The sequence below is a fragment of the Callorhinus ursinus genome, unplaced genomic scaffold, assembly GCF_003265705.2.
Source record: "Callorhinus ursinus isolate GAN/ISIS: 27379988/994484 unplaced genomic scaffold, GSC_fseal_2.0 scaffold6, whole genome shotgun sequence".
Taxonomy (NCBI): domain Eukaryota; kingdom Metazoa; phylum Chordata; class Mammalia; order Carnivora; family Otariidae; genus Callorhinus; species Callorhinus ursinus.
The window spans coordinates 26170543-26242207 of NW_027397068.1; the positions used below are offsets into that span (position 1 = coordinate 26170543).

The window sequence follows — 71665 nt, forward strand, 5'->3', positions numbered from 1 at the left end:
TGAGTACTGGGGATTGGGGTAAGTATGACAGAAGAGGGACCATGTAATTGAAAATTATAATGCAAGAGAGGATAGCTCATAGGCTAGAAGTTGGGTAGTAAGGGAAATCAGGACAGCAGGTAAATATGAAAGTGAAAAAGTACGGCAACTGCTCATTGAATTGGAAGATCTGATGTGATCTGAGGAATTTTTGGAGTCAGGATAATAAAGTCAATATGGGAAGACTGGAGAGGAGGAGATTAAAGACAGAGGCTTGAGGAAGTCTGCTTCTTGTGTGATTCCATTAAATGGACTGTGAACGGGTGGGAGGGGTGGGGGATGAAGGGGGAGAAAAGATCAGCTGATGTCAGAGGTAATAAGAAGTAACAGTAGTGAGGAACACAGTGAGCCAGGTGTAAAAGCCTTTAGTCACGCGCGCCTGGGTGGCACAATTGGTTAAGCGTCAGACTCTTGGTTTGGGCTCAGGTCATGATCTCAGGGTCGAGCTTTCACATCAGGCTTGCACTCAGCACATAGTCTGTTTGAGATTCTCTCTCTTCCTCTGCCCTTCCCCCCATACTCACTCGCTCTGCCAAATAAATAAATAAATCTTTTTTTTTTTTTTAAGTCTTCAGTCAGTAAGGGGAATAGACCAAGAATTCTGTGGATGATGGCAATGAGCAGAGGTGCAGCAGATGCATGTCTTGTTCTTCAGAAGAAGATCTAGAAGTAGTCACAAGAAGCAAGAACCCCAACCCCTAATGCTATGCCCCCTGTTCCTTTTTTCGGTTTTTAGCCAATGTCCAGATTTAGTCAGAAGAGTTAAAATGTTCTACTACCCTGTACTGAATGTCTTCCAGCAATTCATATCCACCCTGTCCTTAAACACCTGGCTCAGGAGTTAACCACCCCATCCAGAATGTCCCTGGCTTTCCTTCTGACTGAAATCTTCTGTATTGGACATGATAATTATGTCCCATAGCTCAGTGTTATTTCAAATATGTCTTCCACTATGCAATTAGATTCTAAGTTCCCCAACTGCATTCAGCGATCTTCAGCAACAAGTAACTGTGGTATAAAGACAGACTACTTCTTGTTGAGTTTGAGAGTCTTAATAAGGAAATTGAGGCCCAGAGATATTGAGTGATATGCCTGAAGCTTTCACGTAATTAGAGGCAGAGGCCTCCATGCATTTCAGAGGCAATGGAACACCATAATGATATCCAACAGGCAAATTCAGCCCGGGCCCATCCATGATCAGTTTCTACTTTAGAGAATGGGCTTAGACCATAGACATGTCCAAGGAGCCTGGAAATGAAATGGATAGGTTCTAAAGCCCAGTTGCAAGATATAATCAGGAGAGGATCTATCCTGATATAAAACTAGCCATCCCATATCACTTTGCTTATCAGATTGGCAAAGGTAATAGCTGAAAAATGCCAGGATAGGCAAGAGTGGGGGGAAAACGGCTGTTGGTGAAGTTGTAGATAACAGGGTTAGAGAGCAAGTGGGACATATCTATTAAAACAGAAAAACTGTTAGCCCCCATTGTCCACATATCTTGTTTTTATAACTCTCTCGGGATGTTGGTAAAGAAGTTTTTGATTATTTCAAATTTGAAACTAACTATAGAATCTTAAAAATAAATTTTGCTACACATGTTGGAACACACATCATTGTAATATGCAGTATGTCTTTTTATTCTTTAAGATCTAATTACCTAGGGTAATCTTCAATATCTTTGTCCTATAGGGTTCATTTTAAATTTATTTTTCTTCTCTTAGAGAAGGAAAATGTGTAACCCCTTCTTTCGTGAGGTTAATCCAGTTGAAAACTCGTATCTTGAAACTGACTTTTCCACTGATTTATACTGCAAAACCATTCGAGATGCATTTCCAATGCTCCAGATACCACTGCTGGTAGAGTTGCTGATGGGAGTATGGAAAAGCAGAATCTCACCAGAGTAATTGTAGTGCAAGGTATGCAAAAAATATTGGCTGCTTCTGGCCATTTCCAAGAGGGAAACAACCTTGATATGGAATTATTCTGATGGGAGGTATTCCTGTATAGAAAAGGTTATGAATCGATTTCAGACCTTCTACACTTCCTTTCCCCTCCCCCAACACATATACTTTTTTTAATCGCAGGTTTTGACTAAATTGTGACTTGCTGCTACTCACCTTACAACAGCTGGTTAATAGAAGGGCTGCTGATGTGTTAGGCCATGTTGATTCTCCCCTGGTTGCCCTAAGAGGATTTGGTTGGGTGTGGGCACTGGGGTTGAAATGAATAATCACTGCTGGCTTCTGTTTTTAAGAGTCAAAGGAAATGTCAGGCCCCTTTCCTTCCACCCTCCCCCCCCCCAAAAAAAGAGCCTAATGAAGATGGATGAATTCCCTTACCCCTAAAGGGTGAAGAGGATGCCCTCCATCTGCAAAAGGAATGGCGGGGTGACTCTTGGGTCCCCGCAAATGCAGTCTTTTCTTCATGATGTTTTCCCGGGGCCTTCTGTCTGTGGCCACTGCTCAGCTCTTAAAACCTCTACCTCCAGGTCAGGCTGAGGTCAATGTAAACCAACTCAACACCTCCTTTCCAGCTCATTCTTCAAATGGCAAAAAAAAATTGCCAGGGCAAATAATGTGCTTAGATTATCAAAAGCTGCCTTGTACAAGTATTTGCACTCCCAATATTTTCACATCTTGGCTACAGAGCAGGCAGTCTTGACACCAACTAGTCTGATCTAAAGTTGGTAGAGTTTTTCTGATCTTAATCTATATTCTGCCTCTACATGTCTCCCACCCCACATCCAAGAAATGAACAGACACATTTTAAAGCAAGGACAGGAATTACTAACATGTTAGGCATGAGTTTTCTATACATTTTCAGGAATCAGGTGTGTTTACCTGCTCTTTGTGATACATTTTTTTATCTAAGACATGATTTCATGTATAAAGATAATGAATCAATTTAGCAATTTCTGGTTCCTTGAAAAATATTTTCTAAAAGTTAGAAAAAATACAAAAGAAAAGCATTATGATCAACCGCGAAATATTTATTAGTCAATTCTGGAAATTCCATTTTAAGTTTTCTACATGCTGAATCAAGCTCTTGATCAAATCGTTTGTTATTCTGAGATTTAAAAGATGGAGTGAGGATAAGCTGAGAAAAGGAGAGTAGGAAGCAGAAATGTATCAAAAAGCTTTTTTGTTATTGGTTAATTTTCCTCTTGTGGGCTAGTCTTATTTAAAGTGAATTATCTTCTGTCGTTGTGTCAAGAGTGTGGCTGGTGGGGATTTAGTGTATACTATGTTTACTTCTACATTTTAACAGAGCACAGTATAGAGGGAGCTTTGTATTTAAACTGCCTCAGAGAGCTCACTTTGCAAAGGGTAGTAATGCCCTCGTATTAAAATTTTACCCCAAATCCAGCAGGGATGGACCCGACTGCAAGAGGAAGTACATGTCTTTCGGATGAAAGGGAGAAATCACTGTCCTGTCTAAAAATAGCATTGTGTTTTCCACCAGTTAACATCAGCTGGAGGTAGGATTAAACAGTAGTTGTTTAGGAGAAAGAGATGGTAATTGAGTGTGACTATTTCTTCTGCAAGGCCAGCCAGGGTGGTGAAAGTTAAGTATTGTCATGCAGATAAGACCCAAAGGAGGCTTGCCTCAGTGTCTCTTTGGCTCTTCTGCACAGTGTCCTCTGGAGGTGTTGAGCCGTAGACAGACAAAACCCAGGCCAGTTCACAGGGCTCCGACAGCGATCACTCCCCGCGTTGCTGGTGAGATGCTTCCCTAGCAGGGAAGGTGTCACTAGCTGTTGAAATACAGGCGGATGGTTTTACAATGGGTCCAAGTACAGAGAGCTGAGGAGTACTTAACAAATGATTTGAATCTGCTGTTTTGAGGAACATCTGAGTCATTGTCCTCCTGTGTGAAACTGGAAGAAGAAAGCGGTGCAAGAGCGAGCCCTTGTCGTCTGAGCACGTGCAGGTGGCACCAGGGGACCCTGACCTCTGTGTGCAGGAAAACCCTCTGTCCAGGTTTCCTGGCAGTGTATGCGTAAGTTGGGGCCTGCTATTTCAGATGTCCCCAGAGCTGGTTCTCTTTAGTGAAGAGGAAAGAATGCTCACTTAGCCAGAGTTCTAACAGATGCGAAATAAAAGCTTGCAACTGATCCAGAAACTGTCCACTGGGGTGCAGTGAGAGGGACAGCAGAGGGAAAGAGCCTTCGGTGCCTCCCAGATTTGGGTAGGTTCTCAGCCCAGTCACTGAACTGCTTTTGGGACAGTTGCTTCACTGAATTGCTGTTTCCTCACCTGTAGAAGAGAGAAGACACTCCCTGCTATTTTTTTTTTTTTTTAACTCGTCTTTAGCAGGACCTCTGCCAGCCATAGCTGCTGTTAATGTGACTAAATCTGCACAGACTGCAGGAGTGGTCAAGGACTCCCATCCAGTTTATTCTTATCTCCAGAGTGCCAGGAGGATGTCTATAGCTTTAGAAAATTTTGTTAAACTTACATGTCGTTTATTCAACAAGTAGTTTTTGAGTATCTACTGTATATAGACCTGCCCCCACACAAAGCAATCTACAAGAGCTAGACTGCAAAGGCAGTGCGTTTTCAAAGAGCATCCTACAATTTCGCTCCTTTTACAAAGCCTTGTGTTGTTAGGCTGAAATGAAGGGCGGCTGAAAGTCTTTTTTTTTTTTTTAAGATTTTATTTATTTATTTGAGAGAGAGAGAATGAGAGATAGAGAGCACGAGAGGGAAGAGGGTCAGAGGGAGAAGCAGACTCCCCGCCGAGCAGGGAGCCCGATGCGGGACTCGATCCCAGGACTCCAGGATCATGACCTGAGCCGAAGGCAGTCGCTTAACCAACTGAGCCACCCAGGCGCCCGTGGCTGAAAGTCTTGAGGGAGGAGATCATAACCAGCAGTCCAGTTTTTCTCATGTGCATTGTGAGCATCATTGTATCAGCAGCAGCATGTTCAGGTTATTGTGGTTATGTGTTAAGAGGGCTACACTTTTGCTATGCAAATAGTTTTCAAAAGTATGTTTTTAATGACTACACTAAAGTTCATATGTGATTAGGCTGCCTGCCCAGTAATGCCATGTCAATATTGTAGAATAGAATTATAATGTCATCTGTAGTTTATCAGTTTATTTTAAATAAAAACCGGGTCTATAGACCTTCAGATAAGAGGTTAGGATAAAAGATTGAGACTTCGTTGCTTCCACAGACTGAGCCTATGACTTCCAAAATCAGGGACCGCTTGATAATCCTAATGGATTGACTTCCAAAATTCCTTGGATTTGCCCTGCTGGACTTGTCTCTCTAGGGCTTAGCTGGATCCCTGCGGATAGATATTATGGTTTATATACAGTGATTCCACTTAGTCCAGCTGTAAATTTAAGTCTATTGTATTACTATAGCATTGAAAGGCAGCCTTGCTCATACCCGTGGAAAGCTGAGCCTGTCTTTCAGGCATGTTTAGCAGAAAATCAAGGATTTTCAATTAGTTAGCTGAGAGACCCTTGGAGAAACGCCACCCTGTGTAACCACACTTTGTGGTTTCCACTTGCTCCTTCCAAATGGGACAAATGAAGAGATTCTGCTCATGGTCATTAATGGGCAAGCTTTGGTGGGGGCTTTGTTCACAAATGGGGGCTTTATCTTATCCCTGCTGGTTAAGCCCCTCCATGCGCTCCTCACCTGTCATATCTGTCATACATTTAATTCATCACACTGTTGGACAGGAGCTAGCTGATCATGTCGAAGGTGGGAGGGAGCTGGGAGGAGGGCTTAGTTAAGTAGTCTTAGAACTTTACCATCAAAGAAGATTACCAGATTTTAACAAAGATTTTTAAATAAAATTTTAACCAAATAGGCAGTTTTATGAAGGAGAATTTTCTGCTTCATCATTGTCCCTCAAAGCAGGTTGCATTTTAGAATCCAGCATTTCTGATGACAGAACAACAGAATCACTCTGATTTTAGGAATCCAAATTAAAAATGTGATAGGTGTTCAAAAAAATAGCATTCTTCTGCTCCTCTCCTATCTAATTTTTAACTTCTTTTCTGATTATAAAAGTGATATTCATTCTTAAATATTTGAAAAATGCAGACAAGAAAAAAGTGCATAATATTTCTACCTCCTAGTTACAACTGATTATTAATATTTTGTGTATATATTTCTAATCTTTTTTTTCTGGAGATACACACACACATTTTCACCAAAAATCATTATAGTAATGTCAGCTATAAATCCAGATATTTTCTCCATTTTAACATATCTTCTGCAACACTGTTATTTATTATAAAATAAGGACATGTTTATTGTAAAGTATTCTAACCATACGTGTGGACATTTTTAAAGCACATTCTATGTGCCAGGCCCGTTTTTGATGTTTCATGTGTATTAACTGACTTAGTTTTATAATCTCCCAAGGAATTTAGTGCAATTATTATCTCCATTTTGCTGATGAAGAATTTGAGAAGTAGAGAAGGTAATTAAGTTGCCTAAAGTCAGACAGCATGTAAATAGTAGAGACAGGATGACTTCGGAGCTAGTTCTTTTAACCACTAACATGAACAACCTCATACAACTTGTTTGTACAAATTATACATTTAACCTATTCTATATCACTAATCATTTGGTTTGTTTCCAATTTTTCAATATTAGAAACAGTTCTTATGATCAATAACCTAGTAGATAGTTCTCTGGGGGTATCCATAATTACCTCCTTAGAATAAACTCCTACAGGTGTAATTTCTGTGTTAAAATATATGTGAGTTTTCTTCCTCAAAAAGCTAGACAGAGAATTACCATATAACTCAGCAATTCTATTCCTAGAAATATACCCACAAGAATTGCAAACAGGGACTCAAAACAGATCCTTATATGCCAATGTTCAGAGCAGCATTACTCACCGCAGTCCAAAGGTAGAAACAACTCAAGTGTCCTTCAACAGATGAATAAACAAAATGGCATATACAGATGGTATATGGATAGATGGATATGGCAGATGAGTAAACAAAATGTGGTCCATCTGTACAATGGAATATTAGCCGTGAAAAGAATGAAGTTCTGACACATATTACATGTGGATGAGCCCTGAAGACATTATGGTAAATGAAATAAGCCAGACACAGGAGGATAAATTTTGTGTTATCCACTCATATAGGAACCTAGAATGGGAAAATTCATAAAGACAGAAAGTAGAATAGAGGTTATCAGAGGCTGGTGGAGAGAGGAGAATGGGAAGTCACTGTTTGAAAGGTACAGAGTTTGTTTCAAGGGATGAAAACATTGTGGGACTAGATATTGGTGATGGTTGTACTACAGGGTGAATGCAATTAATGCCACTGAACTGTTCAGTGAAAAATAGTTAAAATGGCAAATTTCTCTTAACTATAGAGAACAAACTGATGGTTACCAGAGGGGAGGTGGGCGAGGGATGGGTTGAATAAGTGATGGGGAGAGCGCTGGACGGGGCGGGGGTGGGGGTGGGCAGTGGGAGACAGAGGGAGAGGGAGAGAGAGAGAATCTTAAGTTGGCTCCATGCCAAATGCAGAGCCCAGTATGGAGCTTGATCTCATGACCCTGAGATCATGACCTGAGCCAAAATCAAGAGTCAGATGCTTACCTGTGCCACCCAGGCGCTCCTAAATGCAAAGTCATTTAAGTTTGCATTTATAGAATCCTCTCCCACTTCAACTCATGCATTGCTTTAAAGCATGACTGAAGTTTTTCTCTTCCATCCATAGTCATATGATTGAATGCTGTTATTGAACAGGCTGTACCAAGCTGGGGGTTTGGGCCAAGGGATGGATATCCTGGCCTGGAAACATAGTGCAGTCTTGAGGTAACCTTTCCAACTCTAGGTAGGTATGATGATAGCCTCATGTCACCACCTGCAAAGAGAAGACAAACAGGCATTTTCTTTTCCCTCAAAAAGAAATTGACATTATCTTCCCTAGTTTGTGTTCAGGTGAAAATAGGCAGTTTCTTTAGGAATTTGTTCTTGATGAACTTTCTCCATTTGGAAGCTGTAGTATATCCCCATCTTTGGCCATGGTTTTGTCAGCATAGACAGTGCCTTCCTCAACAGCAAGTGACTTTCCATCACTTACTGATCTTGGTGCCTGATGGGCTGGCAGGCGGGGTTGCAGAAATCCCACAGGTACGTGGAGTAAAGACTTCAGACCTGGTACCAGTTTTGCCTCCACCAGCTGCCACCTCTGGTGGGTCACTTAGCCTCTCTCATAAAATGAAGGAGAAGATGATCTGTAGGGGCTTTTCCAGCATCTAGAGTCTACGAGGTGGTTAGTAGCTTAGCATAGGGTTCAACCAGTGAAAAAACTTAAAACACACAAGTCCAGTGACTCGATTATATAAAACTTTCAATAGGGTATGTTTAAAATAAACAAAATAACAGCTCCTCCTAATGCATAAAAGAAGATGTTAAAACTGCCTTATGATGCGGGTTCTTTTTAATCAAGGTTATCTGAAATTGCATATAGACTTATGCAACTCCAAAGTGGTGTTAAGAAGGGGAAAAATGGAATCATCTTTAGAATTTAGGGAAAATATTATAGGGTTTTTCTTCTGATAGTGATAGATAGCTAGAATGCCCTTTTGTAACTGTATCACTCATGGAAAGAAAGCAAACTGGAACCTGAGTAAAATGCCCAATTTGTAAATTCAGATCACATGTCTCTTAATGATATACGCAGTGACATTACTCTTCCTTAGTCTGGCAGCCCCTCTCCACTGCTCTGGTACCCTGGAGGAAAGAGAGACCAGCTTCTCAGATACTTTAAATGACGCGTGCCAAACACGTGGAAGGTAAATCCCCTAATTCAGTCCGTTCTTCCAGCATTCCCTGGCAGACAGCCAAGCTAAATATTTCTGCTGGATAAAAAAAATGCACTCTTGTGTGCTGCACTCTTAACGGGTTGTCTGACTTCAGTGGAAAGGGTTGCCTTAGTGAGGAGAATGGGAAAGAAGGAATTGGCTTCTAAAGCCCTGTGTATGTTTTTTCACCTTAAAATGTTCTCTAAGCTATTTATGGGCTGTGATTGGATTAATTTATGCTTGAAGGAAGGAGAAAAATGGGAAAACAGATTTAATGCAATTCTTCCATCTCACCTCCCCTCAATTTGTTTTTAATGATTATCTTTTCAGATTTCCTGGGTGTCTGTCATTTTGTGTCTATTGCATGTTTCTTAGCTAAATCAATTTTCAAAGGCTGTCACATTTGGTTGACTAAGAGGCCCAACATATGGACCAGTGGGTGTGTGTCAGATGAGGATTATAATTAATTGTAATTTATGACAAAACTGTTGACTTCATTAAGACTAATTAGAGGAATATAATTGGGAATCAACATTCAGATATCCCTTCTAATTGTTTTAGAGTTTTTCTTTTATATTAAAGACAGGGCATTTTTAGTAGTTGGAAAAAGAACACAAATGAAATCATGTCATAGCAGTTTTGCATCCTGCTGTTTTCATCCAGTGGTATATCATGGGCATTCTCTCCTATCACACTTATTTAAAAACTTGTATTGGCCCCTAAATACTCATATCATGTGGCCATATAATAATCTATTCAGCAATTTGAGTTAATTTGAATATTCAGACTATTTTTCATTTTGTCATAAATTGTACGTAATACTACAATTCATATGTTTATGTAACATTGCTCAAATGATTTTTTTGGTCAATATATTCCCACAAGTGTAATAATCTGATCAAAAGTTATGAATCTTTAAGTCTCTTGGTATATATTGATAAAGTTCTTTCCAGAAAAGATATAGCAACACAGTATAGTTTGTAAATATCTGGACATTTAGATTTAGCTTAAAATTTCAAGAGTTTCCATATTTTAATATTTTCCTCTTTGTAAATATTGGTGGCATCACTAATATTTGAAAAATTGCCCCATGGCACAGTGCTTCTATCTTTAGTTCATTTCATAAACATATTTGGGACCTGGCTACGTGCTAAGCACCATGTGATATCCCAAAGAGTAGCTTTTGCTGTTTTCAAATATTTATTCTTCCAAAAATCTCCAGATCATTTCTTTAAATAATCATGATTTATAATGATAGGTTTGATCTGTCTACATTAAGAATGAATCTTGATATGACCATTCATTCATGTTCTAATTCAGAGAATGATCAGAATCCAGTCTGATAAGAGCAATAATATAAAGAGCCAACAGAAAATTAATACACAAAGATCATAGTCCTGACCCACTTTCAGTAGGATGTAGAATTCTGAATTGATTTTCTACCCATCAACATTCTTGGTGGTAGTTTCCTTTCCCAGCCACCATATCCACCCACTGGAATTAGGGACACAATCTGTGGTCATAGGCCCAAGCCAGCCTAAGTGACCCCTGTGAGTACAGAACTCATGTCCTTGACCTCACTGACCCAGTGAGGTCAGTGGCTTGGCTACTCTTAGAGGCAGATTGTCTATTACCCAGTGATCAACCCAAGCCGTACGTTAAGATGATGTTCCTGTGAATGTTTCACAACCAACCATAGTACATTTTCTTTGCCAGGAGAGGAATGGGGAACATAGTACTGTAAGTACAGATATAATCTAAAAGATGGACAGGCCTCTGATTAAGTAAAGCAGCTGGTTCCAAACTTGGCAGTACAACTGGAATCACCCAATGATCTTTTAAAAATTAGCATGCCCACTCCCACACCAGCATTCTGCTTTAATTGGTATTAGGTGCTACCTGGGCATCAAAATATTTTAAAACTCCCCCAACCATTCTAGTATACAGAAATGTTTGGGGACCACTGAAGGCTTTGGGGGATCATGTTCCATTTGCCAGTGCCCTGCCTGGGCTTTTGCATTATGTGCACACTAAGTGCTAGACATTGATCTTTACCCCCTGTGAGGGGAAGCTCTCCTTCATACTTCTTAGCTACTTCTTTGGGGATAGGAAGAGAGGAGACAAATGAGGAGGAAATTCACGTTCCAAAAGGTAGCTACAACTAATTTAACCTGGAACTTACTCTGCAGGTATACTTTAAGGAGTAACATATGGGATTTCAAATTATAAATGAGGTAGTTCTGGGAATTGTGACCTTCTATGTCTTCTCGGCACTGAAGCACCTCACACAGTTGGGTATGTCTCATCTGCAATTAAGGGATTTCACATTCCCCAAACACAACTCTCCTCCCCTGCGTCTGGAATTTGCATGTTGGTTCAGTGCAGGGAGGTAGAGAAGGGGGAAGGAGAAGGAGAGGGAGACATCGCTTTCTTCTTCTTTCCCGCAGTTAATTAGTCACAACGTCAGTCTTTTCCCTGCAACTCAGCCCTCATAAAAGTCAAGACCAGATAACCAAAGTTCAGTGTGTCCCATTTGGGAGCCTCTGCCCAGATGTGTGTGGGGCTTCTCATGTGTCTGTGGTGCGGTTTGCGTGGGGGAGCTGCAGGACAACCTTCTAACCATTTATGTCGTGAGCCCTGGGTAAATGAGAACAGAAACACGGTGGGGTGGGTTTAGCTCTTCCCTGGAAGAGGGATGGTTTCAATACTCCTCAACCCACACAGACTTCCAGGGGATGCTTTGAAGGGAACTTTCTGCCAGCAGGCCTTTGAGCTTCCCCGGAAGACATGGCCTGTTTCGTGTACAGATTTGACTCTGGTGGGCCGGGGATGCTAAAGTGTGTGGTAGAGAAGATGGGAACGGGCTGCTGGCTGTTCTCCTCACCAGGAGCCAGCCAAGAGGAGCAGACATCTAAAATCACAGTGATAAATGAATTTGTGTGCCTGTGTGCACAAATCCATTCTGAACCCACCAGGTCTCCCCGTTTTCCTTTGACTGCGTGTGTGAAGGGCAATCTAATATCGTAACATATCATGCCATTTCTTCAGTCTCAACAGTGATTAAGCTGTTCTATTGTACTTGTCTTTTGGTCAGCTGAACCGTAATAAGGAACTATTATTATTTTTTAAAGAGTTTATTTATTAGGGCACCTGGGTGGCTCAGTCGTTAAGTGTCTTGCCTTCGGCTCAGGTCATGATCCCAGGGTCCTGGGATCGAGCTCTGCATCGGGCTCCCTGCTTGGCGGGAAGCCTGCTTCTCCCTCACCCACTCCCCCTGCTCGTGTTCCCTCTCTCGCTGTGTCTCTCTGTGTCAAATAAATAAAGATTTTATTTATTTGACAGAGCGAGAGAGCACAAGCAGGGGGAACAGTAGAGGGCGAGGGAGAAGCAGGCTCCCCGCCGAGAAGGGAGTCCGATGCAGAGCTCGATCCCAGGACCCTGGGATCATGACCTGAGCCGAAGGCAGACGCTTAATGACTGAGCCACCCAGGCGCCCCAGGAACTATTATTTTAACTTTTTATTTTGCCTAGATCATAGGTGGCTTAGTATCATGATTGTTTAAAAATTATTTGTCATTTTGAAGTTTGTGTAAGAAGAGAAAGTATTAAAACTGAGTAACTGACTTCAATGAAGATATGTGTTTGGGCCATAATCAGTCATGTCCGTGGGATCGCAGGTGCAGTGGCCATCTGAGGAAAGAGCCTTGGCTCTAGGATTGACCCTGATGCACACCCCATTCCCTTTTCTGCGTCCTTCAGGGCCCCATGTGACTTGGAATTCAGAATTTTTCAAATTTTAGGGAGGTAATACTGATGCATAATACACTCAGTGAGGTGTTCTTCCTCAAACATTAGTGTGTCTGCAGCAAAAAACAGCACAAAGGACACTAATTGAGGCAAAGACATAGACAGTCTCTGGTGGGCAGCGACGGGAGCCATGCAAGCTTTTGCGGGGAGGGAAGGACTATGGGAAGGCCATGACCCAGAGTTATAGTTGTGGTGGCAGTGGTGTTGATGAAAACTGCAAAGGAGTGGAACTGGAAACAGAGCAATTAGAAGGCTATTGTAGCATCTTAGTGCTGAGAGTTGTTGCTTGGTAGTGGGGAAAAAAGTGAAATAACTTTTACTTTTCAGAGCTTTTTGGATTTGGGGATTACAGATAAGGTGTCCTGGGCCTATACTAGTAACTAGGTGACCAAAAGAAAATTACTTTTTCTGTCTGGGAGTCAGTTTCTTCCCTTAGAAGATTAAGAAATTAGGAAAGATTTCTAGGGCTTGTTTAACTTTCCATGGACTGAAGCTCCTCAATTTCATACTCAAATTGCCGGCTGCTCACAACGTTCTGCATAATAGCTTAAAAATACAGTAATAATGTGTGTTTGATCATTGATTAAATAAAACATGGTAAACTATATGCACTTTGGAATACTCTATGGCAATCAAAAATGATGCAGACATGGGAAGATGTTCACAGTAGTAAGTGGAAAGGTGGGTTATAAGACATTGTTTATAATATGATTCCATCTCAAAAAATGATACATAAGACTCTATGCCAAAAGGTTAACAATGATTGCTTTCTTGGGGTTCACTTGGTAGCAAGGAATAATAAACCCACTTAAACCATCTCAGGTAAAAAGGCTTCTGCTAAGGACTTATGAACAAGGCACATCAGATCATCTCCTGGGCATCTAAAAGCAAATGCAATAAAGCTGCTGTGATATTTTAAGAAATATTCATTTCTTTTTTATTTATAGAAATTTTACCATGAACACTGATTTCTTATGAATTAAAATAAAACAGTAAAATTTATTTTTAAATGTAGGTTTTTTTTTTTTGGAACTTCTAACTACCAGCTGAATATTTTCTTTATTGGCATCGCTATTGATTCAGTTCCCAAGTAGAAACTTAAGAGACATCTTGCTTCTGATTTGAGCTCTTTTAGTAACTACTTGTTGTTAAATTTAATAAACATCTCAGGTAACTCTACATATGAAAAATGTATGTATTTTTGTATGATACCATCTTAATTAAAATAGGTTTTATAGTTTTATAGTATATCCTTTTACGATTTAGATCAGAATGTTTATTTTATGGAGTCAATATTTCAAGTTTACTAGCTATTAAAAATCACTTTTTGTAGTTTAGAAGAAATGTGGACAAAAAGAAAAAATTGAATATTTTAATATCACAGCTCATCTTGGTTCTTACATTATCAGCTGCTTCAAAGCAATTTATTAACCCAAGTAGGGTAATTTAGAAGAATTCAGTTACTGGCTGACCACCTAGAAATGCTTAACTAACCTCATTAAACCAACTTGCTGTGTGTTTTTATATTCTTCTTGTCCTCTGTATAACACACTGACTTTATAACCCCAAGTCTCTCTAGCTGGTTTCTCTCTAGTATTTCTGAACATTTCTGCTTTATATTTTCTGATTTGTATACGTAGCAAAAGTTGTTTGTGTTTGTTCCTGAACTTGATGATGCTAGTTGTAATTATGTAATGTAATTAAATATTATATAAACCAATGAAATATAAGTATTAAGAGTTGACTCCATTAAAACCAAGCAGAATTTTGTGGAAAGATGATAAATAGTAGTTGAAAAATTCTGTAATTGAAATAGATGTGGGTGAGCCAATAATAAAATATTGGAGGGGTGGGAAATAAATAAATCTAGGAGATTTTTGCACTCAGGTTACTTGGACTGAGAGGCAGTATATTATGGGAGGGTTTATGCAGAAAAGACACTGGACTTTGAAGAAGGAAGAGATTCATTCTCAGAGGACTTGGCCCTGCATCAAAGACAGAGAAGTTGACATGCATTGATATATAGTAAGTTTCAAATACAATATTTAAGATTAGGATTTACCATTTTTATAAGTCTTATTTACCTGTTTGTATAATTTGTTAAATTTAGTCCCAGTTGCATTGACTAAGAAAGCATTAACTGGGGGTACCTGGGTAGCTCAGTCGATTAAGCGTCTGCCTGCAGCTCAGGTCATGATCTCAGGGTCCTGGGATGGAGCCCCACGTCTGGCTGCCTGCTCGGTGGGGAGCTTGCTTCTCCCTCTCCCTGTGCTCATCCCCCTAACTTGTGCTCTCACTCTCTTTCTCTCTTTCTCAAATAAATAAATAAAATCCTTAAAAAATTAAAAAAAAAAGCATCAACTGTACTGACTATTGACCAAATTGGAAAGAAAAATGAACAAACAAAAGAAAGGTAATTTTGACCTTAACAAGCTAATTTTGATCAGAACAGAACTTGGTTTGTATCAATATCTCTTAATATATCAACACAGAAATTTTTTCCAATATCAAATTTTTATAAATTGAGCCATATTTTTTAAAGCAGTTTGCTATTTAAAGGAATCCTTCAGTGGCTTCATTTCTAAAGCAAACAATTTTCAGAACTTCTCATTTCCTAGACTATATTAGATTTCTAGAAGCTAAAATAATATTCTAGCCATGGTTTTCACTCTGGCTCTTCACCAGCTCTATACATTTTGAGACAATTGGATTTTTATTTCCAGTGATCAATGTCATTCAGAATAAAGACATAATACTAACTAACAGTGGCAAGCTTATATATAGCCTTTATTAACCATTACATGTCCCTGGCTCTAAGTCTTTTCTCTCAGAAGTGTTTGTTTTCATGTGGTATTATCGCAGTTTTAACACACTGAGAATCTTACTACTGTCAGATGCTCATCAGAAATGGAAAGATCATACTTTTTTTATTGCATGTAGGCTTTTCCTTTTCAGGTATAGTTGCAGGAAACTTATTTTTCCTTCATCACCATGTTCTTATTCCCCAAGTCCAGGAAGTTGGTATAAGACTGTCATAAAAATCACTACAGGTAAAATTAAAGTATATAAAATTCCAAATATATGCTTGAAATCTTATGTGGCACTAGCATCGAAGAATAAGCAAAGCCTTGGAATTGTGCTACATTTTTTTTAGTGTACAGAAAAAATCTACGATAATAGTGCCTATGTCAAAATTAGACTTGAAATCGTATTTTTGTAAAAGGTATTCAGGAAATTAGTTGGTATTACATTTACATCGATCTTCCATTTGAAAAACACTGAAATTCTATTTATTTATTAGTAGAAAAAATGAGGCATTTGTCTCAATCATTTAAAACTCTAACACTGGGAAAATAATCCAAATTAGATTCATTAGATCTGAATTAATATTATATGAAGAAGGCCTCCTGCTTGGTAAAATATAGCTGAAATGTAATGGTAATTTTCGACGGCATTACTTAAGACATGGAACTGTGTCTCCTATACACACATGGATTATATGCAAATGGTTGCATAACTTATTTATCTTTGTTTTCAACTGCTTTGCACATCCTAAAACAATTTTGCAATCAGAATTATCAGCCCACTAAGCAGCATGGAGTTTGTTTTGTTAATTGCTCTTGTTAAATTTAATTACTGTGGGGTGGAGTGGCTGTGTAGGGGAGGAAGGCCCAAAGACCAGCAGGGGAAAATTTTAGGAAGAGGTCCAGTACTGGGATGTGCACATGGAGGAGACTGGACAAAAGCAGACTCCTCAAGAACTATGTAAATCACTTCCACTTGGAAAACTGTTATGTTTGTTTTTGTGCGTGAACTGATTTTCAAGTGCAATTGTTAGAGGTAGTTTCCTCCCTTCCCACATAAATATGCACATTTTTAGGACTGTGGCTTCTACCTGGGAACTTTTTTTTTTTAAGTTCTCTGAACAAGTGTTGAGCAGCAGTATACATTTTCTCTAGGAAAAGAGAAAGTATCTCCAGAGCCTATGTAATGCCTCATTCACAGGTGGGACGGAAGAACTATTTTTAATCTGTTCATTCATCGCACATTAATCAACCATCTAATACAAGCCAGGCACTGCGCTGAGTGCTGGGTTTTCAAAGATGCCTGGGATTGTTCACAGTTCCACTAAGTAGCAGACTGCAGAGACGGATCCTCATTGGGGTGCACGGGTTCTCTAGTAGAGCATGAGAGGAAAGGGGGACACACCAGGAAAAAGAGCCTGGAGACAGAGCCTGGACTGGAAGCCAGGTGCCCGCGGCCACGCCTAGCACTGTGACCATCTTCCAGCATCTCTTAGCAAAGCATGAACTTCAATAACCCAGTATTGTATATTGACCATCATGCTGGTCTTTGCTGGTTGGGACTTCTGAAATTAAAAATGTTTCAAAGAAGGTCCAAAATCATATGAATGAATGTGTAAGCTTCATATGCATGACAATTCAAAGAAGAATTTCTCACACTGTGTTTTCATTCCTACTGGCATTTTGGAAAACCTTCTCTCCTAAGAAACGGAAGAACAGCATCTCTTGAAAACTTTTCTTTCGTCCCGCAGAAAGTTTTTATGTTAGTGTAAACTAGTCGTTAATGAAATAGAAGTCAGTAGAGAAATAAAACTTTTGATTTGTTTAAATATATCCAGGGTAGAACACCAAGATGAATCAGTGTCATTTGTCCGATGAGTGAAAAGCCTTGGGTTTTGGACATTGAGTTAAGCAGTGAGGGACCTGTGATTGGTCCTTTCTTGCGGGTAAATGTGTTTACTTTTTTCCACTGGTATTTATACTAGTTAATGTATTGTGCCAGATAAATCTGCTTCCTGAGTCCATCTTTCAGCCTTTCCCCCTCTCTTTGGAGCTGACAAATGGTTTGGGTTTGACACAGTTTATCAGCTGAGCAGCCCTGCTGGGGGCTGCTGGCAGCTGGCTCTGACTACTGCGGAGAAAAAGCAAGGTCTCTGCCATATTCCCTTCCTACTCCCTCTGTCTAGCAGAGGGTGCTTTATTCAGGGACCAGTTCAGATGTTTGTGAGGAGGTATACCTCCTGTAACACATATGGTTTCAGCCCATTTCCTGGTATGGTCACTGTAAAATTGCAACAGATGAGACAGTTTTCAATTTTATGAGCCTGGGGCAAAATCAGACTTTGTGGTGGCTGTTGTCATACCTCTGATGCTGAAGGTATGGTCCTGGAAACGCCCTGTATCTGCCCAGCACTGAAAAACCACATCCCCCAAAATGATTGTGATCCCGGAGTTTGCTTCTTTTGACAGGGGCAGGACAGGAGCTCGGTGCCTTCTTCATTATAGACGAGTGCTTCTCAATTTAACACTTATTCACACTACTGAAAGGTGGTAAACTTGAGTTAAACAGCATGAGACACTTGAGTGGGTCAGGCAGAACTTAGAATTTTATTTTTTAACCTTTTTATTACAAAAAAAATTTTAATACTGAAGACAGTGGTATAATGCACCCTTATGACGCAGTTCAACAATTATCAACTCAAGAACTAGGTTTTCGTCTCTGCCGCAACTTCACCCCTCATGATTTTGAAGCAAATTCAGAAAGCGTGTAATTTCATCCATAAATATTTCAGGATGTGTATCTGAAATATAAGGATTTCTTTTAAAAACAACCAACAACACATTATTGTTGATTGTTGGAAATACTGTTAATTCCAAAGCCGTAATATTTTTAAGGATAGATTACTACAGACCCTTTCTGCTACTGAGCGGGGAAGGGTTTGGAGAGGTGGCTCTATAAAGATTTTTGAACATTAAAAAGTATACCCCGGAGGCCAAAATTGACTTGCAAAGACAATTTTGCTCCTTTTGTAGATTCTGGAAAGATTCTGCAAGGAGAGCACACACATGCAGGCAGGCACCAAACTGGCATTTAGAGCTCTGTTGTTTAGATAGAATTATATGCTTTGGGAGAATGAATGCCTTGCTCTGAGTAGCTGGTGGTGGCAGCATAATTAGTGAGGCGGCTACAAATAGAATCACTGAGGCATACACTCCGCACGCATAAGCACACACAGATTTGGCAGCTAACAGTGATCTAACAGTTGGATCCAAAGTGTGCCCCTTGCCACTTGTTGAGCCTGATGCCAAGTGCGGTTTTGTCACTGGTGTGCCCGTGAGCATGATTAGCTGTTACCGATTAGTAAACTGTCTGAGGCCCCAGAGTTAGTTAATGGGTTGGATGCAGCCTTCTGTTCCACTCCCCCTCTCTGCCAACACCCTTCCTTCTCCTCCCCTCAGGCTCTTAAGGAAGGGGGGGGGAGGAAAATAGAAGAGGAAAAGGGGTCCAGATGGGAAGAAAAGAGTGCTGAAAAGATCCTGTAGGAAGTAGGTCAGGTATTTTGGAGATTAGAGTAGCGTGCTTCATCCCTGAATGCAGGAGCTGGGGACAAGTAGCATACAATTAGGAGGAATTAGAACAGCAACAAGTAGCTTGGATTTATCAGCTTTAATTGTCTATTGTCGGGACAGAGCTCTCCTCCCGAGGATCATGGTGGTAGTCTACATCCTAATACTTTTAATGGACCTCCATTGTGGGATTATCTCTCCTAAAGACAGTGCCTGTTCTTTTAAAAGGAACTGTAGGAAAGCCAGCCTGAAAAACACCCGAGCTGTTGCTTTCTCTGTGATTGGTCCTATTCTAGGGTAATGCAGTGTTGCCCTTCTGTCCCCAGGGGCACACCTTAAGGGGGAAGATACCTATTGAACCTTAAACCCCTCTGCTCCAGCTTCCTGTGTGTGCTTGCAGGAAACAATAGGCCATAAGTGGAGACCAGATAAACCAGGGATGGTAGCTTTAGAATCTCCATACTATCTTCTGGTTACTGGAGGTTTCCTAGCTTATTCTGAGTCAACATTAGAGAGTTTTTCAAAAGATAAAGTGCCTATTAAAGATGGAGAAAAAGGCATTTATGGGATCAAGCCAACCATCCTCCAAACCCACACACAGAATGAGGTTGGTTTAATGTCACCACCAGTTAAACACTGAAAAGTTTCTACAGTAGGTGCATCCCTTCCTCCCAGTCCCACCCCCACTTTCTTGGCCAACTGTACCTTGGACCCAGCAGGTGCCCAATAATATTTGAGGATTCACTATAGAACTTTGGCCACCTGGCTGGGAATCCAGAGAGCCAAGTCTGGTTTTGCACCCCGCCTGAGCAGTGGGCCATGTCCCTGGGCTGGCATCTACCAGGCTCAGTTAGCCGTAAGATCCAAGCATCAGAACGAGGGCTAGGAGAGGTGACCTTTTCTGCTTCCTGACCTCTGGCCCTCGGTTTCCTCAGCAGGAAATTAGGTGTTGGCTGGATCTGTGGTCCTCAACTCAGGCCACATACTAAATTCCCTTTGGTGCAGAACTGGAGTTGGGGGGGGGGGGCTCTTACTATAAATGAATTACAAGGGTCCTACCTTCCCCCCTCCCCCTTTTCTGTCTGCGGTTGGGAGTTCAAATGATTCCACTATTAACCTTTATAATTCTCTCTCTTCTCTCACACCTCATCCTGGAACATAAAAATCAAGCCTCTCCAATCTCGAATGTTTCCTTAGAAAGGATGAGCAGAAATTGTCAGTCCCATTCTTAAGAAGTCATTTTGCTTCGACCGTTGGTTTAACATTGCGTGGCTTCAGGGAAGCACACTGTGGCAGGCCTAACCAGGGGACACTTTTCTTCTTCCCTGGGGACTGCTGTGCCCACGCTGGCGCTCCCGGCCTCGCCCCTGCGGTTCCTTCACCTCACTCCCCCGCACCTCCCTCTCCCTCTAGAAAACCATTCCTATCTACAACTTTTCTTTTTATTTCCACCGTGGGCCCTCCCCTTGCAGTGTGGCACCTCCACCCACAGTAAGGTGAGAGAAGCAAACATTGGTCTGTGGTCTTTCTTCTCTTGTGTGGAAGCTACTCTTTTCCCTAAGCAAAGAGAAGAGGTTAGAGAAAGCTGAGCTGCAGATTGTACACCCTCCCTTACTTTACACTTCATCTTTTGCCTTCTGTTAGCTTCGTTTTATTCCCTTTCCCCACCAAATATAAGATTTTGAAACGTTTTCTGGGTTCAGAGAGGATCTTTTCCAATGACCTTCCTTGCAGCCTTTTCAGAAGTTTAAGTCCCTTTCTTGTCTGAATATTCCCTAAAATAAAAACATAATTAGGAATAAAAACTAATGTTAGAAACCTACATTGGTTTCCACACATCATATGGAAAAGATTATAATTGCTTATTTATTAAGTTGGTGGATGTCAAACTCAATGAATAATTTAAAAATAGATGAATGATGTGATAAGAACACAACCGTCTGTCTGAAAGCAGTGCGAAAGAGACACTTAGGTGTGCTGATACACAGGTGGTTTTGTAAATACTGAGACCTCAGACATTGTGTGGGTTTTATGAGGTCCTCTAGATGGCACTTACCAGATTTTTATTTCTACTGGGGGCCAGGAGCTTGACTTTGGTTCTTTAATTTACTTAATTTTTGTTTCCCTTATTTAGGAAGTCAAAACACTGACCTCATTTCAAAACATCCACAGCCTCCCAGGATCCCTGGCCCAAGGTTTAGGCCTTGAGTATGTTTGTCCAAAGAGTTGGGGCGGCGAGCCCTGTCATAAGAAGGAAGGCTTGTGCTATTTTTAAATTGATGCAACACATCATTGAAACATATCATACACATATCATACCAATGACACACACACGCTGCATTGTAACATAGCATGTGTCATACATACATTCTCTCTCACTCATACACATACTTGCTCTTCTTGTCCGGCTTTACAAAAGGAAGGCAGCCAGAAAGCTGAGCCCAGTGAACTGAGTTGAAAAGGCTGTTAGAGTTTAAAAACCAAGTGTCCCTCTAGTTCTCAGCGTGGCTTTGAGACATGTGGGAGGGCTTCAAAGCCGTGGCGCCCCTCTTTTAGAGCTCAGTCTTGCAGTTGGTCCCCAAATGTTTACCAGCATGAAGATGCCTAACTTACAGGAAGTGGGAAATGGGTGTGGGGGGTGAGGGTGGGTGGGTGGGTAGGGAGTGGGGAGAAGAGGGTGGGGGGGTGTTCTCTTGATGTGGTTAGTCTGTCATTGACCTTGTTTGGGTATAGCAGGAGCTGAATTAGAAAATGAAAACATGTTTCATCTTGGGCACATTTCATCCCATTTTTTTACTTTCTTTAGGAAGAAATCCCCCCCCCCCCCCCCCCGGAGTCAAATCTCCAGATTTGGTACTGTTTCCCTTCATTCTACCGTATCTTCTTCCCCATACAGTCCTCTAGCCACCTACATTGTAATTCCTAAACTGCCCCCACCCCCCCAGGACTAGGCCAAGCCCAGTAGCCCAGACTGAGTAACAGGGGCTTGTTGAGCCGTTGCGATGAGACCATCAAAGGGAATAGATGGTGGTTTCTGAGAGCAGAGCTATCTGGATCATTTATGATTGGCTGCCATTGTGAACATTTTTTTTTTAAAGATTTTATTTATTTATTTGAGAGAGAGAGAGAGCACGCACAAGAGCGGGGGGGGGGCAGAGGGAGAGGGAGAAGCAAGCTTCCCGCTGAGCAAGGAGCCCAACTAGGGCTCCATCCCAGGACCCTGGGATCATAACCTGAGCCAAAGGCGGATGCTTAACCGACTGAGCCACCCAGGTGTCCCATGTGAACACTCTTAACAAGAGAAATCTGCCTCACAACAAATGCTGATTAATAAAAGTAACTGAGGGGTGTTTTGTTTTGTTTTGGTGTTCTAACAGGGAGGGAAATAATGGAGTGACTAAAAATGCGTCAAGTTATTATTTATAAACAAACATTTTAAGACTTAAAATTCCAGACCGTGGCAGCCTTAGATAGCTCTGTCTGCAGAACTGTACCAATACCAACATCTCCCTGCTTTAGTCAGTATTCCAAATGTGGTACTCGGACTTCTAGAAGGGGGTGGATGAAGCTCAGGGGTCACCCCTCTTCTGCCCACTTAACATTTTTGTGCTGGACCATACCTAAATATGACTATAGGAGCATGCTTGTTCCGATGGGACATGCTTCCTTTATTCCTTCTTCTTCTTCTTCTTCTTCTTTTTTTTTTTTTGCCTCTTTGGGTTTTAATTATATTATTGCCTGTCCTTGACTGTGATCATTGCAATAGAAATGGTTTGATGGGGCGAACATTGGGGTACTATTTTAGACAAGAAGAAAACATTTGAAGGATTTTCTAGTCTAACACTGTGTTTCCAAAACTGACTTTCCTTAAAGCTCCACTCGTGGCCTTCTCCAGCTCAGCTGGAACACCTGGAACTAATTTTAGGGTTGCCTGGCTAAGCCCCACACTGGTATTTGAAGTTTGCGTCCTCCCCTAGACTCAAGCCCATTTCACCACCTCTGAAGGTGAGTGCAGGCTGATATTAATTAACAGCGAGTTGATTCACTGGCATCTTCCAGTCATTAAAGTAAATATTTGGCTTAAAATAGCCTCTTCCCCCCTCAAATATCCAACTTTTTGCCTATTCCCTTACTCCACCATGGTTGACTCACCAGCACTTGCATGGTGTATGTGGCCCAAGAACAGAGTTTGATTCTAAGAGGGAAGTGAAATACTCTAACATCTGCAGGCGAGACTGCCGTAACAGCAGGCCAGCCTTCAGTATGACTACATTGTTTTTCTGTCCATTGTGGCGCTGACTCAGCATCAGTTAATAAACCCTCTCAAGAAGGCTGAATTTCTCTTGTTTAATTATCATCTTGGAGCTTTCTGAGAACTCTTAGGAATTGTTCATTCAGTTTAGCACATCTGAGCACATCTGCCGATTCAAAGTCCTGTTTCCTCTTGCTGCTAGCGTCCCCTCTGGCGTAACGTGGAATAACAGCCGCCAGGCCGCCAAGCGGGGGGGAGTGTGTGTTACTTATGTCCCCTAGTGGGAATGTAATTGTTCTGTACTACAGAGATTGTGGAAGGACTTTATACGCAAAAACCACTTCCTGGCAAATAGTCGTTGCCTCCCACCCCCTCCCCAAATTCTAGAAAAGTTTCCTAAAAGAAAAAAAATTCTAGACCAGTTTCCTAAAAGAGAGAAAAGAAATGCTAAAGATAATCGAGTTGGGCTTTTGTTTTGCTTTGTTTTGTTTCTTCCTGTAAACAAATACTCAAATGTCCACTTCATTGTATGACTAAGTTGGTATCATTAGGTTTAGGTCGGGACTGGGTGTGTGTATGTGGGGGTGTGTGTGTTGGGACGTGGGTGTGTATGCACACGTGTATTTAAAATGTTGGAAAAGACATTGCAGCCTAAGGTTGAAGGAGAGAGGATTTCAAAAACAACCACCTCTATGAGGCAAGCAGGAAAAGTGGGAGACTTTGTTTCAGTGATCTAAACAGTAATTGTAATGGGGTGCCTGCTATAAATGGACCCTTTGCATCATTGTTTCTCTGAATTAGAGGATTCCTTGCTGAAGGCACAAGACCATTGAAGGAAGTAAAGCATCTGGTTTGTTTTGTAATGAGAAGCAGGAATGCAAGGTCCACGCTCTTAATAATAAACAAACAGGACATTGTATGCCATCATCACAGGATGTCCTTCCTTCAGCAGAGGACTGACTGGGGCTGGAGGAAAAGCCGGACAGGGCGTAGAACGAGCCCCACTAATTACTGCCTCCGTCTGCCCTCCACTTGCAGTGATCAGTTCACCATTCTCTTTAACTGTGAAACGATGAATGTTCTACACTTTGCTTACACACACGCTCCTCGTCGGAAGTCCGGCTGTGGGTTTGGGGAGGGGAGCAAAGGCAAAGACTTTTAATCTGTAGGATTTATAACTCTTCCCTATTTCCTTATTTATTAAATGGTTGAAAGAGGGAAGCTAGTTCTACCAAATCTGAATGTGTTTCAGTTAGCAGGAGACATGGAAGCTGACAAGTTTGGCGGGGGGGGGGGGGGATGTGCATTTCATGGGCTATAGCTGGAGGATTAGACAGCTACATTTTATTACATGAAGTGCAAAAATAATTCCGCACGCTCTTTTCAGGTACATTTTGTATATTCTTTAAAGTGTGGATGGAGCCGAGGAACTACAAGATTTTTAGGTAATTTTTAGGTTTCCCTTAATTTAAGGAATGTGCGCCCCCTTCGAAAGCCTCAGCAGGAAGGAGGGCGGGCTGAGTATTTAGAATACAATACAGCCTGAGTAAACGTTGAGGTTAAGTGCTTTCAAAGGGAAGTAAGAAGATTCCAAGTAAATGTTGAAATTCACATGCGAAGAGAGGAAGCTCTCGGCGGCTCGCGATCTGGGGGAAAGCCCTGGGCTGAGCTCTCAGCGCGGCTCCGGCGAGTCCAGGTGTGGCCACGCCCCCTTCAGCAGCTGGTGGGAGTGAATCAGACGAATGGGAAATCTGCAGCAGGGAGGGGAAAGGAGCCTCCGGTCTGGTTAACACAGACTGAAAGTGCTGCGGTGACACTCAGCCCTCCAGTGCTGCGGAGAGGCAGAGCAGCGCGCAGCACCTGTCCGCCACGGAGAGCCGGGACGCGGACGCCGGGGCGGCCGTAGAACAGGAGGGACGGCCGAGGTGCGCGTCAGTCCTCAGCCCGCGAGGGGACGCGGAGGAAATGTGGACTGTGTAGATAGAGATGAGCGACACTTATCTCAGATGTTGGATATTTGCTTGGAAAAGCGTGTGGGTACGACCTTGGTAAGGAACTTGATCTTGTTTTTAATTCTGAAATTGATCAGAAATTATTGTTGTTGTTGGCGTAGTCGCAGTAGAAACCAGAACAGCTTCTGCTTTAGCGCTCTTAGAACTGTCAAACATTTATAAGACTTTTTCCTTATGAATCATTAACCCTTTCAGTTCGAGGCATAATTGTCGATTCATTGAAATTTCGGTAGTGGCTCCTGCCCATCCCCGTCAAAGTGACTTCTCCGGGTTGGGTTAATTTTGTAAATTTTGGTTTATTTTAACATTTATTTGGCATCATGACTGTACATGTTGCAACTAAATAAAAACAAGTTTGTCTAAATCGTGACTCAGGAAAGACAACTTTGCATCTGACTTTTTAAAAGAGCATCGTATTTAGGGAAGAAAGAAGAATGTGAAAGCCACTTTGAAGGACTTTCCACTTGTGTTTACATTCTAAGGAGGACACGTTCTTACATGGAAATGCTACCCATGTTCCTACTTTTGATCAAACATTGTAGGGAAAAGCATTGCAGAACTTGTTTACCTTTTTTTCTCTTTGGAAAGCACTTTTCCTGAGTGTGTTGGGGGGGGGGGGGGGTTGCGGGAATATCCTTATCAGTTTACAAGTGGAAGCAAGAGCCTGTCCTCTGAGTCTTCTATATTTGTTATAACTTTAGTTACAGTAAACTGAAGCACATCAGTGACTTCTGGGAATTCGTACACTTTCAGATTTAAATGGAAAGTGCTATTTGTAGCTGAGGGCTCCTAAAGGAATTCTCTCCAGGGAATGCTATTGAACAGTTTTATACTTTGTTTTTGCTTTTTCAATTTGGTGTGAGATGCCCACCAGTCAAAGGAAAGTGCCAGGAGTTTTCCCCCTTCGCCCATTTTTCCTCCACTTTTTCTTGTGCTCCCAGACCATTTCTGGAAAGCTGCAGCTCAGTGATGCTGGCAGGATGCAACCCTTTCAGTCTTCCATGGGAGAGGATGAAAGGGAGCGCGCAGCAGAGCGGGGGGGGGGGGGGGCGGCGAGTTGTTTTGAAAGTTGTTTTGCGTTGGGAGCTGGTGGGAAAGTTCAGTCTTCCCCATTTGGAAAAGGCCGGCTGGGTTCCGCTCCTGCCCCACACGCGCTTTCCATTTTTAGCTTCATTCAGAGGCAGACAGAGCTCCTTCCTCTTCCTCTCCTTGTTTGTGACACTTTTCTGAGGCAGCTTTTCCACAGCGCTGAGGGTCTGGCGGCCATGACCCCAGGAGTTCTGGGACATAGAACTGAGAGCCCACAGCATTCTTCTGCTGTGAGAGGTAAAGCCAGGGATTGTTCGGAGGTGCTTCTTTTCTTTCTTTCTTCCTTTTTTTTTCTTCCCTCCCCCCTCCAGTGAGTTTGCCACAGTCTTGTCTTTCTTTTTTAAGAGCTAAGTAAGAGTAGCATTTTAAAACCTTGCTTCTTCAAGGCAGTCTTCTTTATACAGCTTTTTGGCTCTTACTCAACTGTACCAAGCACTCTGCATCTGCTTTTAAAGTCTTGAGACTACTGTATTAGTCATAGCCTCTAGGACGGAGCCACAGGACAATGCGGATTAAGGCCTTTTCCCTTCTCTTCCAGGCTGCCCCGAAGTGTAGCTCCAGCGCTGTGAGGTTTCAAGGGTTGACCGACGGGACCATGAAAATGGACATGGAGGACGCAGATATGACTCTGTGGACAGAAGCTGAGTTCGAAGAGAAGTGTACATATATTGTGAACGACCACCCCTGGGATTGCAGCGCCGACGGAGGGACTTCAGTTCAGGCAGAGGCATCCCTCCCAAGGAATCTGCTTTTCAAATATGCCACAAACAGCAAAGAGGTAAGCCTCTGGTTTCTTGCTGAAGAAGATTGGCACCTGACGTCCAATCTCCCTACCACTTGCCCTTGTGGCCTCGTATTTCTGTGAGAATCTGTAAGTATCAGTAAATAATTGATTTACTTAATTCACTTCTTTCATTGCTTTCTCTTTCCCTAAGTCTGTCCTTCTCATTTCCTCCAGCCCTCCACTGTTCCATACTAATTAGCAAACAGTTAAATCTTTTGGCAAGTTGACACATCTTGACAAAGCCCAACGGCAGCACAAGGTGGGCAAAATTGTCAACAACCTTCGAGAAAGCCACTGTCCGCCCTGGACTCGCTGACCCTGGTCCTCCAGGTGTACCGTAGCTTTTGAGGGAGAACACTTTCTTAGAAAAAAAGTTTTTCATGTTTCCTTTGTCTCCTTTTGGTCATTAGATGGCTTTATTCTTTTTAATGAGCCAGCTTTATTAGCTGGGTTTCTAAAATTGTTCTCAAAACCTTGGCGTGTTTATGAACTGAAGTGATGGTATAAACCAAGAAGAGGTTCGTGTAAAAGTGTCCTCGGTCCGGATGACTTCAGAGCTAACCACTGTTTATCTGCCGCAGCTCCTTTGCTCTGGCTGGGCTGGCAGGCTGATTCCTTATTGGCCTCTGAAGTGGGTACACTCTTTGTTGTTTCAAAGGGGCTGGAAACCCAAACTTGGAATGAGCAAAGGGTTTGTGTTTACCCTTTTATATAACGATTATAGCTAGGCGTGATGTTTAGCTGTGAAATAACTTGCAGAACCACCTCTTGTTTTGAGAATTCAGCTACTGCAGTGGTTCCTACTGGTCTCTGCAGCGGAGCTGAGTTGAGGGAATTGACCCCTCAACAGACTTCCCACCACCAGGACTACCATAGGTCACTGTCCTTTCTGTCGCTGCCTTCAGAAAGAAGTGATTCCTTGCTGTAGGAATCCATGACTTGATGCTGGGACTATTCATTAGAGCCATGTCAGATCACTTTTCCTCCTTCCCTAAGGAACAGTATTTGAAGGAGTCGGGGGAGCCTGTTGTTTGGGAAATACTTTGTCTCTTTCCTGTTTGTGTGTCTGAGCTCAGTGTTTTTGGTGAGGGGGAGACACAGCTGTCTAAAATTAAATAGAGCAGCTCTGCTTTGAGTTTCATTAAGCTTACCCTTTTTTTTTCCCCTGCTGGAAGAATAGAGGCAGATTTTATAAAAACCAAAATTTAAATTGTAGTTGTACATGAACGTTAACTAAAAATTTAACCCCAGAGGTCGGCCTTAATTATACCTCCTTCTGAGAGTAACACTCTTTCCAATAGAAAGCCTCATGATAACGTGGCCTGTGGAAACAATGTAGGATTTGTTTGGCTATTTAAGGTTCTAGCTGTGGCTTTAGAAGGTGTCGTGTGTTTTTTTCCATATCATATTTGACCAAAATAGTGGTCTGTTCCCAGGGTTCATTTGTGCCGTGTTGCACTGTCCTGCCCAGTGGACTGAAATAAAGACCTCTAATCTGTGGGTCATCTTTGCCTTTTCATTCTATAATGTTCTTATTTTCTGTTCAGCTCTTAGCTTGTTTTTCGATTTCCATCATTCTACTTAAAATCATAGCTAAATAAAGGAATGCCCTCAGATCATTAGTCCGAGGTTTAGAAAGATAGTCACTTATCCAAGATGTGTAGTGAGAAGCCTGAGCCAGGACTAGGAGCAAATTTCTTTTGACTTCCCCAGCCAGTGCTTCTTGATTATGCTACACTGGCCCCTCTTGGTGTCACTGTGGTTTTATTTATCGTCTTTACATCTTGCAGACCGATCCTTTATTAAGCTCGTTTGGTTTTTGTTTTTTTTTTCCTCTGAACGTGGAACTTCCTATTTCAGTATGTTCTTGTAACCCTGAAGAGGGTCCTTCAAAACTAACCTAATAAGAGATCAGGGTCCTCCTGTTCTATTTTCCCATATTTTATTTAACTGAAACACTTGAATAACACATCTCCAGTTCCTAATCATCAAAGCAACCAGGAAGCCAACTCAAGTGTAATGCTGTCTTACACTGACTCTGGAATTTGTACCTATTTTTCTGTTTCTTTCTCCTTCCTTTCTGCACTTTGGGAAAGGACAGCTCCCTCACGGGGGTGAAAGAGGCGCATGGAATTGAGCCATTGAGGGTGTGATACCTGAAAGCCAGTTCTTGAATGGAAACCTTCAGGATGGATGAAATGTTTACATTGACATTATTCAGTTAGTTCTTTCAGTCCCACCAGCCATGGAAAGAGGGGAAAAAAGCCTTTCTATAAGGGGTTTTTATCTCACTAGTTGATCTTGCCCTTCTTTATATGTTTTCATTTAAGTAACAGAAGATGTTACATGGTGTACTGTTGTGCTGACATACTTGGGGATTTTTTTTTTTTAACAAGACCATTTTTCATTATGAATTTGTGCTATGTGTCAGCACCTTTTTTTTCTTTTGGTTTAAAAACAAAACATACGAACCAAATTTCTGATCTTGACCCTCATTTTTAGATTTGGTTTAGAATCATTCTGCACCTTTAATGAGCCTGTTCTTACTTCCTATTTCCAGAACTCAAACCAAATATAGACATACTATTCAAAACTTTTAAAACTTTTTTTAACTGATGGGTTATTCTTTTAGGGGGGATTTTCCCCTTGTCTTCCTGAAATAATCTTTTGTGAATACATGAATACAGACAGATCAATTTAAACAGTTATATTTTAGAAGCAGTAGCCTGTATCAAGTTTGCTTATATTCAAGAGGCACGGTGGCTCTAAGTCTGACCTACGAGAGTCATGGGGTGATAAACATCAGACCGATGATGGGGACTCACCAAATGTCTGTTTTGATTGAAGTCCATTATTAACTCAAGCCATCTGTAAAAAATATCTCTCTATAACATGCAATTTCTTCTTCTTCCTACTGCCTTTTATTTGTGAGACAATGTACCAAGGCATTACCATGTTTCCTTTAATATAAAGATAATTAAGGAGGAAATCTTTCAAAAACATCTCCATCCATCCCACTCCCTTTTTTTAAAAAAGTGAAGTGAATTACAAGCTGAAGTCTTAGTCCACTACAGAGTTCTAGTCATCTCAATGCAAATATCCTTCAAAATAGAATTAGTATAGAATAGTATTCAAAATAGAATTTTAATAGAATTTTAAAATTTAATAGAATTTTAATCCAATAAGTCATTTTTATTGGGGGGGTGGATTCAGGGAGGGGAAGAGATAGCTAGTAATTAAAGTCATCTTAATGTAATTTGGGGTGAGGATGCTCATACCACATTTAAACATGAATAATGTTTCTGCTTAAAGCCCACTGCTATGTGTGTGTGTTTGTAGATTCCCTAAAGGAGGAATTGTTTAAAAAAAAAAAAACCCAAGTTCATATTCTCCTTGATATCAGACTTAAATTCAGCACCCCCCCCCCATCCTAAGCTGTGAAATCTCCCGTTTTTATACAATGAAAAACAAGCCCTTTTTTTGTCTGGAAGCCTTAGACATCGGGATGTGTGCTGTAACTGAGGCCACTGACAGAGACGAATCTGCCCAAGTGGTGGAAGGGCTCGCTTCCAACAGAAGGCACTGCGTGGAAGAGCTTGTGGGGCGGCGGGAGAGGAGGCAAGCAAGTGTGGAGACCAGGGTCTTCTCCCAGATAGGATTATGGGAGGCACACAGAGAGCAGCCTGCCCCTAGTAATAATTCTTTAGGACCCTGGTCAGTTCCTGTGAAGTTTCCTTCTTGAGCTTAGGTGAACACATTCTTAATTAGTTTTTTTAGCACTGTGAAATCCGAGGCACACACCAGATTCCTCTGTCTCATGTGTTTGCTCCAGGGATAGGCTGTTGTTGACTAAGGTTCACATCTGGATCTTTCTGGGGCAAGAGGGAGAATAGGACTTGGTCTTCCACTTCCCATTAAAAACAACCTCGGTTCCTGTTCCCCTTCCACAGTTACGTAGCCGAGCACTGTAATCTTAGAATTGCAGCTCATATGTCCTCTTTGAATAATGTCTCAGACATGGGTTTGAGTTGAAGTTACTTATCCTATACTAAAGTGCTGGGCTGGGAATGCATAGTGATGGTATTTAAGCTATACAATTCCTTCCAACCTTGAAATTCTATTATTTTGTGTCCCTGTGTATCCACTTGTGTGAGTTTATGTGTTCCCGATAGCTCTGTGTATGATGGAACTTAAATAATAGGGTTCTGTCCCACTTGTAAAGATAATCAAATATTGAGGCTCTTTGTTTTTTGTTTTTGTTTTTTTTTGTTTTTTAATTACAAAATGCTCACCACAGTAAGTGTAGGTTCTTACATTTGTTTGGGGCTTGAGGATTTTCATAGACTTCTCTTCCACCACAGACCCTCCTCTTTTTAATTGTTCTCCTGTCTTGCTTGCTTAATTGCATTTGTAAGGTTATAGATGGCAAGTACTGCCCTATAGCTTCCTAGGTGACTTGCTTATTGTTGTTCTCAAATAGGTGCTGGGTGGTTATGTCTTCTGCAAATTCTTTTGTAGAAATAAGATTCTGGTTGATTTCTTTTTGGCCATAAGAAAATTTCGGGTGTTTTCTTAGTGTAAGATTGATAGATGAGAACCAAGAGGCCCACTGGTTTAAAAAAAAGAGCAATTTGGAAGGAAAAAAAAACCCGACCTCAATGTAATGCTACTTGTTGGTAATCAGGCTCTGACTCCCAAGACACTGTCTGCAAGAGACTATAATTTAAAACAAAGTTGATGAACCAGTTGAGTACCTTTCTTTAAATTACTGCTTTAAAGTGGATATGTTGAAAATATCAACTGCTAATTATTGGCTCACCAACAAATGACATTATTTGTTTTTCCTGTTTGTCATTTTAATATTATGGAATAACCACTCGAATGTGAATGCCAAATGATTTGCGTGTCATAGAAGTCAATTCCATGAATTTTTCAAATTAATTAGGTTCAATAATGTATTGTAAATAACGAGTCTCTGCATAAGTAAGTCTACTTAAGCTTTAGTACGCAGTTTTATCTCAAGACTGCTCTGAGCTACTCCTGTCCCCAGTAGCTTTATTGCCAACAAATACCAGTAACGATGAACTGTATTGAAAGGGCACATAGATGTAAATGAAGGCAGAGGAGGATGAGGTGAACATCTGCTTTTTTCAGCTCTCTGCCAGAAATTCATAAAGTACCAAAAATAAGACTTCAGCTCACAACCTCATTTCAACTTGTGTTAGGTGTAGGAAATTTTTTCTTTCTTTTCTTTTCTTTTCTTTCTTTCTTTTTTCTTTCTTTCCTCCCTTCCTTCCTTCCTTTATTTTTTTCTGTCTTTCCAGTCTGGGTATGCTCCAGTGGCTTGTATATTGAATACTAAATTGTTAAAAAAAATAATTGGCTGATAAGAAATGTACATAAGAAAGATTAGGCTGTTAAAACCATGGAGATGTGCTTATTCCATATCCATTTAAACGGGTTTTAAGTTTTTGATGAGATTTATTGACATATCAATGTATATCACAAATAAAATCTGAGATTCCACTGTACACATTTACTGATACATATATTTGGACCTACCTAAGGCAGGTACACAATTACTCCGGAGTCATCGGGCTTAGTAAAACCTGGAAGTAAATATCTCTTTTACCTCCCCTCTTGGTCCATTTCAGTAAGGTATTCAATAAGTAATTTGTAGGCAGGCAGTTTTGGACCAAAAAAAAAAAAAATGGAAAAGTGACTGAATAAAAAGCAACACAAAACTAACTGCGAAATGTTGCAGAGGACTACTTACAGAGGAGTTCTTTTGAATAGTGATGAATTGCTTCCTGATTCGTGGTTGGTGATTTTTTTTTTTTCACTCCCTTAAAGAAATTTACGATCAAGGGGGAACTGGCATAGTTAACATGTTTCTTTAGCAAGGCCCTAGTGTGACACATCCAGTCTGAGAAGGTCATTTCCTCAGATCTTAGAACCCACAGCTCTCCTCAGTATAAATTCCATTTCAAAGAACAACTCTTGACCACTGTTGAATAGAAGATGCTAGGGCAGAACAAAGTTACTTGAAAGATCTTTCTTCTATTAAAGAGAACTTACAAGCTATGAAAAAAAAACAAAAGAAAAACCTCATCTGGAATGAAAAAAAATATAATGTGTTTTGCTTCTGGTTCCTTAGGTCTTTGTGGAACAACCAAAGAGCACTATTTTGGTTTTTGAGGTTAAAACTATTTTATTCCCCTCAAGCATGCTATGTTTATGGTTTGATGGAGAAGGAGAAACAAGAAACTAGGAGCAGGCTGAAATAGTTTAATCTTGACCGTCTAATTCTGCAGTATCTGATTCTAAAATCAGACAAAACAGAATGGTTACCCTCTCTGTTCTTCTAGTATGAAAAGTAATAATGAAAAAGTCACCAGAGAATAATCCTTTAGACCATTTTAATGCTTGGTTGGGTATTGGCTTATGATCTGGGAGCTTAAAAGATGATTTCCCCCTAAGATGAACCTTGCTATTAAAATGACGTTGGCACCATTGGTATCTGCCCTCTGTATCACAGTTTTGCCATTGTTGGTTGTATTACCACTTGACAATTCGATTCAATAAAATATTCAGTTACTATTTTACAGTTGAAGTAATTATTTCATGTTTTATCCCCTTTAGGTTATTGGAGTGGTGAGTAAAGAATACATACCAAAGGGAACACGTTTTGGACCGCTAATAGGTGAAATCTACACCAATGATACTGTTCCCAAGAACGCCAACAGGAAATATTTCTGGCGGGTAAGTAGGGAAAAATTTTTCAGACTCCTTAAGAATTAAGGGAAAAAATGGAGCCATAATTGCTGGGTCACTTCCTTTTTCAACCTGTACTGGGGCTTACCACAACTCTTCAGGGCCCCCGTGGACACAGGGAGTTGTAAGCAAATGTGATTGAAACTGGTTAATTGTTTGGCTCTAGAAATGCAGCCTGTAGGTGATTAGGGATGGAGATATGGACTGTATGTGAATCTTAATTTTTGCAATTCATTAGAGCTTTGTGATGAAAGGAAACAGTTTGCTGCTTGCTTCAAGCGTAGGTTCATTTGCATTTCTCTGCAAGGAAGTAGTAATGAGTCACCAAGCCTTAGATTTCACCCCTTCTTGATTTCTTGCTGAGTTAACTTTAATTGAATGGAAGAGTAATCGTAAATGAATTAGCGTGCAAATAAATGCCGTTAAGGAAGGATGGGTAGAAAATGACACTGGGGGAATGGAGACGACTGGGACTGGTCTTGCGTCTGCATCATAAAACTGTTGGGTTTGACAGTTTGTACTTTACTCCCATAGCATAAGGGAAGTGCTTACAATCGTGAGAGCATGAAAGTCTGGCCCATATAATTTCCTTTGGAATATTAGGATTAGGAAGGACCGCAAAGATGAACTACTTAGATGGAGCTTTTGATTAAAAGACCCCGAATTAGAAGGGAACAGAGACAAAAATTAGACTGCTTTCCATCTTCCCACAGATCTCTCTGGGATATTCACTTTTCTCAATTAGGAAATAAGGACATGCTTACTAAATTTAAAAGTAATTTTTTTATACATCCTTGCATAAAACGTACATGACTACTGGGGAACCATTATTTGAATTCTTTTAAGAAACAGCTGCATGGTAACAACAAAAACTGGATTATACTTATTTTGGCCAGTTTTTACCCACCATGCTTATATCTTTTGGAGAAGTATCTTTATAAAACACCTCTATTTGGGGATCATTCAGAAGCTGTTCCATAGAAACAGGATTTTTTTTTTTTAATCCAGGAAGTTTTGTGTTTTTAGAACTTTATTTTACTATTTTCCAAACAAGAGAGAGCACTAAGAATTGTTCACTAAGAATTGTGTGCTCACAATTTTTATTTAATAATTACACATGCTTAAGATATATTTACTTTGTGACTTATAATGGGCAAAATGTGAGTGCATTTTTGCCTTTATTGCCAATAAAGTCTTCTCAGAAGTGAGCCACAGAAGTGTGTAATTCTTGGAGTCAAAAGTCTGAATTAACACGATCCAGCATGAGACTTATTAATGCATGCTCATTTTTTAAAAAGGCAAGAAATACTTAAGAACCTCCTATCTCTGTCCCAGTTCCCTGGTTCATTAAAGATTCACCCCAAGTAACTGAAATGCTTTCCTTGGGAGGATTTATTTGAATCAGTCTTTCATAGACAAAGGATATTGTAGGAGAAAACTCCCCACATGTTGTTAAAAGTATCCTGATTTTGCTGGCAGGAATATGAACATCTGTTGTAAGGAAAGAAAAAGTTTCATGCAAATTACACAGTCAAAGAAGAGCAGGGATGTTCAAGTTGAGAAACCAGTGACATTTCTTATAACTGTACTATGAGTCAGCACATTTTTAATCTTCCTGATAATATATGGCAGTGTAGCGAGGTGAGAAGGAGCAGTGTTCATTTGACGTACGCATTATTTTATTTTCGTGTGTGTGTGTGTACGAATGACTTCATGGCACGGACGTTTCTGTTTTTAAATGAGGATACAGTAAATTGTAGTCCATGGAAGGCTGACTGGAATCCCACACCCGTAGCTTTAGAAAGCAGTCTCCGCCCAGCGAAGAGTGCAGAACGATGGAACCCCATGTTCCTGGAAGTTTGCACATCAGAGTAAACAAACTTGAAAACCCCTCTTGATAGCAGAATTCACCCAGCCTTGTTCCATTTTCTCTTAACAAAACACACCGCAAAAGCTCTCACAAGCTGCTTTGATGAAGCCACATGTATTTCCCCCTTCACAATTTACAGGAAGTTACTCTTAAAAGAAAGTGATTCTGGTGTTTACTGCCCGTGTTAAAGGGACAGAGTTCCTTTTTGTTTCTGATAACGTGTGAGTGAAATACAGACACGATTTATAGACTATCATAGTCAGTATGTGACTAGGAACAAAGCCATACCTGCTGTCCGGTTAGAACAAAATTTCTGCTACGAACAGTGCCTTCCTACTTGAAGACCACGAGTTGCAGATAACCAGGTATTGATTATAGAGGGATAAGGAAATTTCTGAAGTCTGAAGAAAAAGTGGTACACCTTAAAAAGAGGGAGAGAGAGAAACTTTCTGTGGAAGGATGAGGAGTGTATTTATAAAGTAGTTTCAGCAAGAATGTATGTTTTAATTTTTCCTATTCTTACCTCTGCCTTTTTACGGAACATAGCCTGAGTGCATCTGTTAGCCAGAAGTAGTATTACCGTGAGGCAAACTTTGAATTCTTCATTATGCGTTGCCTTTAAAGAAGAGCACAGTTTCTTCCTGTTCTTTTTCGAAAAACACATGCCTATGGCTCTGTCAATTGGTGTTTTAGCCAACCACCTTACAGATAAGAGGGTTCCCTCTCCCCTCCTTCTGCTTGAAAGAGAAGTGCAAGGCTGAACATGTTTATCAAGAGGAAAAGTGACTTCTTAGTCGACTGTCAAATCCTGGCTTCTGTCCCGGTATTCACTTTGTTATGGCAGGTGAAGTTCACCTTTGCCCCACCCAGTGTTTCCACAAAAAGGCAGGGTTCCAAGTATTCATATGAACAAGTGTTACTTCTGGACTTGGAGGCTTGGGGGTGGAGGATGTTTGCATAGTTTAAGCCTTGGGCGGGGGTGTAGGAAACGGCAAGTACAGAGGCCATAGAAAAAGTTGAGAGACTCAGTTTGACGTATTCGGTTGGCTTGGTCTTCTACCCAGTGACTCAAAGCATTCAAAGTCAGCATAATCGGAACTAAAGTTAGTAGCTTCGCCCATTTGCCGTTCACGGCTGTAGCAAAAGTAATACTCTCTGGTGGTTTGATCCGTCCGAGGCAGCTCCTTAAATGAAATGTGGTGTTTCATTCTTCTGTCATTTTCCCCCAAACACGAAAAGATGATAAAACTGAAATGGAAAAGGTAACTGACAAAGTGTGCCTTACCTGTTTCCATCCTGATTTTCTGCTGATTCAAGACTACTCTGGCTAAACCGATTTCTTTCTTTTTCTAAGTGGGCAACAGGGAATGAGAAATCACACACGGTCCTTGCTGTGTTTATTCTTAGAGGTGCCGGGGTAGCTTTCCATTGCTTTGGGACTGACTTTCTTTTACACGTCTGTCTTTTCATTTGGACAGATCTATTCCAGAGGGGAGCTTCTCCACTTCATCGATGGCTTTAATGAGGAGAAAAGCAACTGGATGCGCTATGTGAATCCGGCACACTCTGCCCGGGAGCAAAACCTGGCTGCGTGTCAGAACGGGATGAACATCTACTTCTACACCATTAAGCCCATCCCTGCCAACCAGGAGCTTCTTGTGTGGTATTGTCGGGACTTTGCAGAGAGGCTTCACTACCCTTATCCCGGAGAGCTGACAATGATGAATCTCAGTAAGTGGATTATAGAACAAAATAAATAAATAAATAAAAAATGCCAGTAATGTCAGTTCTGCCCCTAAGAGCTAATAACATGTTGTTTAATTATATGGCTTCATTTGTTGGGCCAAGTAGGTAACTTTAAACAAGGGACGAGGAAAAGGGAAAAAAAAATTATTTTAGTCCCTGTTGCCCATTATGAAACTTGATCATGAAAATAGTAAAAGCTATTTTGAATGTTTAATTCAGAAAGTTACTGGAAGAAATATTTGTCCAATTCTAATCTTTCCTAAAGGGGGCAGGTAGGAGTATAGAAGGGATTGGTCCTGACATGCCTAGTATGCAAGGTATAGCCCTTGTTTGTGGTGATTTTTGGTGCTTACAATTTGTGTTGGAATATTGTGGAGATGCACATTTGGTTGTCAACATATGGTCTGATGTAGAACTTATCAGATTGTTTCTAGAAAAACTCACAGCTATAATTTTTAAAATAGTATTCTAAGTGGATAACTAAAGATTTTATATCCTAGCTTCCTTCTTTAAGGCAAAAACCTATTTATCTAACCTCCTGATCACTATTACAGTAGCTACCTATCACTTTATTTTAACAAATTCTCAGTTCCTTAAATAGCTTATACTTTTTTATTTAGTTGAAGTTATTGTCATAACCACTCTGCAAAGGGCTACCTCATTTTAGTCATTCTCAAGTGATCTCTAGGAACAATTTAAGAATGACCATAAAACTCCAATCTGTTGTAATTATGGTTGTGTGTTCTCGGTTAGACTACTACGTTTTAAGGAAGTTTTTAACATTAGATCCTTGTGGTGTAAAGGTCTTGGCGTCTAAATTCTGAAATTTTTCTTTTTGTTTTGATATGATTTAAACTTAAGGAAAAGTTGCAAAAATAGTACAAAGAATTCCCAGATACCTTTTACCCAGATTTACCAATTGTTGATAATGCAGTCCTATTTGCTTTATCTGAAGGCTCAACTGTTTTAGTTCACATTTCCACCTTTGAAACATTTGGAATGAATGTTAATTTTAACATAAATTAGAATTTTGACTTCAACTTTAGGACCAATTAACAAACCCATTACCTGTCCTGGTCAGGATAAGCCAACTCTGTAGCTAGTTGGTGCTTATCCCACACTGTCTAGTTTACTTGACCTCCCTACGATCTCGATACTGTATTTGCAGTTTTCTGAAAAGCTGGGACTATAAAAGCTTATGAATCTCCCTCAGGATCACCTTTCAAGTTTGCATTCGTGGTCCTCTCTCTCTCTCTCTCACACACACACACACAGGCTCTCAGTGCACCCTTGAGCTTTAGGAAGAGGTCTTGGAATAATTGGAAACAAGCTGGCTTCCAACATGAGCATGAGGGGTGAATCAGGTCCTGACCAAAGGTGTCAGTTCTTTTCCCTCATATCTCTTCTGAGTTCCCAAGAGTCTGTGGTATGCGCTGAGCATCCCAGGAACCCTTCAACTGTTTTGGCATCTGCACGTGCCAGGCCCACTGCGCAGGGCCCAGTGGTAAAAAACAGCTTATATTCTAGCAGAGCCTCTCACAGGAAGATATGCTGCTTCCTCTTGACTTTCTCAGCATGGCAAGGTCTCCTTACGTTCCTTGAGCTTCATCATTCGTGGATTCAGAGAAAGACCTTAGTTGTTTGTTTTTTGGTGTTTTTTTTTTTAAATAGTAATTCCATTTGGAGCCACCCACCCCAGTGACTTTACACCAACCCCGAAGAAGCTTTTTCACCTACATCCTTCACCTGGTGTGGTTTCAAAGGCCCTACATTTCTATTCCCCGAAGGCTTTGCACAATATTTAAGAGTCAAGTGCTTATCCTCTGTGTTCAGAGCAACTTCCATGTATACTGTGAAATGACACTTTTGTTCCCACAAATATCCCTTTTTATTTATGCAGAATTTTTTCTAAATGGTGGCTTAACATTTTCAGGGGCCCTTTCCTTGTCCAGTATTCATAGTAAAGAAGGAGAGTGAACAAATAACCAGTCACATTAAGCCAAGACTCCTGCTGCCGATTGTGAAACCAGTTGTCTTAGGTGTGGTAACTGATGATTGAGCCTCTGATCAGGAAAATTTCCACTCTTTCATCAGGCCTAATAGGTAGATTGTGTCTTCAAATGAGTTGTGTTGGGTTTCCATGCTTCGAGCACAACAGAGGTTTGTGCCAGAATCTTTGTGAGGACGTAAAATGGCAGTGATGGTTCAATTGGTAGAATTTTGAGAAGAGATTCGAATTAAACTGAGGTTAAAAAATAATAAGTAGCCAGAAATCACAAATTGGCGTTTTTTTTAAGAAACAAAAGAAAAGGAGTAGAAACTATTAAATTTAACTCTTACCCCTCCCAGGTTTTTTGGTTATTTTTTTCCTATGTATCTAACCAACCCATCTAGAAAACAGTTGACCAAATTATAGACTTCTAAATGTTAATCTGCTTTCTCAGTTTCAGTTGAAAACAGACTTTGTTTTGCCTACTGCAGAACTTCTAGGTTCTTTCTTGTAGTCTTGGGGGTTCTTATTATAGATCGAAAATGTGAGTCGGCATAATTAAGCCATTCAGAGCCTTCAGAAGCAGTTCACTCTTGAAATGACTCCGTCCGCCTACAGCCATTTAAGATTTAAGAACAAAAACAGATCTTGATTTTCTTCTTCATGTTAACTCAAGCTGCTGCTGAGTGGGAGAGTCAGAAATGACACCAGCTCTACTGATTACTCAGCTGCTGAAGGATGATTTTTTAAAATGTACCTTCACATAGATTCCATGACTTCCACCTTCAAACATCTTAGGGGGCTAACGTTTCCCTCTGGATATTGTTTTGGAGGAAGATAGAAATTTATTTCTATGGAGGCATAAGAGATACCAAACGTTGATTGGGGATTTACTATATGCTGGGCCCGGTGCTAAGTATTTTGCATGGAAAATTATAGATTCTGACTTTCCTGTTTGTTGGCCCAGTCATTAGCTTTGTTTTCTAAACTTAATAACCGAATTATTAAGGTACCTAGTGAGAACACCTGACTAAATAGGAGGGACAGTGCACTTCTTGCTTATGGGCTTAATCTGTTGAACTTTAGAACCAAAAGAGTATTGAAGCCACTGGAAAAATTATGAGATTGAGGTGTAATTGGCCACATGAAAATGGTGAAGTTTCTGTACATTTTATTGAGGGTGCCATCTTTTTTTTAAATGTGGGCCTACACGGCTGCCTCCAGACTGTTCTTTTTCACCTCCATAAAATTCCTTCCTGTGGCTGTGAGATGCCTCGCCTATCAGTTTCCCAACTTAGTTGTCTCTCTTCCTTTACCATTTCAGCTTTAAAAAACAAAAGTGACAATTTGAACTTCCTGCCTGCTGGGCCTCACTGAAAGACTGATATTGGCCCGATAAGGGCTTATTTATTTTGGTTTAGTGGCTTCAGAAATCCCTCTCCCTCAACAAGCTTTCCATCACTGCCCCCATCAGCATCTTCCCTGATAGTGTCCTGGCTGTGTTTATTCTGGGGCTGCTGGCTCACCCGGGAGTAACTGATAACAGCTAGCAGGAGATAACATTCTCCGAGGGCCTCTCAAACTGGAATCGAATCCCTCAAGCCTGTCAGTCCAGAGAATGGATTTGAAGGGTTCAGAATCTGGACTTCCACAGAGTTCATTTCTAGACCTATCAGGTATCAAGCCTGGAGTGCTTTCTCAGTGAAATCAAATGGAAACTTTTTTTTTTTTTTTTTGAGACGACGAATGATACTTTTACAGAGGCTTCAGCATGGTCCCACAAACCTGTCCCCTTCCGATGCTGAGGCCAAGAGCTCCCCTGCCTCCCAAGGCATCCGCACACATGGCTGGCTCATGCCTTCAACCTACTCCTCCTTATGGGGCAGCTGTTCAGTTGGAGTGATTGTCCTCTGATAACCAGAGCTCCAGCGAAGCAGCGTTATGTTTTACTTTTGATTTCCAGGGAAGGCTGAGCGGGGACTTTTTGGTGTTCCCTGCTCTGACTGGTGTTTTCCCAAAGGCATCGATCGTTTGTTCCGTGTGTTTGGAGGGGCAGGGCTGGTGATGGCCTGGAGAGCCTGGAACTGTCCTCATTGCTGCTCTTCCTAAATAGGGTATTTACGGAGTAATAATATAGAATAAATGCTTTCATCTTAGCTGCCTGTTTTCTTTGGTGCTCTAAGTAATTGAACTGGCTTGGGAAGTGCCTGTTGTGGTTTGGCAGAGATGAGTATGTCACGCCTTGTGATTCCAGGGGACAGCATTGCTGGGAGCCTGGTTAGACCAGACAGAGCCTTGGTGCCATTCTTGTATTGTCAGCAACTCGAGGGGAAGGGGTGGCATCCCTGTTGCTAATCTACTTGGCATAAGCAGTTTGAACAGGGTTTTATCAAATTCGTATTAAACAAGAATCGAGGCGAAAACTGATGACTGTTTGTTACTTGAAATGAGACTTAATCTTTCACATCTAGGTTCGCAGGGTGTGCTGATTTCCTTTCGGTACACTGTGAGCATCAGAATGACTTTTATTAACCTCTGACACCCCCACCCCAGGATTATTTCCACCCCATTTTAATGGAAGCTCTTCCATTCTAGCTTGAACAGCACTTTTCCACCATACGGTTTTTACTGGTAGAAACAAAATAATCTAGACGGTGCTCTTGATTCGAGATGTTGTCACCGTTCCTGTTTTGCCCAGAAGGAAATGGAGCGGTGCGTTTGAGTGAGTGGCCCCGAGCCCTCTAGAATGAGAGGGCGTTGAGAAGCCAGGTGTGTCTCGCTTGTGGCCAGCTGGCGCTCAGGTTTTCTCAAGGAGAGAGCAGCTTTGACAATTTCACTTCAGTTCTCTATAACCCTTTGAGCAACCGTCCTTTTTTTTTTTTTTTTAAATATTTCAGTTAATTTATTTAACCGTCCTTTCTTTATTTCAGCACAAACCCAGGGCCATCCAAAGCAGCCCAGCACTGAGAAAAATGAACTGTGCCCCAAGAACGTCCCAAAGAGAGAGTACAGCGTGAAAGAAATCCTGAAATTGGACTCCAATCCCTCCAAAGGAAAGGACTGCTACCGTTCCAACATTTCACCCTTCGCGTCAGAAAAGGAGGCAGACGACTTCCGAAAAAACGGGAGCCCCGAAATGCCCTTCTACCCTCGGGTTGTTTACCCCATCCGGGCCCCTCTGCCGGAGGACTTTTTGAAAGCCTATGGGATGGAGAGGCCGACCTACATCACTCACTCCCCCATCCCGTCCTCCACGACCCCGAGCCCCTCGGCGAGAAGCAGCCCCGACCAAAGCCTCAAAAGCTGCAGCCCGCACAGCAGCCCCGGGAACACGGTGTCGCCCCTGGCGTCCTGCCCTCCAGACCACCGGGACTCGTACGCCTACTTGAACGCCCCCTACGGCCCGGAAGGCTTGGGCTCCTACCCGGGCTACGCGCCGGCCCCGCACCTGCCCCCGGCCTTCATCCCCTCCTACAACGCCCACTACCCCAAGTTCCTTCTGCCCCCCTACGGCGTGAATTGCAACGGCCTGGGCGCCGTGGGCAACATGGGCGGCGTGGGCAACTTGAGCCTCTTCCCCAGGCTGTACCCCGTCTACGGCAGCCTCCTGGGCGGCGGCGGCTTGCCGCACCCCCTGCTCAGCCCGGCCTCCCTGCCCAGCTCGCTGCCCTCGGACGGGGCCCGCAGGCCGCTGCAGCCCGACCACGCGCGCGAGGTGCTCGTCCCGGCGCCGCACAGTGCCTTCTCCCTCCCCGGGGCGGCCGCCAGCATGAAGGACAGGGCGAGCAGCCCCACCAGCGGGTCGCCCACGGCCGGCACGGCCGCCTCGGCGGAGCACGTGGTGCAGCCCAAAGCTACCTCAGCGGCGCTGGCGGCCCCCGGCAGTGACGAAGCCATGAATCTCATTAAAAACAAAAGAAATATGACCGGCTACAAGACACTGCCCTACCCTCTGAAGAAGCAGAATGGCAAGATTAAGTATGAATGCAACGTTTGCGCCAAGACGTTCGGCCAGCTCTCAAATCTGAAGGTAGGCCTCCCGCCGGGCCCGCACACCGCCACCCTGCCCGTGCGCCCGGGCCGCGCTGTGCGCGTGCGCGCCTGCGTGTGGCTCGCTCCGCGCAGCGCGTGAGGCGCTTTCGCGACGGTGTGAGACTCGGGGCCGGGAGCAGTGGGTGGGGGGTGGCGGGGTTCCTTTGCTTTTGCCATTTCTGGCTCTGTGACTTCGGACTAATCACCTCTCTGCCGAGTTTCTTCAGAATAATGAAAATGTGGGGTTTGGGCTAGAAGATCAGTTTAAAGTCCTGCTGGCCTGTGACTTCTGTTCCTTTGGCGCAAACGAAACGAAGCGTTCTGAAAACACTGGGGCTCCGTTTGTTCGGTTTAAGATTTAACTTGATGGTTGTCTTAAGATGTCCGCACCATAAATGCCTGAGTCCTTGAGCAGAAATGTGAGGTCTCCCCACCGACCGAGAGCAGGGCTAACGCACGTGGCTTCTTTCCAGGTCCACCTCAGAGTGCACAGCGGAGAACGGCCTTTCAAATGCCAGACTTGCAACAAGGGCTTCACTCAGCTCGCCCACCTGCAGAAACACTACCTGGTACACACGGGAGAGAAGCCACACGAATGCCAGGTGGGCAGTGTTTTCTGGTAGAAATTTTAACCTTTGTAGAGAATGTCTCAGAAAAGGTCTCCCTGTGTCCTGTAGCCCATAGATTAAACCGACACAAGAATTCTGCCCGGCCATGGACTGATAAGCCTGTATGTGCTGATGAGCAGAGATGATGACACGGCCGGCTTCCAGTGGGTGGAAAATGGCAGGGGGAAGTAAACACCTCCGCACGTGCTGTGCCCACATTTCCCTGTTTGCTTAATGCCACACCAGAGGTGCCACGGGGAGGCTTCTCGCCTCACAGGTTGCTGGGCGTTGGTATGTAAGCTTGCCCTTCCCACTGGCAACTCTTAATCTTCTGGTCTTCCCGTCTCCCGTCTCTGCCCGCTTCCCCACCTGTAGGTTTGCCACAAGCGATTTAGCAGCACCAGCAATCTCAAGACCCACCTGCGACTCCACTCTGGAGAGAAACCTTACCAGTGCAAGGTGTGCCCTGCCAAGTTCACCCAGTTTGTGCACCTGAAACTCCACAAGCGCCTACACACCCGGGAGCGGCCCCACAAGTGTGCCCATTGCCACAAGAGCTACATCCATCTCTGCAGCCTCAAGGTCCACCTGAAGGGGAACTGTCCCATGGCCCCAGCCACGGGGATGCCTTTGGAGGATCTGACCCGGATCAACGAAGAAATTGAGAAGTTTGACATCAGTGACAACGCCGACCGGCTCGAGGACATGGAGGACAACATTGATGTCACCTCTGTGGTGGAGAAAGAAATTCTGGCTGTGGTCAGAAAAGAGAAAGAAGAAACTGGCCTGAAAGTGTCTTTGCATAGAAACATGGGGAATGGACTCCTCTCAGGGTGTAGCCTTTATGAGTCATCAGACCCATCCCTCATGAAGTTGGCTCACAGCAACCCACTACCTCTGGGGCCTGTAAAGGTCAAACAGGAAACAGTTGAACCAATGGATCCTTAAGATTTTCAGAAAACAAAAAGTGTTTTGTTTTGTTTCTTAACTTATGACTTGGCAAGTCAGGGTGCCTGTAGCAAATGCTTGTACATAATTCCAGTTCTGCAAAGCTCTCCTGACGGCAGATGGTTTCCCCTCACCTCTCTGGAATTAAAGAAGGAACTCCAAAGTTACTGAAATCTCAGGGTATAAATGAAGCAAAGACAATATATATACATATTATATATACTTATTTACACCCCCATCTATATATTTGAACCTGTGTATTTTGAATATTTGTGTGGATATGTTTGCATAGCCTTCCCATTGCTAAGACTATTGCCTAGCCATAATTATTTTTTCAATGATAATCCTTCATAATTTATTATACAATTTATCGTTCAAAAAGCAATAATTAAAAAAGTTTACAATGACTGGAAAAATTCCTTGTAATTTGAGTTATAAATGTTATATTTTTGTCTTGTGGCCATTCTTTGTAGAAAATTTCTGCACATCTGTTTGAGTCCCTACGATTTAGTAAACAAATACATTACTTCAGTTGACCTCCCTCTATAATAAGGGTTTGAAAATGAGGTTTGGTATTGCCAAAGTTAGACAGTTGATGTGTTAACTCATAAGATCTGTCATTTGAACAGCATTGTATAACTGGGGGGGGGGAATGTGTGCAGAATTACCCAATAACAACTTCAGTAGAAGAAACAAGAAAGGGAATCTTGTATGTTTGTGTACATAGTTCAGATTCTTTTCCCCCTAACCATGGATTTACCAGAAAGGAGACAAGAAGGCTTTGCCAACCTGTCTTCCTCTCCAAAGAGCAGGGTTACCCCACCCCCAAAGTCACATGACCATTCAGAGTGGTCACGTGACCTTTGCATCCCAATGTATTATCTGAAAATGTGAATAAGACAAAATGCCATGTTTAAAACCACCACGAAATGTTCCCAAAGCACAGGTGGTTTTGTATGTGTGAGGTTTGGGGGCTTGAGTCTGGGTGTTGTTTTTGTTATTGGGGTTTTTTTTGTTGTTGTTATGTCAAGATTGCACAAACATGGTGCTCTACCGGGAAGGATTTGAGGTAGATAGGCTCAGGCCACACTTTAAAAACAAAACAAAACAAAAAAACGAAAAACGGGTATTCTTGCTGTCTTAGGGTAAAAGCAGGCAATGCACATTCCTATCCCCAACACATCAATTGTATTTTGTTCTGTAAAACTCAGATTTTCCTCAGTATTTTTTGTTTTTACATTTTGTGGTTAATTTAATTAAAGATGAAAGGGCATTGCAAAGCTGTTCAACAACAATTACCTCATTGAGTGTGTCCAGTAGTGCAGGAAGTGATGTCTTATCTAATGATTTTGCTACTCTAGAGGAGAAACCAAGCGCGCTCCAGAAAGAATGTGTGCCGTTCTTTCACTCTGCTAAGCCCAAAGATTACATGTCAGCATTCAAGGTGTAGCAAAGAATGATGTATATTTATAAATCTATTTATACCACTATACCATGTGTATATATAATATATTTATAACCACTTAAATTGTGAGCCAAACCATGTAAAAGAACCTACTTTTCCCAAGGGCAAAAAGAAAAAACAAATAGTTTCTGAGGCTTTGCTTAACACTTGATGACCTCACTATCATAGACATTGGTGAGCTTGGGCACCTCCTTGCTGTTGAAAGGGACCCCAAAACCTTGGTGCAAAGATGGGGACTGCATAAAAACCAGGGGGAGAGATTCACCGTCTTTCACCAGTAAGGGCAGTCTAAGATGGCTTTATTTTTGTTTTGCCACATTATGATTATGTGGTCACACCCAAGTCACGGAAATAAAGTCCCATTACTCCCTTTACCACTGTTAACTTTTCTCTCTCTTCCTTTCCTTCCTTCTCACTAACTGATGCATCACTAATCAGTCTGGTTTCTATATTCAGCCTTTTATTGATAGCAACTACTGTCAACCAGCAGCAAAGAACGAACTTCGGAGAATCCAGGGAAACCTCAGAGCCTTACTGATCTGTTCCTCTAAGTGGCAAAACTGACAATTTTTTATGGATCAGTGCTGGACCAACACTGTCCTTAATTGTAGGTAAACCAAAGCATCGCACACTGACATTGACACCAAATACTTTCGGTTCTGCTCATTTGTTCTCTTCTTTTCCCTTTTGTGCTTTCTTATTTGTGGGAATTTTTACCAAGACCCACGTGGCTTGAGACTTCTTGATTCTCTTTACCATTTGACTTTCCCTCGTAGGCCTCTTACATGTGAATGTTGAGCGCACAATCAACGGTGGGTTTTTTTTCCCTCTAATCAAAGTTAAAACTGACCAAAGTTACTGGCTTTTTACTTTGCTAGAACAACAAACTATCTTATGTTTACGTACTGGTTTACATTGTTATTTATGTGCAAATTGTCAAAATGTAAATTAAATATAAATGTTCATGCTTTACCAATGCTTGTCTGATGTCGTCAGTGAAGGGCCAGTGAAGCGACATCTTCACCATGCCGTTAGGGAACACTTTTGAACATGACAGTGTTTGCCTCTCTCCTGCCCCGCCCACCCTCCCCAGCAGCCGTGCGCCCCTCATCCCCCACCTCCATCGGGGACCACACTTGTGAGTGATCTGAAGTGTTGATCTGTTTTCTCTCATAAGTGAACAGTTCAAGATTTTTCAATTATGAGCTATAGTGAGGAAAGCATTTCAAACATTAGTAACGGATTTTGTTTGTTTTACTTTGTTGGTGGGGACGGGGTGGTGAGGAGGTAAGGAAGACTTGGATCCCTAGTCAACATGTGTTGTGTGCGTGTGTGTGTGTGTGTGTGTGTGTGTGTGTGTAGACCCAACTGACTCAGGGGTAAGGGGCCCGGAGGAAAACTGGGTTGAGGAACAACACTTTGCCCAGTGAGGACGTTTTTGTCTCAGTAGCTAGCACTGAGCATGCCACAGGGAGTAAGTTCTTTTTGTGCCTCTGCATAGTCTTCTTGCCCTACATCCCACGGTATCTTTTTCCCTTCACATCTTAGCTCAGAAAGTAGATCTGCCACTTGTTCATTTAAAATGAATTTTAAGACAGCTGTTGTTTTAACCAGAATCTGGGCATTGTTAGGATGAAACCCAGAGACATGTTGGTATGGCCATGCAGTCCCAACTGTCATGTGGTGGGAAAGGGTCTATTTGTCCATGGAGGCTCCAGAAGCTAACCTGTCTCCAGGCACAAATAAATTTGAGTCTCATTTGGTAGATATGAATCGGAGATGCTTTTAGAAAACTGTTAGTGTCCTCAGTGAAAAAATCCAAAAGCCCCTTGCAAATAGTGTTCATGCTTGCCGTGTCATCTATTACCAAGTTCATGGTTCCATGTCCATGCTAGCTGCATGTTAGGAATACTGCTCTTACATGTGGATACTCGAAACTGCCCGATGTTTTTTTTTTTTTCATGTTTCTTCTTTATATTCACTTAAACATCTGTGCCAAGAATTTGAAATGTTGCCAACATGTAACTGTGGAGTTAAGAAAACCAGAACCCTATTGTCATAAATGTGCCAAATGGTGCTGGTTTCACTACTAAATTCTACAGAACCATTGTGGTAATAATTTTTCAAAACAAAGCCCAATAAGATTCAAAGTGTAACAGTTACTACCATAAATCATAGTTCTGTACTTGGCAAAGCATGCCTTTTTTTTCTTGAGAGTTATGTATCTTGGGAACTCTTGTGGACTTAGCTGTTTAATGAAACATTACATGAAAAGATAATATTCACTAGGAGCTCAAGTCCACCTGCTGACATCCACACAGTTGGATCAAGGCTTCATGCAGCTGTTTTCAGTGCAAGGCAAGACTGAAGAAGTCATCTTTTCCTGAGTCTTAACCCTAAAATAAAAGCTCTGTTCTGAAATAATACATTCAATTCCCCACCATAAGGGAATATACAGAATGTATGGTGCTATGGGAGTTTATGGGCACATTTCTAGATTATTTCTTCCCTTGGGGGACAGCAAATCCATTTAGGACCTGTAAGTTTGTATAAGTGAGCTCATTCCTGTGTGTGTGTGTGTGTGTGTGTGTGTGTGTGTGTGTGTGTGTGTGTGTGTAGCCTTCTCCAAAAGGAGATAATGAGCAAAGGCCAGAGCAGAGAAATGAAAGTAATTAGAGGCACATGGTGGAGGATTTCTGATGTAAAACCAGGCCTCAAGGATAATCTGGTCTAGAAAGGAAGGGTGTACCACAGAGAGTGGCAGCTTAAAAAAAAAATGAATGAACAGGAGAGAAGTTACATAAAACGTGATCCTTGAACCAATCTGGAAGACACTTCCACTTCCTTGAGGAGACCATGAGAACTTTGTCCATAACATGTCCATTTCATTATCAACTTCGGGCCAGAAGAAATCAGATCATTCTGAGCACTGGCTACCTCCCTGGAGTCCACTTCTTGGTGTGCAGCAGCTGCAAGAAACGTTTCAGGACTCACAGATAATTCTCCCATCACTTCCTTTTCCAAACTTCAAGTCCTCAGAGGCCCCCCCTCCTTTTGCTCAAAGCACTGCTGACAGCGGCTCCTTAAATGAGAAGTGATTTTAATCTCAATACAGCCTTAATTATGTAATTTAGGCATGCAGGCAGAAAAAAACCACAGCAAGATTCCAGAAAGTTATTTTTAACCTGATTTATGCAAATATTCTCCATGCCCAGTTTCACAAAATACCATAAACTAACAAGCGCTCTCCCAGTTTGCTCTCCCTTCCAGGTTTGACAAGTAATGAACCGGAGTCATCCACATGTACATTTCCCTCTCTCCAAATTTAAGATAGAAGCTTTTATTTAGTATAAATGTGAACATAGTCACCTTGTAGTTTTCTCCTGCCCCCGTTAAGAAAGCGGACATGACAGGTAAGTGCCAATGGTTAATTTTCATAAGAAATTCTTCAGCGTATTAATAAAAGGTGGTTGTTTTCGTGGAATTGTGGCAAACCTTCCCATCTTGAGGTATGTGAAGAACTCACCTGTGGATGAAAGCAACCAGCAGTTCTCCATTACAGGTGAGGAGCAGAGCAAAGGAAATCTATTAAACCACAGCAGAGGGGACTTGGGTTTAAATCACAGAGACTAACACTTTCCATTAGGGTTGGTATCACAAAGCTTCCTTTCCATGGGAGGGAGGGAGTAGAATCTCCTTCCTGGGACAACTCAGAGAGAAGTCAACTTGTTTGGAAGTGCAGGATGTGCAAGTTGCTCTCACAAGCCCTTCCTAGCTCTATAATTCAAAGATTTCTATTGACCTTAGAAATGACTGAACAACTGGGGACAGGATGGATACAAGGTTTTGGTAGAAAACTTGAGTTGCCTTAACGTCCTTGAGGCCTCCTAGGAAACTGTATATATATATATATACACACACACACACACACACACACACACACACTGTACAAACTGTATATATACAAACTGTATATATACAAACTATATATATATATATATATATATATACACACACACACACACATATATATGTTACTATACATATATAACTATATAGAGATCTATAGAAGGCGGATCTGAAGAGCTTGTCTAATCCTGAGAGTGAGTCCATGATACCATGAAAGGAAATGTGCTGTCTATTTTGTAAAATACTTGAAAATACATTCCACAGTTGAGTTCTTCTTAGGGATTCTGAAAGGGGAATGAGATGCAGTCCCACTGTCATCTGGCACCTGGCACTCTGCAAAGCAACCTCCAGGCCAGCAGCCCCGCAGTGCAGCGACTCCTTGGGAAGAGCAGGGACCAGCCTCTCCCCACCCCTCCCATCAGCACAGCTCGGCTTCCCTTGAGTACTGTTTTTCACCCAGGCAGGCAAAGGAGGGGGGGCACACCCTTCCCCCCTTCCATGTAACCCCTTCTTGCCCCCCAGGTTAGTACAAATAACCTGGTAGTGACTTGCTGTGAGACCAACCAACAAAGAATCATTAATGGGATGATTTAACTCCTCCTTCCACGGTTCCCCAGGCCAGAATTTAAAAATAGACCCGCACTGAGATTATGAGTGCCCACTCTGGTGGACAGAACTGGGGCCGGAAACACTGAGTTCTAGCCCAGGGTCAGCCCCTGCTTGACTGTGTGCTCTCAACAGAGTCCTAACTTCCCTGGGCCTCAGTTTCCTGACCCACAAAATGAAGGAGTCGGTCCTGGGGCATCTTCCCCCTCTTTCGGAAATATTATATCTCTTTGTATGCTAAGATTCCATCGTTTTCTCTTATTTCCTTTTGGTTTGTTTTCCTTGGAACTCTGATTGTTGCTATAGGCAGATATTTGTAATTTAGAGAGCAGATGTCCTAGAAAATGGAAATGAGGGGCAGGCTTGTATGGAAACCACTGTTGCGGCTTCTTTTGGCAAAAAGATTGGGCTCACAAAGGTCCTGCTAATTTGTGAGAACCATGAACTTTCCCCAGGAATTAATATGCTCATCTGAAAGGAATCAAGATTCTTTTAATGGAAATAATGGGTTGTGCTTAGAGCAAACCTCTGCTAGAGTAAAGTACCATGAATTCTAGGATGTTTAGTTTAGTGGGGTTTTGTTTTTTCATTTTCATCCTTTTTTTTTCTTTTTTAAACCAAAGGCATACGTGTTCTAAGAAGACTGGGAAAAATTTTAATTTGTTGCCATGAGAAGACAAGGGAGACAAAAACACTGGTAGCTAGAAAAGAGAATAAGAACCCAATAAAGAGAACCCAGGAAGACGTTGAAAAGGAAACCTTTTGGTTTGCAGAGCCATGGAGGCCTCAAGACTGTTATAACGGTTCAGGTTTAAAAAAGGGAATAAAGAAAAATGAAGCAGAGAGAAGGAGGAGGAGAGAGGGAAAGGTTACACCAAGACAGAAACCGTGAGTAGATAGATGTGAAAGGGGCTGAAAATAAGTGAAAAGTGAAAAATTGCTTTATGAATAAACCGTTAAAAATGAGTGAGTGAAAAAGCACTTGTGCTTCCAGTTATTACTGAATCACGAGCTCGTGGAAGGCAGTGGCTGACCTGAGCAGCGCCCGGGAGCTGAGCCTTGATGCAGCAGTTGGTGCAGGGCAGCTCCTGTGGGCGGACCCCGCTTTCTACTTGAGTGTCAGTTTCGTTGTGATTACTCTCCTCACAGGCGCCTGTGGGCCACCTCACTGCCCTGAACCCAGAAAATGCGACGTGGTCATCTCCCCAACCTGCTGACGCTCCGGGGCAGGCAGTGTCCTCCAGAGGACATCTAGGACACAGGCGAGCCGAGGGCGGGTGGAGCGGGGTGGCTGGGGAAGGTGAGCACCTCTTCTGAGGGAAGGAGAAGCCAGGATGCTCGTGAGGCCCGAGGCCTCAGTCTGCCGCTGCCCTTTTCTGAAACTCAGAACGTGATTTCGTTCTTGGTGCACCTCGTCATTCCTGGTGGTGTGTTCCCACAGGGACACAGTGGCCCTCCCACAAGTGTCTTCTGTGTGTGTCAAGAGCAGATAGAATACCCTTCTCAGCAACACACGTGGGCTCAAGGCTAGCAAATGAAGGGCCATCAGAACAGCACTTCCTCCTCCCTCTGCATCCTTGAGGAAGGATGTCCTCACCACCAGGTGTCCCAGTGCAATCCCACCCTCGGAGCCTCCTTCCTGGAAGAGGGCCCAAGAAGGGCAGGGACGGGGCCCCCACCAGAAGACGGATCCAGCAGCATGAGGAATGGCTGGTACAGTTGGTACAAGCCATTTCCAAAGCTGCATGGACACCCCTCCTTCTCATTCCAAGTGTAGAACATGCTTCTACATCAGAGCCACCTGCATGCAGCCAACTTTTGATGATCTGCTCCAACAGGAAGGAGGTGGGGAATGGGGGGGGTGGTCACCAATTCCAAGATGATTTGAGTGGGGGTGCTGTATGGCGGGCGCTTGCCCCGCCTGAGCACACCCTCGTCTCTGGCGGACTCCGGGGAGGCAGGTGGCCTGCTGGTGTTCTGGGGACTGAGGGAAGCCAGCCCAGGGGAATATTGGACCCAAGTGACCCGTGGAGCCGCTAGCCCATGCACACAGCTGGCTGCGCAATCAAAGAATGAGGTCCAATCTTAATGAATCTGTTTCATTTTTAATAACCAGAGTAAGACAGCAATTCTGTGCATCTGGCCAATGGGGCTGAGGTTTTCCTCAAAGCCCCACACACATCTTGGTTTTTGCTCCTGCTGTTGCTGCAAAAGGTTAACCGGCCTCATGCTAGTGAAGGCTTGAAGGCAACCTTCTTTCCTCGTTTGAGTTTTTTTCACGAAGGAGGTAGGTAGGGTTGGCCTTTAAGTCTCTCTGTCCTGGAAATGGGAATGTCAAAGCATGGAAGGTCAGGAGAGACACCCAAGCCGCCTGACAGGTTCCTACCGGACCTGGAAACCAAATCCCAGCTTCCTGACTGTGCTGCCTACGTTAGCAGAGTAGTCAGTGCGGCTCCGGCGAGTTGGGCAGGACCCACAGGACTCCCTCGTGTTGCTTGGACTTAGGGCCGGCTTGCCCAAACAGCAGAGCTTTGTAGCATTGAATTACCATCTGCTGCCTTGTGCGGAGCTTGACTCTTAACGAGTTCTACAGACATTTGAGGAAAGAAAGGAGGAGAGAGGGGGTTTAGGAAAACTGTGCCTACAACGGCCCACTGTTCCCCTGCATCTGTCTCACTTCGAACTCCATACAACCACTCAGTCTCTGAAGCTAAGCTCCTTCCAGTTGCCCCCTCACTGAATGGTCCTCATCACCCTGGGGGTGGCTATTTCCCCTGCAAAGTGCCAGATGGAATTGGCATTTCCTTGTGTGTTCCCAGAAGGATAGGTGTCAGACTTCGACAGTTCTGTGTCAGCCTCAGGTCACCAGTGTTCCAAAGAGGAAACTGAGGTACCGAGCTGACCACACTCTCTATCAGAGCATACGTCAGAGAGATGTGGCGAGTGCAGCGGAAGGGCGCAGTGATCCTCAGATAGAAGACATCGGGGAATTGCAAAAATTCAGATGCTCTTTGGGATAAAGTGCCTTTAAGTTCATCCCATTTCCAAATATGGAGAATGTGTTTTCTACAAGAGAGGAAACATACAAATGAACATATTTTCTGCTTCAAGTGCACATTATAGAAAACAAAAACAAGCTTGTTGCTTCTGAGTTTACAAAGGTATGTTCTGTGTTTTAAATATCGCCCATACATGGTTAACTAACGTTCCCAAAGGCAGCGAGGAAAGTTGAAAAGAGACCAGCCTGCTCCATCTTTATGGTCCCAGGCGATGTCATCCCAGAAGTCCCACAGTTCCTCCAGGAACTCTCTGAAGAGCTGCAGTACGCCCACCTGTTGCACAGCTTTTGCAACCAACAGAAACCCTACAAGATTTATAGTCACATTGCTTCAAATCGGTAGTTCTTGTCTTCTCTCGCTCTGACCTACACGTGGATTCCAGACTGAAAATTGCATTATCTGAGGCAAACCGTTCAGCCTGTCTTAGATGGCTTACAGCTGTCCCAGCCCTCCCTCCAGCTTCAGTGTAAGAGCGTTAATATATTATGTTTCCTCTATAGCCTGAAGAATTATATGCTCTTAAGAGGATTGACTGAAAAAAAAAAGAGAGAAAGGAAGGAAGGAAGGAATCTTTTAAAACTAGCTATGTACCTTACAAATGAGAGAAGCATCTCTCAAACTCAGGTCCAACTCTTGTTCACATCAGAGAAACGAGAGTTTGAAAGGGGTAGAGAGGAGACGGGCATTTGCAGGGAGAGACCTGCAGCCCCAGCTCTCTGGGGGTCCTGCTGAGGCCCACGGGGCTTGCGGGGGTTTGCTGCACGAGAGAGGCACCTATCTCTGAAGGACAAAAAGAGGCAGCACCGGCAGTGGCAGCGGCAGCGGCAGTGGCAGCGGCGGGGTAAAGCCTGTGCCCAAGGCGCACAGACTTCCTTCCGTACTTGGGTTTTTCTCCCTTCTAAGGGGTGTTTGAAAGTTTTTCCTGTGCTTCTAACTGAGTAGAAACCACATCACGTCTTTTGTCGTCTTCTTTGCTTACCACTGGAGACCCTGGTGGTTAGAGAGGGAAAGTCCCTTTCGATGGTGCATGTGGGGGTAGAAGGTGTTGGGGGCCAGGCAGGAGGGTGGCGGGGAGGGGGAGACAGGGGGGATCGTTAAGGTCCCCTCCCTGGCCTACACAGTGTACCCACCCCGGCTGGGCTCGCCAAGCCTCAGAGCAGCGAAGCCTATCTTGGATGCCTCTGATCATCTCGGGGCAATGGAGGAAGAGATCGTTAAACACAGGAAAGGGTATTCACTTCAAGAACTCCGTGGTTTTGGGAAGCCCGAAGAGTGGCCACAGTGACCTCCGTGTAGCCTGAGACTAGCTTGTACCTGTCTCCTTCGTACTTGTCCCCATGGACCGGAGGCATAAGGGGAGAGGTTATGGCATAGCTCTATATTTGCTTTGAGCTGTTTTAGGGACGTGTCTGTGGTGACATTTCTTTTCTTTTCCTTTTTAATTGTGGTACAAAAAAATAACATAAAATTGATCAGTTTAACCATTTTTAAGCACACAGTTGGGCAGTATTAACTACAGATGCACTTTGTGGTACTGCCAATCCCTAGAACTTTCTCATCTCACAAAGGTGAGACTATGCCTTCGGAACAACTCCCCTTTCCTGGCTCCCCCTTGGCCCCTGAGTAGTGACATTTCTTGATCACACTGCTAAATCATGAGTGCTCTTCTTTGGTTAAATCTGTAAGCTTGCTTTCCATACCAAGACCTGTCTGGAGCTCATGCACCAGCCAACCCATTTGGGGAGCAGTTCAGATTCACTCTGCCATGCATCTTCATCACTCACTGCGGGTCACGTTCACAAATGCATGTCCTCAGCACTCCAGAGGAGCTTCAGCAGTTTATGGAGTTGTTATTGGCACCACCAAACCAGTGAGGAATGAAAATAACAATCAACTCCTTAAATGTTTACAAGCCTCCTGGGCTACTGCACATGTAATTTAGAGCCGCCATCTTGTCTCCTTCCCTCTCTCAGTGGAATGGAATGTCCTCTCCAGCAATGTGGTGGCTGTTGGAACACGAGGAGGAGAAGGCCCCTTGCCTCCAATTTTCTAATGGATCCTGGGTTGCAGTCATCTTCAGTAGCAGGTTGTTTGGGTTCTCATGGCTCTGAGACACTTCCTCTTACAAGTTTGCTTCTAAACAAATCCTCCCTGCAAGTTGTCCTTGGAAATGGGGGCAGGAGGAGGCCGGTAAGAACTCTCACCCAATCAGCGCAATCAATTTGTCATTCCCTGAAAATAGAGTCGTCCCTCCAGTCAGTCCAGTTCCTGCCCCCAGCGCTTGGTGGTGAGGATGGGGAGGAAGGCTGGCCTTTGAGCAAGGCCACATTCCAGGGGGAGTGGCTCCCCCACATTCACCACTGCACACACAAAGAGGGCCCCGCCTGTTGGGCCTCCCGCCCTGTAGCCACCCTCGAAGTGTTGTTGTTACACAACAGCCATGAACTCTGGAATGTCTCTGGTCATTTACAGCGTGACTATGTCACTCCATAAATGACACAGTCAAGCTCCAAGACCCAGAATGAGGTTGGCTTGTTTTTCGGTAGACCCATTTTCTCCCGCCCAGAACAAAGCTTCCAGGTTTTTACGATGTACTTCTTACTCCTTGAGAGCGTAGAAATTCAGGGGAAGAAAATACAGAGAAAGATTATGAATCATACTCTGATCATCACACAGACACTTTAAAACACACCGAACGATTTGACCATGCTATTTGCTGATAAGAAGCTTTCTAGAAATTAGCTGGTCACTTCTTAGAGTAACTTTTTGTCTCCTCTCACTCTTACCTTGACTTTTTCCTTCTTTGGTTCATTTCCTTCGTGAGATAAATGAAGAAAGCAACAGATTAAGGTTCCAAAGAACATATGATTCATGAGTCATGTCTATCTTTTTTCTATAGTGTTCATTTTAAATGGCATTGTTCCAGCAGAAGAAACAGAAAGTAAAAATGTACGCTAAATACTAACCTTGGTGCTTCTGTAATACATTCATGATTATGAAAATAATGCCTGTATTCGGTCTATACTGTATAGGTTATGATGCCCTGCTAGGGTCATTTTCTCATTTTATCCTTACAAATACCCTTTGAAGTAGGTTCTACTGTCCCCATTTTACCTACAAGAAAGAAGAGACCCAGAGAGATTAAATAAACTAGACGATGCAGGAAAACACTTTCACTCACTGTGCACACAGAGTCTTCCAAAACATTTACTATTCTTAAGTCACTTGCTTAATGCCACCCAACTAACGACTATGACCTGAACCTTTTTAAACCATGGCTGATCACTTCTCTCTGCCCCTCAGCATAAGTAGCCTTAGTCCACAGGATATAAGAGATATCGTTTTCAAGATGTTCTAGAAACTCCACTTTATCATGTACTAGCTACAGAATTAGGGGGCTTGTTGAGGACTCCGTAGATGTAATTCATAGTCTCGTGTATTTTCGACCCATTTCCCTCCAAGAAAAAAATACTTAGAAAATCTTCCCTACTGTTCCTCTTATTTTTACACTTGATCTTAGCCAAAAGGCTGAGAAGCGATCCTCTCATTTTTAAATCCATTCATCAGATGGATGGTCCAACATACCAATGCTGAGTTTTGTGGGAGGTTTTTTGGTCTCAAATTGTGGGGTTTTCATCCTAACAATAAAAGATAAATCCCGCATTTTTACTCATACATTCACTCATTTATTCATTCTTAGGACATTTATGGCTTGCCTTCTATATCTCAAATATCAGGCCAAGCTGGGGGTGATGCTCAGGTATGAATAAGACCAAGACCCTATCTCAAAGAGTTACTTGCTTCCAGAGAGAGAGAACTATGTACAATTTGATTGCTGTTACTGGCCTCTTTTAAATCAATTATTTCTATTATTATCTGTTAAGAGGGATCAAACTGAATTAGAAACAATAATTCCTGGTTTTTATTTTGTAGCATTTAATTTTATAGGTAATTTTGGGTATCTTCTGCATTTACTTCACCTTTGGCTCAAAAAGGTTATTTAAGTAAGAAGAGTGTACAATTTTGGCTATATTTGGGTTTGGATGTCCAGTTGAAAATTCCATGTTCCTCTTGTTATATTTGTACTAGTCCCGATGGGGCAATGATAAAACAGAGTATCAGCAAAACTCATTGCTAAGTCTGGCTATGCCTGCAAGGAAAATTTTTAAATTTTTGTTATAAATCAGTAATAATTTAGGAGTTGGTGGTTAGATCCTTGAAATGGGACTGAAGTATCATTTCAATATACATCTCCAGAAATGTATTTCTCGATAAGATCATAAACAAAAAGAGCTTTAAGTCACGGTTGTTTTTTGTTTTATTTTGTTTTGTTTTGTTTTGTTTTAACATTATATAACATACTATGCTAGGGCACCTGGGTGGCTCAGTCAGTTAAGCAGCCAACTTTTGATTTCGGCTCAGGTCATGATCTTGGGGTAGTAAGATCTAGCCCCACATCAGGCTCCATGCTCAGTGGGAAGTCTGAGCCTGCTTGAGATTCTCTTCCTCTCCCTCTGCCCCTCCCCCTGCTTGTGTGCTTGCTTTCTCTCTCTCTCTAAAATAAGGAAATAAATCTTTTTTTTAAAGATTAATTAATTAATTATTTGACAGAGAGATAGAGAGAGCACAGGTAGGCAGAGCGGCAGGCAGAGGGAGAGGGAGAAGCAGACTCCCTGCTGAACAGGGAGCCCGATGTGGGGCTCCATCCCAGGACCCTGGGATCAGGACACAAGCCGAAAGAAGCCGCTTTAAATCTTTAAAAAAACAAAAACAAAAGAACACTCTATGCTGAGATGTCCTGGGTTTTATCTTCAACTACCCAAGCACCTTATAAGGATTCATAAAATGATGTCAGAACATTATTTTATTTCAGAAGAGTTTATTCCCAGAATAATAGCAACAATGCGGGGGGAGGGGAGTTATTAGCATCACGAAATGGAAGGAACACTCTGCCAGGGGCAGGTAGACGGGGGACAGGTCATCCAGGGATTTAGGCTTATTCCTGGTTTGGCCAGCTGGGTGACTTTAGCAAGAGGTGTAACCTCTCTAGGTCTGTTTTCAGGTTTGTAAAATGCAGTAGTTAAGCCCGATGCCCTCTACTTCCATTTCTACAGATCAAAGAATGTAAAAGCATGTTGCTTATTTTAATAAAGCTGTATTGACATTAAAGGTCTTGTTGAAACCTCAGCTGGTGGCGCTCCCTTCTAGCCACTCTGCCTAGCACGGTGTTTTGGTCACGGTGCCCAAGGAAAACAGGGTGGTGTTGCCCTGCAGCTCCTAGCCCAGAGCTTTGGGAAGTATTTATTGATGACTTGGCACGTGGCTCTCTGCCCTGTGGGCCAGGGCTCCAGGTGCCCGGGTGGGCCTTGTTATGAGCAAGCTGCCAGCACTTTGGGGTGAGGCAGGAACTTGAAATGCAGACCATTTATAACCACTCAGATTCCAGGACACTTTACTCAAGCTTAGGAGTGTCAACCTCCATCCCTTCACCATCTGCCACCTTGGATAATTAATGCTCCTCAAATGATTCTTGCGTTTCAGGGCCGTGCGGCATCCATCCTTCCTGTCCCTGGTGCTGTGTCATTTGATTGTTGTCTTCCAACCCATAAACCCAATGACAAGGCTTTTATTGGTTGGGGGTAGGAATGAGGGTGAATCTGGGTATTCTTCCTAGACCCAATGAGTTCGGTCTTTCAGGTCACTGAGGAGAGAAGAGAGAAAGGGCAAAGAAAATAAGCACTCCAACGCTCTTCCCATTTTGATGGCAAAGGACACTTCCTGCCTTGAAGCACTGATGTCAACACTCGAGTCGCTCTAGATAGGTAGGGGGTCTTAGAAATCTTGGAAAAGTTTCCAGGGATGCCTGGGTAGCTCTGTCGGTTAAGCGTCCAACCCTTGGTTTTGGCTCAGGTCATGATCTCTGGGTTGGGAGATCAAGCCCCCCTTGTGGTGAGTTGCTCAACGGGAAGTCTGCTTCCCCCTCTCCCTATGCCCCTCCCCCACCTCTGAAATCAGTAAATCTTAAAAAAAAAAAAAAGATGAATACAACACTCACCTGCATGGAAAACTTTTTGTTTTTAGGGGATAGTAAGTTGTGAAACTACAAATCTGTATAATCTTTAAGTTATGAGATGTCGACATAATTGTTTTGAGATCAACCAATCAGACCACACATTTCATACTACCAGGTTATAATGAGTGTTCATGAAACATCATGATAAACATGCCCGCCTTGTTTGCTAACAAAGGGGCGTTCTCTTCATCTATCACTGATGACAGTTGATGCAGCCCCAAATCATCTCCTCAGTCCCTGTTTGTCCTGATTGATTCCAGAGCTGTCATACGGTCAGAGAACATTTTTCCTCCACCTGATTGTTTCTCCTTTTCTTCTTCCTTCTTCTTTTTTTTTTTTAATCTTCCTCTTGGCTGAACTAGATTTCCTCTTGTGAGGAAATGTCTCCCTATTGACCAGTCAGGCACCTTGGTGATGCTTGACTTTTCCAGGTCACTGGGACACCGTTTGGTGAACTGGAGTCAACACTTATCAAGTGGAATTGCAGTAGCTTGGAGATGCCTGCCTCCCAAGATGGCCGATGTTTCCAAAGGAGTTATTTACTCACCTTGCAGAGTTAGCCAATGGAGTTATCTCTTCCAAGGGTGCATATAAACTTGGAAAAATATTTACTTTTGGAATATATTCTAAATATCTAAAATATTATTTTCATCTATTTTATTTTATTTTATTATTTTATCAGTGTTTCCTATGCCTGGTCTCTGTGATTTTAGTCAAGTCATTTAACCTTTGAATTACCATTTACTCATCTCCTGAAGTATCACTGGCACAACTAAGGAGCTTTAATTCGTTCACCCAGTATTTATGAAACCTGAACCACGTGCATGATGCTTTGCTTTGTGTTTTTGCAGTTACAGGACAGCACAATGTCTGCTCCTATTCTCTCGGAATTTACAATCTAATTGGAAAGGAAGACATCTACACATGCAAATAAAACTAGTAGCACAAGGCAATACGTGATAATGCCCAATGAGACAATGTGTGCACAAGAATATTCACTGCAGCATTGTTTGTTATAATGACATTTTGTAAATGTCTAACTATCCATTAATAAAGACAGATTAAACAAATTATGATCATCTATACAGTGGAATACAATGCAGCTATTAAAAAGAATGAGGTGGCTATACCTGTACTAGAATGGAAGAGCCCTAACCTACAGCTTTAAGGGAAAAAAGCAAATGTGTAACAGTGTGTACCGCACTACCATTAATGAAAAGATAAAACAGAAATATGTATGCAAAGTCTTACATGCACATTGAATATCTTAGAACATATACACAAGAATTTGGAAAAAGTAGAAGCTTCTAGGTAAGACAAGGGAGACTAAGGAATGGGGTAGGAGGAAGACTTACTGGAATATCTCCTTGTCTCTTGTGAATTTTGCACCAGGTACACATACTATCAAATTTTTTAATAAAAAATAATATTTAAAATGTGCCTAATCTCAACAGTGAGGGCAGGTAGTCATTAAATAAGGGACAAATAGAGAACTTTTCTCATAACAGTCTGAAAATGGAGCGAATTCTCTGCACACGGTCTGGACATAGCTCTCCTGGAAGTTCTACAGCTCTATCCCCTTCAAATCGTTCCAATCTGATGCTTCTGACATGTAGAACAGGACTGAAGAATAGGATTTCTATAACCTACCAGTACATTGGGCTTGGAGTTATAGGTCACAGTTTCAATGTGGTTGCTCAAAAGATGTGGGAAGGAGGACATTTGGGGAACATGGGAGAGCAGGTTGGAAGTGCCATGAGCAGTTCCTCCCCTAAAATTTCTGCGGGCTCTGTCACACTCAGGTGTCCTCTGTCTCCTGAACACATGTGGTCACGAAGAGGACTGGCAGCCCTGGCTCTTGTCATATGGAGAGTCATGTCTTCTTGGTTCGAAGTTCTTTCTAGCACATTCCCAGAGGGTATGGCAGCTCATCAGACCTCGGCTACCATCGATGATAGCTCTTCATAGACTAGTAGAATCTCAGAAAGAGGAGGAACTGTGGCCATTGTCCCCAACTCCCTGATCTCACAGTCAGGCCACGGAGAAGAGTAACCCTTCCATGGACACATCAGGCATCAGGTGCAAAGCTGCAACTATACTCTTGGTTTTCTAACTCTGAGTCTAATCCTCTCTTTATGACCCTTCATATAGTCTCAGTCCTCTTGGGTTTTCAGTAGGGGTGATGCTAGGGCCATGACAGCTATTCCCCCAAAACTGATCAAAAACTGAGGGCAAACTCAACAAGTCAGGCTCAGGGTTTCCCTAAGTCCAGGCTGCTGAGACAGGTTTTGGGGGTGAGAGTAGGGAGACAGGAGGTTCCTTCTTTCTGCTGAAGAGAAGGTGAATGACACAGGCCTCCCAGCAAACAGCCAGGGCAGATACTCTTCAGGAAACCCAAGCCCCCCACCGTGAATCAAGTCCAACCTAGAAATTTTGGCATCAAAAATCTCCACCCCAAAATGTTTTTCAATTTTTGTCAGTAATGGGTTACAGAAAATCTCCTACAAGTCTCAGACCTGGAAACCATATACTGCAGGACTAAAGAAAGCAAGCACTAAGGAAAGTAGACAACTTTTGTCCCCTTTTTCTGTGGGGAAAAAAAATAAAACCTCAATAATTGTAACAACTTTAAATGATGTAATAAGGGCCAAATGTCCTCCTCATTTGATACCATTTCCCTGTTTGCTATTCATGTCTCCATAATCAGTGGGGGCAGGGGTTTGGGCATCAGAGCCGACTGGGCGGGGTGGTGAATGCTCATCATGCCTGGGCTCATCACCTCGAACCCTACTGACAGTCTCACCTGTGGAGCTCTGGCGCCTTTTACTTTCTATTTACTAAAATAAATTTCCTCTTTTATAATGACTTCAGAAAATGGACTGTGGACCTGGTGTTTATAAGGAAAAGAAGCAGCTTATCTTCATCCTGGCCATGAGTCACGGCCTCTTCCCACCCATTCCCACAGACACCTGAGTTAGTTTAGTCTCATCTAATTCCTCTGCTGTTTGCAGTAGGACTTCCGCCACTGAGGCAGCATGAGTCAAAATGGATCATCCTCCTCATCTGACTGCTTAATGAATTGAGGTATTTGTTTGGAGCTGCATGTTTACAATGAAAACCACCAACCATCTTTTTTTTTCATGTTATGACAGCCTGGAAACTGAGAAGCAGGGAGAGGGCCTCCATTCCTGTTTAGAAGGCAGGGGTCTTCTTATTTCTTGATCTTCCTTGACTACCATTCAGCTTTCATTGAAAGCTTTGGAAGTTCCACCCTATGTCCAGTGTCCCACGTCTTGGTGAATAAAAAAGTGTCAGCACCTAAGCTAATCATCTTCATCTCCAGCCACAGCTCAAGGGTTTTGCCGTCTGTCTTTGGAAATGACTCAAGTCCCAGATGGGGGGAAAAGTGCGCCACGAAATTAATTATGCCGCATCTTCAGGCTTTGTCCTTTCATTTGCTGAATCGGTGTTTAATTAACAACTCAAGACTGCACTTCCTTGCACATGAGTTTGCATTTCATGAGATCATAAAATTAAAGAAAAAGTCTGCCAAACTCGCTGCTTCCCAGCCCTTGTCCCTGGCCTGACCTTGGTTACTTTCATGTCTGACTCTACTTCTCTCGGACTTCCCTCCAGACACCGGGAAAGGATCCCAGAAGGAGCAGTGAGCTCTCCCTGCTACACAGGTCCTTTGGGGTATTTGCGGCCTTGGTTCTGTTCCGGTGACTATTTTCACTGTCCTCTCACTCTCTCATTGTCATTTCTACAGGTTGTTTGCCAGATGTTGGCGGATGCGTGAGTCAACGTTTCCATTGCGCTTCTCTTCAGGCGAGGGTCATTAGACACGAAGAGTCACAAAGTGCCTCCACGGCCTCTTGCCTTCTTCTCCATTTTCACCATCCTCTCTTCTCTTTTTTCCCCTTCCCTGAGGAGGAAGAAGGGGGAAATGGACCCTTGTTCTGATTCAGAAACTGTCTTCAGTCTTGGCTCATTCTTCTCCCTGCCTAAAAATAAGAGCTCATGTTCACCAAATGCTTTACAAATACCAACTCCCATGGCACCCAGCAACCGTGGGCTTGTCCCCACTTTACCAATGAGGTGGTCTAATACCGTGCTGCCCTGCCTCTCACCACCTATGCGCTGCCTAATCACCTCTTGGGCCATTAAAACACACACACACATATACACCCTTATATGTAAAAATAACAATTCATTTGATGTAATTTGGATCCATGGACGTTAACGCCCTTCAATAAGTTGACATCTTTGAGTCTGGGCATTGTCTATTGTGTGGCAAAGTCTGGTGTGGAAAACACTAAAATGTTAATAAATGAGAAAAAGCAACATAGAGCCTAAAATATGACACAGAAATGTTATACTTACCAAAACCATATAAGTTATTTTGATGGGAAGACCCTATCCGTTCAGTATACTAGCCTCTCATGCACCAGCAAGGGTTTTCTAGGAGTCCAGTGCTAAATCCCTGTACTTGGTTTATTAGGCAAACCCCTCATTCAGATTCACTGAGATTCTACTTACTCCTAATTTCTACACAATTCTAAAAGGCCAGGGATCTTTTTTCTAGTTCATAAAAGGCTAGAAACAACAAATGAAAAGGCAGAGCCCAGAGGGAAAGACACTGGAAACGTGCATCCTGGTGTGGATAGAAGAGGGAGCTGATACCTGAACAGACAGAAGAGCTTTATGAAGGCATAAATGTGAGATCAGTTCGTGTAGGACATGATAGCCCATCCACAGCCTCCTTGACATTGAGAAATGCAGTAATTGTGTAGGGATGACAACTCTTAGTCACCAACACACATGATCAACTGTAACATGTTGGAGAGCTTCACAACTTTCCCAAGAAATTCCTGTACATAATGGTTAAAGTTTTTCTTTTACCTGAAGGATATCGGTATCACCAAAAGAGCAAAAAAAAAAAAAAAAAGACTCACTCACCAAGACTTCTGGATAGTCAAGTTTTATGTTGTATATTTACAATGCAAGATATCCCTGAGATAATCCACATTGTCACTATTAAACTAGTTTCTGATGACCATAATTTTATATCATCCAATGACAAATTCTCAGATTATGAAACAATAATTAATCTTAACTTCATGAGTCTCTAAAGTATGTATGATTATTTCAGAAGACCCTGCATTTCTGCTAGTACAGGTTTCATGAATGACTGTGGCAAGAGTTGGAGTCAGCCTGGAACTGTGGTTATTTTTCATACATGAAAAGTTTGGTAATTTTTTTTGGAGAGCCTGTACTGTGTATATAGATCCCTCCCTTTGTGCATAATGGTGCTTTACTTCCTGGATTATAAAAATATTATTTTACTAAAGAGAAAGGAACTGGATTTGTGGCATATTTTCGTGCAATGACTTAATTCCTCATGTTCAAAGTGGATTTGTCAGTTATGAACTGACTAAATGAAATTATATATTTCGCTCTTTTTTCAAATCTTTTTACTCACTCTCCCAATCTGCACAAAGTCAAAAGCCCAACATAATCACCAAACCAGTTCTTGGTTAAACAGCATTTTTAAACTTTCTATTATGGAAATTTCCAAGGATCCACAAAAGTAGAGACAATAGTATATGAATATCCATATGCCAATCATCCAGCTTCAACTGTTATCAATATTTTGTCAGTCTTGAACAGTATGCATTAGTGTGCCTACATGAAATGCCTTCTATTTTAATTTTCCAGCAGGCAGAAATATTTGGGGCCAGCCTCCAAGCAGAGCAGAGCAACCAGGCATCCAAACAACCACAAAGTGTGATTGGAAGGATGTCAAATGCTCTTTACCCCATCATTAGTGATTCATTCTTGGTGCTAGCCATTATATGCTCTCTCTGTCTGTCTCTGTCATTCTCTCTGTCTCTCTCTCTCTCATTCTCTTTAAAAATACCCTCCTACTGGAAAAGTCCTAAAATCTTGTTAAAGGTTGGTTTTGTTAGAGTAAGTTGGTTTTTATTTTTACCAGAAAAGACTTGGGAAGGACAGTCTAGCATCCCTGTAGCCTAGGGGTAGACAGGCCCTGAAATGGAGAAAGGGAATAAAATAATGTGAGGTAAGAAAGCCAGATTCACAGTGCTCTCCAGGATTAGCCCGGGTAATATTTCCTTTAAGAGGCTACCTTGGGGAAAAAAAAAAAACACAACGATAATTCAAACATTTTTAGGAATAATAATCAGGATTTGGGAGTGGTAGAAAGGATAAAGTAGAAAGTCCTTATATCATTAAAAATAGAGTTTAAATCCACATCATTTTTTCATACATTTTAAGGTAGAATGACATTGGAAAGTTTCCAGCCACCTTTGAGCAGCTGTCCACTGGTGGGTCACCTTGGGGAGAATCACTTCAGGGGTGTTTCGGGGGTTAGTAGGACTTTTGAGCTGCCGGGGGAAGGCTTGACAAAAGGTGGTCCCTGTCCATACGTTTTAGGACATTCCTGTAGCAGGGAGTGGACACATTGTCAGAACTACCCAAGAGGAAAGAGATTGAGGTGTTGGCTGTTATTCTTTGAGGTTCGATATTGTAAGAACATCTCTGATGAACTGACTGGCTTCTTAGCGGTGTTATGGAGTCCTCCTGCCTCAGCGGCCATGTCTAAGCTCTTGTTCCAGCAGGGGTATAGAGGCCACCTTTTAAAATCAAGGAGACTGACTACAGGCAGGCAGCAACAACACATCCCTACAGCTCCGCATCAGGGAACTAAGAGCAGAACTGAATAATAGCACTGGGAGCAAGTAAACTTCTTAAAATTATCACAGGAAGCTACAGACGCATTTGCAGGATGGGGGCCCAAATCTGATTAATCTTAATGTTAAAAGAGCTGTGATCATTTTCTAGTTTGAACTGGTAAGACAGAACATCATGGTCACAAATACATGAAAAGGAAAAAAGATTCGAAGGGAGTTTATTCATATGTTTATTATTATGTCCATAGCATGACTTTGTGGTAGATTTTTGTTTTCTCCCTCATTCTTTTTTGGGCCTTTTAAGTTCACCTTTCCTACAATAAAAAATACATTGTTTTCTATTTAGGAAATATAAGGACAACAGGAGTTTTGTGGGGTTTTTAAATTTTTTTTTAAGATTTTATTTATTTATTTGACAGAGACAGACACAGCGAGAGAGGGAACACAAGCAGGGGGAGGGGGAGAGGGAGAAGCAGGCTTCCGCCGAGCAGGGAGCCCGATGCGGGGCTCGATCCCAGGACCCCAGGACCCTGGGATCATGACCTGAGCCGAAGGCAGACGCTTAACGACTGAGCCACCCAGGCGCCCCTGAGTTTGGTGTTTTTAACCCAAGCATCCTGTTACAGTGGAATCCTCTTGTCCCCATCATGGCACCTGTACCCTCTCTCTCCAGGGCCATAGCAGAGGCTAGCCCCCACTAGAGTGGCCACTCCCTACCAAGAGGCAACTCTAACAACTCTGGACAGTTTGCGGTGACAGCAGTGTGGCCATAAGCTCTGGGGACCAGGGAAAGCAAACCGCCACCTCCAGTGCAGATTAGAGGGAGGCAGGGCCGACAGCGAGAGAAGGAGTGGAAGGAACCCTGGGAAGGTTGGGGCTGCGCATGCTCAGCAGCCGTTCTCAACCTTTGCTCAGTTTGCACAAGTGCCCTGGGGCGCCCTGGCGGCAGGCAGGTTTTGGGTTTCACCCCAGACCTGGTTTGGAAGATTTGGGGTGAGGCACAGGAATCCCCAGATGATTCTAACCGGAAAGTAGCCTGAGGGCCTCTCTTTAAAAACCCGCTGCCCAGCCTGGTGAATACAGTATGAAGAAGAAAAACGCAAGTTATGATTTCATAAGCTCGTGTTCACTTTAACTCATGAAACGCCTCAGAGCAGCTAGCAAGAAGCTCACTCCTTCTTCTGATTCCACAGAAACACCTCGTGCATTTGTGTGATGTAACGCTGTGTCTCGATGGGCGATGGCGTCACACTGGTTCTTGCTCCCTATGCTCCCCAGCTGACAGCTGAGGGCGGGACACCATGACTTTGACAGGCATCACCCACTATACTCCGCTGGTGATAATGCTCCCCGTCAGGACAACTTCTGGGTGGCATCTGAGTCCCTCAAAGGAGAAGAGGAGCCATCGTTTCCCTTTCAGGGAGCTCCCTCTGGAAGGAGGGTCTTGCCAGAAGATCGCAAACATGTTTTTAAAAGTGTTGCTCCTCAATCAAAGAATTCTACTGTGTAAACTTGTCTCTACGGTTTGGAGAGGAATTCACAGGAAGGCTACTGCCATTGAACGCCTTGCACAAAGCCTGGCGGGGATGGGCCACACCCTGCACCCTGACTCTCTTGCTGCTGCTCAGGCATGGAAAACCACTGACCACGTGGCTTGGAATAGCCCATCCGCTTGTGATGTTTTGTCACCAATAATCTCTGCCTAGAATTCCCTGAGCATCCACCACATGCGGAGCTGCATGGTAGGTCCTCTTGGGGAGGTAAAGACGTGACTCTTATCAGGAGCCTCCACCCAAGGTGGAGAACAGGGTTTAAGGAGAGCTAAGTTATGCTTCTCTAGCCCCGATCTTCATAGCCGTTTCCGAGAAAACAATTATTTGTATAAATATTTCCTCACCAGACTGTAGACTCCAGGGGGTAGGAATGGCGTCTGTTTATGTCTCCAAAGCCTGGTAGAGTGCAAGACACATCCTCAGCCTTCAATCTATGTCTGTGGAATGAATGAGTGACCCATCAGCTGAGCTGAACTGTGTGCGGAGTGTTAGGCAAAAAAAAAAAAAAAAAAAAATGAGGGAAGGAACTGGGGATCAGAGTGCTGAGGGCCTTGAGTCCCTTGGAGTTTAGGATTTATCCTTCGGACAGCAGAAACTCACTGAAAGCTTCTGAACAAGGGAGCCCCATGGAACCTTCCACGGTTCAGGAAGGTGAACGTGCAGTGAGGCTGAGAGATGGAAGAAAGGAGGTCTGCAGACAGCGACAGTGGGGGGCTGCTCCAGGAACCAAAGCTCAACAGGAACTCCCGCCTGACCGCCCAGGAACTGTGGTAGAGTCGTGAGCCACAGAGGCAGGTTTTCAGCCACTTCTGCATTAGAAGAGATGTCACTTCTGGAACTACTTCTGATACACGAAAGAAATGGGTTGCATAGACACATTGCTAGCAATTTTTATATCCCTACATGTGTGCCTCTGCACATCCACGTGCGGTTAAGGATAACATCGCCTGGCAGTATACTCTTTCTGCATTAACTCTCTCTGAATTCAAGGTACCATTTCGTTCCCAGAAGAGCTCATTTTCCACACACACACACACACACACACACACACACACGCACACACACACACACACGCACACACACGCTCTCCAGCGCCCTGAGCTAATGGGTGCGCATCTCACTCACAGGGGATATTTCACTCACTCGGGCTCAACAGATGATTATTATGGCTATTATTAATATTGGGCCTAATAATAGCCACAGTAATTAACATGTTTCTTGGGGGCCACCACATTGATAGCAATTAAGGCTTAAGAAAACATAGTCCCTGACTTATAATATAAGCTAATCAGGCAGTTAGGAAGGATTTAAAAAAAAAAAACTTTTTCCTCTTAATCCAATCTTCATTGTGTGGGTGGAACTCACCACTTGAAGGCTCAACCTTAAGGCCATGTTCTGGAGCTATTTCAAAGAGGCTAAGGTGTGGCCTTGTGGTCCCAAGGAGCCCTGTGAAGTAATGGGTAGTGTCTCACCCTAGATCAGCACTGTCCAATAGAAAGAGAATCCAAGCCACACATGTAATTTTAAACATTCTAGTAGCCACATTAAAAAAAGTGAAAAGAAACAGGTGAAGTAATTTTAATATTTCATTTCACCTACTATGTCCAAAATACCATTTCAACATATCATCAACACAAAAACGATCAGTGAGACATTTGGGATTCTCTTATTGTGGAGGTTCTCCGTCATAGAAATCTGGTGTTTATTTTATACTGATAGCACGTTTCTCCTTGAGCCGGCCACTTTGCCAGTGTGGCTCCAGGCTGCTGGAGTGGACAGTGCAGGCAGGGCCCCTCTAGCAAGATGCTAGAGTGTGTCACTCGTCTGGGAACACTGCAGACCAGCGACTTGAGGAGGCCCCTTTCCGGCACTGACCACAGGAATTTAGTGCTGGGAGTCAAAGTAAGAAAAAATGTCCAATGCTTGTCCCTCCTGGTGCCCACTGAGCAGAATAAATACTCTTCCAGTAGAGAAGTGTCAACAATGGAAGAAGTGTTGGGGCAGAGAGGGACCAGAAAGGGGGTGAGCGCCCTTTATGGGTTCAGAGATTCTGAGACTTTGCAAATCTAAGTCACGCAAGCTATTAGGACCCTGGGCGGTCAGGGAAGAGGCTGACAGGCCCAGGCAGAGCCAAGAGAGGAAGAGGAAATGAGGCAGGGCATTTGCTGCGCCCAAAAGTGGCGGGGAGATCTTTTCCTGACTTCAGGACTTCCTTTGAGATGATCCTGACCACTTGGGCTCACAAAGCCTGACAGGGAAGGGAGAAGCCACCAACTGCACCAGAGAGACCCTCATCTGAGGGATGAGAGGAATGCCACTGACCAAGCCCCAGGGGAAGAGCTGACCGGGGGTCTCCCTTAGAAACGACGAGCAGGTGAAGCGAACTGACCATACCTGACCAGAGACCAAGCTCCCAGTGCCCCTTCTCTAGGGATGAGGCCTTGGCAATGGGTCTCGTCTCCCCTCCAGCTTTCATAAATAAAATGTGAAATAACACAGTGTAAAACAATCCAAATTATGTCAGATGATTCTAAGTGATTAAATGTGACAAAGAGGTGTGTAACAGAGAGTGGCTGCCTGCTTCTCCCATTCTCTGTATCACTGGGATGAATCAGTTTTGAGACTCTGAGTAATGCAGGGCAGGGCCGCCGCACCGAAGCTGCCGTTTCCTACAGTGACCTGGGATCCGTCCCAAACTTCCCAGGTTCAGCCCGGGATCGCCGCACAGATAAAAGCCACGGCATGCCCTGCAAACACAAGATCTGCCTTCTGCTGCTTGGGAGAAAGTTTCCTGTCAAAGGCCATCCATCTAAAATGAGGCTTGAGAATTATGCCTATTATGGGCACCTGGGTGGCTCAGTCAGTTAAGCGTCCGACTCTTGATTTCAACTCAGGTCATGATTTCAGGGTGGTGAGATCGAGCCCTCTGTCAGGCTCTGCACTGGACATTTAGCCTGCCTAAGATTCTCCCTCCCCCTCTGCCCCTCCCCCACACCTGCTCGTGCTCTATCTTCTCTCTCTAAAAAAAAAAAAAAAAAAAAAGAATTATGCCTGTTAAAATGAAAGTAGAGTTCCAGGGTCACAAGGTGTTAACCATAGGGACAGAGAGACTTCTGGTCAAACGTCAGCCTGTAAACTGTCAAGATGACACAGGCTGCGGGCCTGG

The 71665-nt window shown here is 42.8% G+C and overlaps 1 protein-coding gene and 1 long non-coding RNA gene across 5 annotated transcripts in view; both read left to right on the forward strand.

Moving 5' to 3' along the window:
- The first annotated feature begins 25018 nt into the window (after positions 1-25018).
- PRDM1 (PR/SET domain 1) lies at positions 25019-47558 on the forward strand. 3 transcript variants are annotated; one of them, XM_025863278.2, is made up of 7 exons: positions 25019-25316; positions 26908-27147; positions 33796-33915; positions 37276-37528; positions 42464-43563; positions 44039-44167; positions 44549-47558. In XM_025863278.2, exons 1-7 carry the CDS (start codon positions 25275-25277, stop codon positions 45119-45121), a joined length of 2457 nt encoding a protein of 818 aa, XP_025719063.1. In that variant the 5' UTR covers positions 25019-25274; the 3' UTR covers positions 45122-47558. The 3 variants fall into 3 exon arrangements, with proteins under 3 accessions (XP_025719063.1, XP_025719081.1, XP_025719071.1); XM_025863296.2 differs by lacking the exons at positions 25019-25316; positions 26908-27147; positions 33796-33915 and adding an exon at positions 36050-36162; XM_025863286.2 differs by lacking the exons at positions 25019-25316; positions 26908-27147; positions 33796-33915 and adding an exon at positions 36564-37059.
- A 20705-nt stretch (positions 47559-68263) lies between these two features.
- The window catches only part of LOC141372893 (uncharacterized), a 10180-nt gene continuing 6778 nt past the window's right edge, over positions 68264-71665 (forward strand). For both annotated transcript variants that reach the window (XR_012378415.1, XR_012378414.1), the window contains exon 1: positions 68264-68688. This is a non-coding gene — a long non-coding RNA (uncharacterized lncRNA). The remainder of the gene's footprint in view (positions 68689-71665) is intronic.

Excerpts from the sequence above, each read along its gene's own strand:
- PRDM1 (XM_025863278.2), top strand. The coding sequence starts at position 25,275 with ATGTTGGATATTTGCTTGGAAAAGCGTGTGGGTACGACCTTG. Across the intron at positions 33,916-37,275 it reads ACAGGAAATATTTCTGGCGG|ATCTATTCCAGAGGGGAGCT; the intron begins GTAAGTAGGGAA and ends TCATTTGGACAG. Across the intron at positions 37,529-42,463 it reads GCTGACAATGATGAATCTCA|CACAAACCCAGGGCCATCCA; the intron begins GTAAGTGGATTA and ends TCTTTATTTCAG.